Source organism: Ptychodera flava, chromosome 18, assembly GCF_041260155.1.
Source record: "Ptychodera flava strain L36383 chromosome 18, AS_Pfla_20210202, whole genome shotgun sequence".
NCBI classification, from domain to species: Eukaryota; Metazoa; Hemichordata; class Enteropneusta; family Ptychoderidae; genus Ptychodera; species Ptychodera flava.
The window spans coordinates 13,653,589-13,717,975 of NC_091945.1; the positions used below are offsets into that span (position 1 = coordinate 13,653,589).

At 38.6% G+C, this 64,387-nt stretch overlaps 7 protein-coding genes across 7 annotated transcripts; all 7 read right to left on the reverse strand.

Moving 5' to 3' along the window:
* Window positions 1-279: 279 nt before the first annotated feature.
* Window positions 280-13,557, reverse strand: LOC139117600 (mucin-2-like). The gene is made up of 19 exons (XM_070680841.1): window positions 13,341-13,557; window positions 12,911-13,129; window positions 12,482-12,700; window positions 12,052-12,270; window positions 11,622-11,840; window positions 10,980-11,198; window positions 10,340-10,558; window positions 9,910-10,128; window positions 9,471-9,689; window positions 8,965-9,183; window positions 6,688-6,906; window positions 6,112-6,330; window positions 5,537-5,755; window positions 4,816-5,034; window positions 4,074-4,460; window positions 3,502-3,720; window positions 2,930-3,145; window positions 1,071-1,289; window positions 280-515 (listed from the first exon to the last, which is right to left on the reverse strand). Exons 1-19 carry the CDS (start codon window positions 13,555-13,557, stop codon window positions 280-282), a joined length of 4,341 nt encoding a protein of 1,446 aa, XP_070536942.1.
* Window positions 13,558-14,209: 652 nt separating this feature from the next.
* Window positions 14,210-14,843, reverse strand: LOC139117601 (integumentary mucin A.1-like). Its single transcript, XM_070680842.1, has 2 exons — window positions 14,627-14,843; window positions 14,210-14,415 (listed from the first exon to the last, which is right to left on the reverse strand). The coding sequence occupies exons 1-2, from the start codon at window positions 14,841-14,843 to the stop codon at window positions 14,210-14,212; spliced, it is 423 nt and encodes a 140-aa protein (XP_070536943.1).
* A 221-nt stretch (window positions 14,844-15,064) lies between these two features.
* On the reverse strand, window positions 15,065-19,136 carry LOC139117602 (mucin-2-like). The gene is made up of 10 exons (XM_070680844.1): window positions 18,920-19,136; window positions 18,486-18,704; window positions 18,060-18,278; window positions 17,628-17,765; window positions 17,199-17,417; window positions 16,771-16,989; window positions 16,340-16,558; window positions 15,914-16,132; window positions 15,482-15,700; window positions 15,065-15,270 (listed from the first exon to the last, which is right to left on the reverse strand). Exons 1-10 carry the CDS (start codon window positions 19,134-19,136, stop codon window positions 15,065-15,067), a joined length of 2,094 nt encoding a protein of 697 aa, XP_070536945.1.
* A 221-nt stretch (window positions 19,137-19,357) lies between these two features.
* On the reverse strand, window positions 19,358-21,690 carry LOC139117603 (salivary glue protein Sgs-3-like). Its single transcript, XM_070680845.1, has 5 exons — window positions 21,474-21,690; window positions 21,046-21,264; window positions 20,617-20,835; window positions 20,186-20,404; window positions 19,358-19,551 (listed from the first exon to the last, which is right to left on the reverse strand). Exons 1-5 carry the CDS (start codon window positions 21,688-21,690, stop codon window positions 19,358-19,360), a joined length of 1,068 nt encoding a protein of 355 aa, XP_070536946.1.
* A 226-nt stretch (window positions 21,691-21,916) lies between these two features.
* LOC139117604 (mucin-2-like) lies at window positions 21,917-38,019 on the reverse strand. Its single transcript, XM_070680846.1, has 22 exons — window positions 37,803-38,019; window positions 37,374-37,592; window positions 36,943-37,161; window positions 36,513-36,731; window positions 36,083-36,301; window positions 35,658-35,876; window positions 35,230-35,367; window positions 28,338-28,556; window positions 27,906-28,124; window positions 27,475-27,693; window positions 27,047-27,265; window positions 26,620-26,838; window positions 26,196-26,333; window positions 25,756-25,974; window positions 24,905-25,042; window positions 24,476-24,694; window positions 24,046-24,264; window positions 23,616-23,834; window positions 23,192-23,410; window positions 22,759-22,977; window positions 22,331-22,549; window positions 21,917-22,122 (listed from the first exon to the last, which is right to left on the reverse strand). Exons 1-22 carry the CDS (start codon window positions 38,017-38,019, stop codon window positions 21,917-21,919), a joined length of 4,560 nt encoding a protein of 1,519 aa, XP_070536947.1.
* Window positions 38,020-38,270: 251 nt separating this feature from the next.
* On the reverse strand, window positions 38,271-40,592 carry LOC139117605 (salivary glue protein Sgs-3-like). Its single transcript, XM_070680847.1, has 6 exons — window positions 40,376-40,592; window positions 39,949-40,167; window positions 39,518-39,736; window positions 39,090-39,308; window positions 38,660-38,878; window positions 38,271-38,452 (listed from the first exon to the last, which is right to left on the reverse strand). The coding sequence occupies exons 1-6, from the start codon at window positions 40,590-40,592 to the stop codon at window positions 38,271-38,273; spliced, it is 1,275 nt and encodes a 424-aa protein (XP_070536948.1).
* A 227-nt stretch (window positions 40,593-40,819) lies between these two features.
* LOC139117606 (uncharacterized) lies at window positions 40,820-43,606 on the reverse strand. Its single transcript, XM_070680848.1, has 7 exons — window positions 43,390-43,606; window positions 42,959-43,177; window positions 42,529-42,747; window positions 42,099-42,317; window positions 41,666-41,884; window positions 41,236-41,454; window positions 40,820-41,025 (listed from the first exon to the last, which is right to left on the reverse strand). Exons 1-7 carry the CDS (start codon window positions 43,604-43,606, stop codon window positions 40,820-40,822), a joined length of 1,518 nt encoding a protein of 505 aa, XP_070536949.1.
* Window positions 43,607-64,387: the final 20,781 nt, after the last annotated feature.

The window sequence follows — 64,387 nt, forward strand, 5'->3', positions numbered from 1 at the left end:
GTCGACATGTTCTCAGGGATGCTCTAATGTGATATATTCAAAGTATGATGAAATCTTCAATTGTGTATTTTTGCAGCTATTCTAGCCACTTTTTTCTGGCCATTTAAATGAGCTATCAATGATTTCCACCTTCTTCATCAACATGTGTCAAAAATAGTTATTCCCTACATGAACACAGCGGAACTATATCGGCCGTTAGGTCGCTTGTTAGAGATTGTACTAGTTTTAGCGACTTGACGTTTTTTGTGCAGAACATTTCATTTCTTGTGTGAGGCAATGTCAAAATAATATTTCACCTTCTGTGGTATTGAATTCTTCTGTTGTTGTCTCGGGTAATGTGGTTGGTTCCTCTGAGGTAGTGCCCATTTCTGTTGAAGTCTCAAATTGAGTCGTTGTTTCGGGCTCGGTTGTTATATTGGTGGTGGTTGGCTCCTCTATAGTCGTAAGTTCAGCTGTTGTTACCTCATTGGTTGTCATTTCAGCAGTTGTGGTGGCCTCTATCGTTGTTGTCATTTCTTTGTCAGAAAAAAGCAGTAAACAGTATGCTGATACAACTATTTTGAATTTCCGAAAACTAACATCCACTTTTCAAATAAAACTAACAAAGTAAGAAACATATTTTCAGCACACTGTATGGAAACCCAATAATACTTACTAAATTTTAGCTGAATAGTGCATATACAGATGAATACAGTCAAGAATCCATTGCTTGTATTTAGCAAGCCTATATTCGTGTGGATTCATGTGAAGTAACTCTTATTACTCTATAATACAGGCAACTCAATAATGTGAATTTATCTGTATTATTATGTTTTGATGCAGTGGCAGTTGTGGTGGCCTCTACGGTCGTTGTCATTTCTTTGTCAGATGAAAAACAGTAAGAACGTACGCAAATACAACGACTCTAAGCTTCCTCAAATAATGAGACCCATTTCAAATAACACGAACCAAGGAGCCAACATATTATTCAATATGCTCATTTTTAGAGTTTGTACTCGATTTAGCCATTTGACGTTTTTGTGCAGAACATTTGATTTCTTGTCCAAGGCAATGTCAAAATAATATTTCACCTTCTGTGGTATTGAATTCTTCTGTTGTTGTCTCGGCTATTGTGGTTGGTTCCTCTGAGGTAGTGCCCATTTCTGTTGTAGTCTCTACTTGAGTCGTTGTTTCGGGCTCGGTTGTTATATCTGTGGTGGTTGGCTCCTCTGTAGTAGTGGGTTCAGCTGTTGTTACCTCAGTGGTTGTCATTTCAGCAGTTGTGGTGGCCTCTACCGTTGTTGTCATTTCTTTGTCGGAAAAAAAGCCAGTAAACAATAAGCTAATACAACGATTTTAAATTTCCGAAATCTAACATCCACATTTTCAATAAAACAAACAAAGTAAGAAACATATTTTCAGCAGTTGTAGTGGCCTCTACCATTTGTCATTTTTTGTCAGTAAAAAAAGGTTAGAACGTATGATAATTCAACAATTTTAAATTTCCTTAAAGAATGAGCCCCTTTGGAATTACAGTAACATAAAAAAGAACATACTTAAGCAATAATGTACCCCCTCCGGCCCATTATGGCCGAAAGCAAACTTTGCACGACAAAATGTACGAGGTGAAGCCGAGTACATTATGGAGTGCAAAGTTTGCTTGAGTCCATTATGGGCTGGGAGGGGGCATTATTGCTATTATTTTATAGTTTTGGCAATGCCAGTGAATTTGTAGTTGTAGAAAACGAATAAAAAAGGAAATTTAAACTGAGTTTGAAGCCAGTGAGCGTCGTCCAGCATGATCGGCCCTGACTCTGTACATATTACATGCACTCCACACTGCACAGTGCACTGCACTGAACACGCGTTCAGCACAAAAAATGACCAGCACTTTCACGGTTCATTTTGAATTGAGAAACGATGTATTTTCGAAGGAAATGAAACGTAACTGCATCCCTACCGTCTATATCGAACTTGAAACATCACCTTTAAATATCATGCCATTCAAAAATCCGACACGGTGAAATGCCAGAGATGAAGAAAACGGAATGTTCATGCATCGACATCAGCATGATCAGCGAGCTGCATGCCATGGTATCAGCTGATCAATACGATCATTATTATGTCGCTAGTAGTACAGCATTCATTGCAAACGATATCAACAGAGTTCAACATTGTTATTCAAATGTTTATATTTCAATAATAATTGTGTCTATAAATTTAATTTTCGATGACTTCTTGAAGAGATATTTTATTTCGGCGAACGACAGAACTTGACGTATAACGGGTGCTTGAAAGGTACAGTTGACAAACATACTGGAGGGTTTCGGTACCGTCGCGATATCGAGAACAATGCAAGGTAAAATCACAGACATGGAGAAAAAAACGATGAATGAAAGTTGTCTCCGATTACAGTCAGTGCATCAGAATTAGGTGGCCGAGATGTTAGATCAACGGAGAGTCCACGTTGTTGTTGGTAGTAGCTGACCTTGGACCGAGACTTTGAATGGCTCCGTAGTACAACCAGCGTATCGGATGGGGACTGCATGCTGAGCGCCAGCCAGACAGACGACAAATGCATGCGTGAGGACTCAAAAAATGTGATACGTCGTTCAGTAAGACATTATTATCAATATTGTGCACCATTATCAAGATTTATAGTTTTGTGTATTACATGGTTTATCCGATATTTCCCTAATTTTAAATGCGCAGTCCTTTTTCGTTTTCCAAAACAAAACTTGCTCGCTGTGGGGCCGCAATGCTGAATAATGGAATACATTATCAGTAATAATGTATGGATGTGACGTCACAAAATTCACTGGTATTGACAAAGCTATAATATAATATTCAATATACACATTTTTAGAGTTTGTACTCGTCTTTGTCATTTAAAGATTTTGTGCAGAACATTTGATTTCTTGTCCGAGGCAATGCCAAAGTAACATTTTACCTTCTGTGGTATTGAATTCTTCTGTTGTTGTCTCGGTTAATGTGGTGGTTCCTCTGAGGTAGTGCCCATTTCTGTTGTAGTCTCTACTTGACTCGTTGTTTCGGGCTCCGTTGTTATATGGTGGTGGTTGGCTCCTCTGTAGTAGTGGGTTCAGTGTTGTTACCTCAGTGGTTGTCATTTCAGCAGTTGTGGTGGCCTCTACCGTTGTTGTCATTTCTTTGTCGGAAAGAAACAGTAAACAATATGCTAATACAACCATTTTGAATTTCCGTTAAAACTAACATCCACATTTCAAATAAAACGAACAAAGTAAGAAACATATTTTCAGCAGTTGTGGTGGCCTCTTACTTTGTTGTCATTTGTTTGTCAAATAATAAAGTAAGAACGTTGGCAATTACAACGATGTTAAATTTCCTCAAATTATGGGACCCATTTCAAAAAACACGAACCAAGAAGCCAACATATTATTTAATATAAACATTTTTTAGACTTTGTATTCGTTTTAGCTATTTGACGTTTTTGTACAGAACATTTGATTTCTTGTCCAAGGCAATGTCAAAATAATATTTCACCTTCTGTGGTATTGAATTCTTCTGTTGTTGTCTCGGCTATTGTTGTTGGTTCCTCTGAGGTAGTGCCCATTTCTGTTGTAGTCTCTACTTGAGTCGTTGTTTCGGGCTCGGTTGTTATATCTGTGGTGGTTGGCTCCTCTGTAGTAGTGGGTTCAGCTGTTGTTACCTCAGTGGTTGTCATTTCAGCAGTTGTGGTGGCCTCTACCGTTGTTGTCATTTCTTTGTCGGAAAAAACAGTAAACAATAAGCTAATACAACGATTATAAATTTCCGAAATCTAACATCCAAATTTTCAATAAAACAAACAAAGTAAGAAGCATATTTTCAGCAGTTGTGGTGGCCTCTACCATTTGCTTTTTTTGTCTGTAAAAAAAAACAAGGTTGAACGTATGCTAATTGAACAATTTCAAATTTCCATAAAGAATGAGGCCCTTTTCAAATTACACTAACAAAGAAATCAACATATTATTCAATATACAAATTTTTAGAGTTTGTACTCCTTTTAGCCATTTGAGGTTTTTTGTACAGTACATTTGATTTTTTGTACGACGCAATGTCAAATAATATTTCACCTTCTGTGGTATTGAATTCTTCTGTTGTTGTCTCGGCTATTGTTGTTGGTTCCTCTGAGGTAGTGCCCATTTCTGTTGTAGTCTCTACTTCAGTCGTTGTTTCAGGCTCGGTTGTTATATTGGTGGTGGTTGGCTCCTCTGTAGTAGTGGGTTCAGCTGTTTTTACCTCAGTGGTTGTCATGTCAGCAGTTGTGGTGGCCTCGGGTAATGTGGTTGGTTCCTCTGAGGTAGTGCCCATTTCTGTTGTAGTATCTACCTGAGTCGTTGTTTCGGGCTCGGTTGTTATATCTGTGGTGGTTGGCTCCTCTGTAGTAGTGGGTTCAGCGGTTGTTACCTCAGTGGTTGTCATTTCAGCAGTTGTGGTGGCCTCTACCGTTGTTGTCATTTCTTTGTCAGAAAGAAACAAGTAAACAATATGCTAATACAACCATTTTGAATTTCCGTTAAAACTAACATCCACATTTCAAATAAAACGAACAAAGTAAGAAACATATTTTCAGCAGTTGTGGTGGCCTCTACCTGTGTTGTCATTTGTTTGTCAAATAATAAAGTAAGAACGTTGGCAATTACAACGATATTAAATTTCCTCAAATTATGGGACCCATGTCAAAAACACGAATCAAGAAGCCAACATACTATTTAATATAAACATTTTTAGACTTTATATTCGTTTTAGCTATTTGACGTTTGTGTATAGAACATTTAAATTCTTGTCCGAGGCTATGTCAAAATAATATTTCACCTTCTGTGGTATTGAATTCTTCTGTTGTTGCCTCAGGTAATGTGATTGGCTCCTCTGAGGTAGTGCCCATTTCTGTTGTAGTCTCTACCTGAGTCGTTGTTTCGGGCTCGCTTGTTATATCTGTGGTGGTTGGCTCCTCTGTAGTAGTGGGTTCAGCGGTTGTTACCTCAGTGGTTGTCATTTCAGCAGTTGTGGTGGCCTCTACCGTTGTTGTCATTTCTTTGTCAAAAAGAAACAAGTAAACAATATGCTAATACAACTATTTTGAATTTCCGTTAAAGAAACATCCACATTTCACATAAAACGAACAAAGTAAGAAACATATTTTCAGCAGTTTTGGTGGCCTCTAGCGTTGTTGTCATTTCTTTGTCAGATAAAAAACACTAGACAATAAGCTGATCTAACGATTTTGAATTTCCTAAAACTAACATCCACATTTTCAATAAAACGAACAAAATAAGAAACATATTTTCAGCAGATGTTGTGGCCTCTACCATTTCGTCATTTCTTTGTCAGAAAAAAAATTAGAACGTATGCTAATTCAACAATCTTAAATTTCCTTAAACAATGAGGCCCTTTGAAATTTCACTAACAAAGAATACAACATATTATTCAATATACTCATTTTTAGAGTACCGAGTATGTACTCGATTCAGCCACTTGAAATTTTTGTACAGACATTTTATTTATTGTCCGAGGCAATGTAAAAATAATATTTTACCTTCCGTGGTATTGAATTCTTCTGTTGTTGTCTCGGGTAATGTAGTTGGTTCCTCTGAGGTAGTGCCCATTTCTGTTGTAATCTCTACTTGAGTCGTTGTTTCGGGCTCGGTTGTTATATCTGTGGTGGTTGGCTCCTCTGTAGTAGTGGGTTCAGCTGTTGTTACCTCAGTGGTTGTCATGTCAGCAGTTGTGGTGGCCTCTACCGTTGTTGTCATTTCTTTGTCGGAAAGAAACAAGTAAACAATAAGCTAATACAACGATTTGAATTTCCTAAAACTAACATCCACATTTTCAATAAAACGAACAAAATAAGAAACATATTTTCAGCAGATGTTGTTGCCTCTACCATTTCGTCATTTCTTTGTCAGAAAAAAAATTAGAACGTATGCTAATTCAACAATCTTAAATTTCCTTAAACAATGAGGCCCTTTGAAATTTCACTAACAAAGAATACAACATATTATTCAATATACTCATTTTTAGAGTACCGAGTATGTACTCGATTCAGCCACTTGAAATTTTTGTACAGACATTTTATTTATTGTCCGAGGCAATGTCAAAATAATATTTCACCTTCTGTGGTATTGAATTCTTCTGTTGTTGTCTCCGTTAATGTGGTTGGTTCCTCTGAGGTAGTGCCCATTTCTGTTGTAGTCTCTACTTGAGTCGTTGTTTCGGGCTCGGTTGTTATATCTGTGGTGGTTGGCTCCTCTGTAGTAGTGGGTTCAGCTGTTGTTACCTCAGTGGTTGTCATTTCAGCAGTTGTGGTGGCCTCTACCGTTGTTGTCATTTCTTTGTCAGAAAGAGAAACAAGTAAACAATATGCTAATACAACCATTTTGAATTTCCGTTAAAACTAACATCCACATTTCAAATAAAACGAACAAAGTAAGAAACATATTTTCAGCAGTTTTGGTGCCTCTACCATTTGTCATTTTTTGTCAGTAAAAAAACAGTTAGAACGTATGCTAATTCAACAATTTCAAATTTCCATAAAGAATGAGGCCCTTTTGAAATTACACTAACAAAGAAATCAACATATTATTCAATATACAAATTTTTAGAGTTTGTACTCCTTTTAGCCATTTGACGTTTTTTTGTACAGAACATATGATGTTTTGTACGACGCAATGTCAAATAATATTTCACCTTCTGTGGTATTGAATTCTTCTGTTGTTGTCTCGGGTAATGTGGTTGGTTCCTCTGAGGTAGTGCCCATTTCTGTTGTAGTCTCTGCTTGAGTCGTTGTTTCGGGCTCGGTTGTTATATTGGTGGTGGTTGGCTCCTCTGTAGTAGTGAATTCAGCGGTTGTTACCTCAGTGGTTGTCAAGTCAGCAGTTGTGGTGGCCTCTACCGTTGTTGTCATTTCTTTGTCAGAAAAAAGCAGTAAAAACATACATGCCAAACTAAGGCGGCACAAGCGTTGTAGGTTCATATCTAGCCTAAACCCCCAAACGGCGTTGAAAATCCGCCGTTTGCCGGATTACAGGCAAAGTTGAGAACTAGTTGATTAACAAAGCCATCCTCCGGGAGAGAAATTTAATCATGTACATCCTGATAACGTAACAAAAGATGGTCACACTTGACGATGGCTATGTTGTTAACACCTTGTCATGATTGACATGTTTAATGGGATGCGGGGCATTCGTCACAGAATGATGGTATATTCTACGCGTGCCGACAAAGGGAAAAACGACACAACGATGAATGATACTCGTGAATGGATAAAATTCCAGCCGGCGGCCGTAATGTTGTAAACGCGGTGTTTACTTCAGCATGGACGGCCAGCATGTTTCGGAACACAAGCGACTGAGGTACTTTATAATTGTGCGAGCCCATCATTACTTTATTATTTGGTAAATGTACGTTATTTATTGTCATCAGGCAGTTTTTACGCTGCGTCTCGCCATAATCTTTCCCAACACAAACAAAAAAATTATCGTAAACATTAATCGAAACTTCCCTGCACAAACACTATTGTAACACAAACAATCGGTTAGTAATGTAGGGACGGTTAGTAATGTAGGGATAATCGCAATCATACCAATTCACAATCCGATAACACTAGGTCAGAATTCGTAATACGATAGTTGTAAACACAGACACAAACAGCACAGAACAGAGAGTAAATAACCAGTACACAAACAAAGTCAAATTTATGAAAGAAAGATATATGGACCTCAGGCCAAAAGACCAAGAAGTGATGTCAGGTGTTTCAAAAATAGTAAGCGCATCCTGCCCCACATGTGGCACCCGCCATTATCAATCTGTAAATCAGATAGGTAGTGGTCACTAACTAAGGCACAATGTCACCGGTGCCATCAGTGATCATTTGTCGAAGAGAGATATTGTATTTATATACCAGCTTGCGATACCTGCGAAAAACCGTTTGAATATAGAGACAAGTCTTGCTCTGGTGTAACCTTGATTTAACAGTTTGTAAGAGAGATAGCCATGTCTCTGTATAAAATCAACATATGAACTGCATGCTCTTGCACATCGATTAAGCTGGGAAATGTATTCCCCATAAGTTGCTGAGAGTGGAATATTACTGATGAGGTGTGGAAAATTGATTATACTAAAGTTGAAATCATCTCGCTTGTCATATAGTCTGGTAGAAAGGTGACTGTGCTTTAAAATTTAATGGGTATGTGTACCAACAGTAGCCAGATTAACTATTTCACACCTTGATTAAGTGCGCACTTGTTGTCATTGTAAAATAATCACAATCATACCAATCCATAATCCAATGACAGTAGGTCAGAATTCGTAAGACAATAGTTGTAAACATAGACACAAAACAGCACAGAACAGACAGTAAATAGACGGTACACAAACAAAGGCATATTCTTGAAAGAAAGATATATGGACCTCAGGCCAGAAGACCAAAAAGTGATGTCAGGTGTTTCGAAAATAGTAAGCGCATCCTGCCCCACATGTCGCACCCGCCATATATAAATCTATAAGTCATATAGGTAGTGGTCACTAACTAAGGCCCAATGTCACCGATGCCATCAGTGATCATTTGTCGAAGAGAGATATTGTAAAGTTACGCTAGCTGATACCACTCCCCCTGTACAGGTTTGTAAACAATCATGTTTATTTACAAAACACAGGGTGTTTATTGGATAGCAAACATTGTTCACACTTCTGTATTGTCATTGTAATGACTGTCTAGCAACAGAATTGTGCTAAAGGGTTTTCTCATGCCGCACGGACGCAAGCACTGACAAGACCAAACCTATAAGTCCCCGCCACAGTGTCCGTAGGAACAAAACACACAGTCACGCATTTTAAAAGACACAAACAAACAAAGCAACATATTTCAAAATATATATTTTTTAGAAATTATACACGTTCACATATTTGACGTTATGTTTGGAAGATTTGACTTTTCGCAAGGCAATGTAAAATTACTATTTTTACCTTCTGTGGTAATTAATTCTTCTGTTGTTGTTTCGGGTAGCGTGGATGGTTTCTCTGAGGAAGTGCCCATTTCTGTTGTAGTCTCTACTTGAGTCGTTGTTTCGGGCTCCGTTGTTATATCTGTGGTAGTTGGCTCCTCTGTAGTAGTGGAATCAGTGGTTGTTACCTCAGTGGTTGTCACTTCAGCAGTTGTAGCTGCCTCTACCGTTGTTGTCATTTCTTTGTAAGGGAAAAAGCAGTACAAACATTATGCTAATACAACGATTTTACATTAACTAAAATAATGACACGGATTTAGAAAGAGCAGTAAAAACATAATGCTAATACTACGATTTTAAATTTGCTAAAACAATCACATGCATTTTAAACGAAGCGAACAAATAAAGCGATATACATGTACTGTGAAATAACTGAGTTTTTTAGAGTTTATACAAGTTCACGTATTTCACGTTAATTTTGCAAGATTTGATTTTTCCTCCTAGAAAAAATTATAATTAATATTTTACCGTCTGTTGTAGTTAGTTCTTCTGTTGTTTTCTCGGGTATTGTTGTTGGTTCCTCTGAGGTAGTGCCCAATTCTGTTGTAGTCTCTACTTGAGTCGATGTTTCGGGCTCCGTTGTTATATCTGTGGTGGTTGGCTCCTCTGTAGTAGTGGGTTCAGCGGTTGTTACCTCAGTGGTTGTCATTTCAGCAGTTGTAGTGGCCTCTACCGTTGTTGTCATTTCTTTGTCAGGGAAAGAGCAGTAAAAACATAATGCTAATACAACGATTTTAAATTTGCTAAAAACAATCATACGCATTTTAAACGAAACGAACAAACAAAGCGATATGCATGTATTATGAAATAACTGAGTTTTGTAGAGCTTATACAAACTCACGTTCTAAAAAGTATATTTGCAGATTTCATTTTTCGACCAAGACAAAAATCATAATTGATAACTCACCTTCTGTGGTAGTTAATTCTTCTGTTGTTGTCTGGGGTAGTGTGGTTGGTTCCTCTGAGGTAGTGCCCATTTCTGTTGTAGTCTCTACTTGAGTCGTTGTTTCGGGCTCCGTTGTCATATCTGTGGTGGTTGGCTCCTCTGTAGTAGTTGGTTCAGCGGTTGTTACCTCAGTGGTTGTCATTTCAGCAGTTGTAGTGGCCTCTACCGTTGTTGTCATTTCTTTGTCAGGGGAAAAGCAGTAAAAAATAATGCTAATACAACGACTTTCAATTTGCTAAAACAATCACACGCATTTTAAACGAAACGAACAAACAAAGCGATATATTTTGAAATAAATGAGTTATTTAGAGTTTATACAAGTTCACGTATTTGACGTTCAATGTGGAAGATTTGACTTTTCATCCAAGACAAATTATAATTAATATTTCACCTTCTGTGGTAGTTAATTCTTCTGTTGTTGTCTCGGGTAGTGTTGTTGGTTCCTCTGAGGTAGTGCCCATTTCTGTTGTAGTCTCTACTTGAGTCGTTGTTTCGGGCTCCGTTGTCATATCTGTGGTGGTTGGCTCCTCTGCAGTAGTGGGTTCAGCGGTTGTTACCTCAGTGGTTGTCATTTCAGCAGTTGTAATGGCCTCTACCGTTGTTGTTATTTCTTTGTCAGGGGAAAAGCAGTAAGAAGTAATTCTTACACAACGAATTTCAATTTGCTAAAACAATCACACGCATTTTAAACGAAACAAACAAACAAAACGATATATTTGAAATAAATGAGTTTTTTAGAATTTATACGAAATTCACGAATTTGACGTTAATATGCAAGATTTTATTTTTCGTCCGAGACAAATTATAATTATATTTCACCTTCTGTTGAAGTAAAAAGTAGTAAAAACATAATGCTAATACAACGTTTTCAAATTTGCTAACACAATCACACGCATTTTAAACGATACCAACAAACAAAGCGATATATTTTGAAATAAATGAGATTTTTAGAGTTTATACAAGTTAACGTATTTGACTGTCAGTGCGGAGGATTTGACTTTTTCCTAGACAAATTATAATTCATATTTCACCTTCTGTGGTAGTTAATTCTTCTGTTGTTGTCTCGGCTATTGTTGTTGGTTCCTCTGAGGTAGTGCCCATTTCTGTTGTAGTCTCTACTTGAGTCGTTGTTTCGGGCTCCGTTGTTATATCTATGGTGGTTGGCTCCTCTGCAGTAGTGGGTTCAGCGGTTGTTACCTCAGTGGTTGTCATTTCAGCAGTTGTAGTGGCCTCTACCGTTGTTGTCATTTCTTTGTCAGGGGAAAAGCAGTAAGAAGTAATTCTTACACAACGAATTTCAATTTGCTAAAACAATCACACGCATTTTAACGAAACAAACAAACAAAACGATATATTTGAAATAAATGAGTTTTTTAGAATTTATAACGAAATTCACGAATTTGACGTTAAATATGCAAGATTTTATTTTTCGTCCGAGACAAATTATAATTATATTTCACCTTCTGTTGAAGTAAAAAGTAGTAAAAACATAATGCTAATACAACGTTTTCAAATTTGCTAACACAATCACACGCATTTTAAACGATACCAACAAACAAAGTGATATATTTTGAAATAAATGAGATTTTTAGAGTTTATACAAGTTAACGTATTTGACTGTCAGTGCGGAGGATTTGACTTTTTTCCTAGACAAATTATAATTAATATTTCACCTTCTGTGGTAGTTAATTCTTCTGTTGTTGTCTCGGGTAGTGTGGTTGGTTCCTCTGAGGTAGTGCCCATTTCTGTTGTAGTCTCTACTTGAGTCGTTGTTTCGGGCTCCGTTGTCATATCTGTGGTGGTTGGCTCCTCTGTAGTAGTTGGTTCAGCGGTTGTTACCTCAGTGGTTGTCATTTCAGCAGTTGTAGTGGCCTCTACCGTTGTTGTCATTTCTTTGTCAGGGGAAAAGCAGTAAAAAATAATGCTTATACAACGACTTTCAATTTGCTAACACAATCACACGCATTTTAAACGAAACGAACAAATAAAGCGATATATTTCGAAATAAATGAGTTTTTTAGAGTTTATACAAGTTCACGTATTTGACGTTCAGTGTGGAAGATTTAACTTTTCGTCCTAGACAAATTATAATTAATATTTCACCTTCTGTGGTAGTTAATTCTTCTGTTGTTGTCTCGGGTAGTGTGGTTGGTTCCTCTGAGGTAGTGCCCATTTCTGTTGTAGTCTCTACTTGAGTCGTTGTTTCGGGCTCCGTTGTCATATCTGTGGTGGTTGGCTCCTCTGTAGTAGTTGGTTCAGCGGTTGTTACCTCAGTGGTTGTCATTTCAGCAGTTGTAGTGGCCTCTACCGTTGTTGTCATTTCTTTGTCAGGGGAAAAGCAGTAAAAAATAATGCTTATACAACGACTTTCAATTTGCTAACACAATCACATGCATTTTAAACGAAACGAACAAATAAAGCGATATATTTTGAAATAAATGAGTTTTTTAGAGTTTATACAAGTTCACGTATTTGACGTTCAGTGTGGAAGATTTAACTATTTGTCCTAGACAAATTATAATTAATATTTCACCTTCTGTGGTAGTTAATTCTTCTGTTGTTGTCTCGGGTAGTGTGGTTGGTTCCTCTGAGGTAGTGCCCATTTCTGTTGTAGTCTCTACTTGAGTCGTTGTTTCGGGCTCCGTTGTCATATCTGTGGTGGTTGGCTCCTCTGTAGTAGTTGGTTCAGCGGTTGTTACCTCAGTGGTTGTCATTTCAGCAGTTGTAGTGGCCTCTACCGTTGTTGTCATTTCTTTGTCAGGGGAAAAGCAGTAAAAATAATGCTTATACAACGACTTTCAATTTGCTAACACAATCACATGCATTTTAAACGAAACGAACAAATAAAGCGATATATTTTGAAATAAATGAGTTTTTTAGAGTTTATACAAGTTCACGTATTTGACGTTAAATATGCAAGATTTTACTTTTCGTCCTAGACAAATTAGAATTAATATTTCACCTTCTGTGGTAGTTAATTCTTCTGTTGTTGTCTCGGGTAGTGTGGTTGGTTCCTCTGAGGTAGTGCCCATTTCTGTTGTAGTCTCTACTTGAGTCGTTGTTTCGGGCTCCGTTGTCATATCTGTGGTGGTTGGCTCCTCTGTAGTAGTTGGTTCAGCGGTTGTTACCTCAGTGGTTGTCATTTCAGCAGTTGTAGTGGCCTCTACCGTTGTTGTCATTTCTTTGTCAGGGGAAAAGCAGTAAAAAATAATGCTTATACAACGACTTTCAATTTGCTAACACAATCACATGCATTTTAAACGAAACGAACAAATAAAGCGATATATTTTGAAATAAATGAGTTTTTTAGAGTTTATACAAGTTCAGGTATTTGACGTTCAGTGTGGAAGATTTGACTTTTCGTCCTAGACAAATTATAATTAATATTTCACCTTCTGTGGTAGTTAATTCTTCTGTTGTTGTCTCGGGTAGTGTGGTTGGTTCCTCTGAGGTAGTGCCCATTTCTGTTGTAGTCTCTACTTGAGTCGTTGTTTCGGGCTCCGTTGTCATATCTGTGGTGGTTGGCTCCTCTGTAGTAGTTGGTTCAGCGGTTGTTACCTCAGTGGTTGTCATTTCAGCAGTTGTAGTGGCCTCTACCGTTGTTGTCATTTCTTAACAGGGAAAAAGCAGTAAAACCATGAGGCTAATACAACGATTTTAAATTTGCTAAAACAATAATACACATTTTAAACGAAACGAACAAACAAAGCCGCATATTTTGAAATAAATGAGTTTTTTTAGAGTTTCTACAAGTTCACATATTTAACGTTATATGTGGAACATTTTACTTTTTATCCAAGACAAATTAAAATTAATATTTCACCTTCTGTGGTAGTTAATTCTTCTGTTGTTGTCATGGCTATTGTTGTTGGTTCCTCTGAGGTAGTGCCCATTTCTGTTGTAGTCTCTACTTGAGTCGTTGTTTCGGGCTCCGTTGTTATATCTGTGGTGATTGGCTCCTCTGCAGTAGTGGTGTTCAGCGGTTGTTACCTCAGTGGTTATCATTTCAGCTGTAGTCGTTGCCTCTACCGTTGTTGTCATTTCTTTGTCAGGGGAAAAGCATTAAAAAATATGCTTATACAACGAATTTCAATTCGCTAACACAATCACATGCATTTTAAACGAAACGAACAAAGCTATTTATTTTGAAATAAATGAGTTTTTTAGAGTTTATACAAGTTCAGGTATTTGACGTTCAGTGTGGAAGATTTGACTTTTCGTCCTAGACAAATTATAATTAATATTTTACCTTGTGTGGTAGTTATTCTTCCGTTGTTGTCTCGGCTATTGTTGTTGGTTCCTCTGAGGTAGTGCCCATTTCTGTTGTAGTCTCTACTTGTGTCGTTGTTTCGGGCTCCGTTGTTAAATCTGTGGTGGTTGGCTCCTCTGTAGTAGTTGGTTCAGCGGTTGTTACCTCAGTGGTTGTCATTTCAGCAGTTGTAGTGGCCTCTACCGTTGTTGTCATTTCTTTGTCAGGGGAAAAGCAGTAAAAAATAATGCTTATACAACGAATTTCAATTTGCTAAAACGATCACACGCATTTCAAACGAAACGAACAAACAAAGCCATATATTGCGAAATAAATGAGTTTTTCTAGAGTTTATACAGGTTCACATATTTGACGTTAAATTTGCACGACTTGATTTTTCCTCCAAAACAATTATAATTAATATTTCACCTTCTGTGGTAGTTAATTCTTCCGTTGTTGTCTCGGCTATTGTTGTTGGCTCCTCTGATGTAGTGCCCATTTCTGTTGTAGTCTCTACTTGAGTCGTTGTTTCGGGCTCCGTTGTTAAATCTGTGGTGGTTGGCTCCTCTGTAGTAGTGGGTTCAGCGGTTGTTACCTCAGTGGTTGTCATTTCAGCAGTTGTAGTGGCCTCTACCGTTGTTGTCATTTCTTTGTCAGGGAAAATCAATAAAAATAATGCTTATACAACGAATTTCAATTTGCTAACACAATCACAAGCATTTTAAACAAAACTAACAAATAGCTATATATTTTCAAATAAATCAGTTTTATAGAGTTTATACAAGTTCACGTATTTGACGTTTAATGTGGAAGATTTAACATTTCGTCCTAGACAAATTAGAATTAATATTTCACCTTCTGTGGTAGTTAATTTTCTGTTGTTGTCTCGGCTATTGTTGTTGGCTCCTCTGAGGTAGTGTCCATTTCTGTTGTAGTCTCTACTTGAGTCGTTGTTTCGGGCTCCGTTGTCATATCTGTGGTGGTTGGCTCCTCTGTAGTAGTTGGTTCAGCGGTTGTTACCTCAGTGGTTGTCATTTCAGCAGTTGTAGTGGCCTCTACCGTTGTTGTCATTTCTTTGTCAGGGGAAAAGCAGTAAAAAATAATGCTTATACAACGACTTTCAATTTGCTAACACAATCGCACGCATTGTAAACGAAAGGAACAAATAAAGCGATATATTTTCAAATAAATGAGTTTTTTAGAGTTTATACAAGTTCACGTATTTGACGTTCAGTGTGGAAGATTTAACATTTCGTCCTAGACAAATTATAATTAATATTTCACCTTCTGTGGTAGTTAATTCTTCTGCTGTTGTCTCGGGTAGTGTGGTTGGTTCCTCTGAGGTAGTGCCCATTTCTGTTGTAGTCTCTACTTGAGTCGTTGTTTCGGGCTCCGTTGTCATATCTGTGGTGGTTGGCTCCTCTGTAGTAGTTGGTTCAGCGGTTGTTACCTCAGTGGTTGTCATTTCAGCAGTTGTAGTGGCCTCTACCGTTGTTGTCATTTCTTTACCAGGGAAAAAGCAGTAAAAACATGAGGCTAATACAACGATTTTAAATTTGCTAAAACAATAATCACACATTTTAAACGAAACGAACAAACAAAGCCGCATATTTTCAAATAAATGAGTGTTTTAGAGTTTCTACAAGTTCACATATTTAACGTTATATGTGGAAGATTTGACTTTTCATCCAAGACAAATTAGAATTTATATTTCACCTTCTGTGGTAGTTAATTCTTCTGTTGTTGTCTCGGGTAGTGTGGTTGGTTCCTCTGAGGTAGTGCCCATTTCTGTTGTAGTCTCTACTTGAGTCGTTGTTTCGGGCTCCGTTGTCATATCTGTGGTGGTTGGCTCCTCTGTAGTAGTTGGTTCAGCGGTTGTTACCTCAGTGGTTGTCATTTCAGCAGTTGTAGTGGCCTCTACCGTTGTTGTCATTTCTTTGTCAGGGGAAAAGCAGTAAAAAATAATGCTTATACAACGACTTTCAATTTGCTAACACAATCACATGCATTTTAAACGAAACGAACAAAGCGATATATTTTGAAATAAATGAGTTTTTTAGAGTTTATACAAGTTCAGGTATTTGACGTTCAGTGTGGAAGATTTGACTTTTCGTCCTAGACAAATTATAATTAATATTTCACCTTCTGTGGTAGTTAATTCTTCTGTTGTTGTCTCGGGTAGTGTTGTTGGTTCCTCTGAGGTAGTGCCCATTTCTGTTGTAGTCTCTACTTGTGTCGTTGTTTCGGGCTCCGTTGTTAAATCTGTGGTGGTTGGCTCCTCTGTAGTAGTTGGTTCAGCGGTTGTTACCTCAGTGGTTGTCATTTCAGCAGTTGAGGTGGCTTCTACCGTTGTTGTCATTTCTTTGTCAGGGGAAAATCAGTAAAAAATAATGCTTATACAACGAATTTCAATTTGCTAAAACGATCACACGCATTTCAAACGAAACGAACAAACAAAGCCATATATTGCGAAATAAATGGTTTTTTCTAGAGTTTATACAAATTCACATATTTGACGTTAAATTTGCAAGATTTGATTTTTCGTCCAAAACAAATTATAATTAATATTTCACCTTCTGTGGTAGTTAATTCTTCTGTTGTTGTCTCGGCTATTGTTGTTAGCTCCTCTGAGGTAGTGCCCATTTCTGTTGTAGTCTCTACTTGAGTCGTTGTTTCGGGCTCGGTTGTTATAACTGTGGTGGTTGGCTCCTCTGTAGTAGTGGGTTCAGCGGTTGTTACCTCATTGGTTGTCATTTCAGCAGTTGTAGTGGCCTCTACCGTTGTTGTCATTTCTTTGTCAGGGGAAAAGCAATAAAAAATAATGCTTATACAACGAATTTCATTTTGCTAACACAATCACAAGCATTTTAAACAAAACTAACAAATAGCTATATATTTTCAAATAAATCAGTTTTATAGAGTTTATACCAGTTCACGTATTTGACGTTCAATGTGGAAGATTTAACATTTCGTCCTAGACAAATTAGAATTAATATTTCACCTTCTGTGGTAGTTAATTCTTCTGTTGTTGTCTCGGGTAGTGTGGTTGGTTCCTCTGAGGTAGTGCCCATTTCTGTTGTAGTCTCTACTTGAGTCGTTGTTTCGGGCTCCGTTGTTAAATCTGTGGTGGTTGGCTCCTCTGTAGTAGTGGTTTCAGCGGTTGTTACCTCAGTGGTTGTCATTTCAGCAGTTGTAGTGGCCTCTACCGTTGTTGTCATTTCTTTGTCAGGGGAAAAGCAGTAAAAAATAATGCTTATACAACGACTTTCAATTTCCTAACACAATCACATGCATTTTAAACGAACGAACAAATAAAGCGATATATTTTGAAATAAATGAGTTTTTTAGAGTTTATACAAGTTCAGGTATTTGACGTTCAGTGTGGAAGATTTGACTTTTCGTCCTAGACAAATTAGAATTAATATTTCACCTTCTGTGGTAGTTAATTCTTCTGTTGTTGTCTCGGGTAGTGTGGTTGGTTCCTCTGAGGTAGTGCCCATTTCTGTTGTAGTCTCTACTTGAGTCGTTGTTTCGGGCTCCGTTGTCATATCTGTGGTGGTTGGCTCCTCTGTAGTAGTTGGTTCAGCGGTTGTTACTCAGTGGTTGTCATTTCAGCAGTTGTAGTGGCCTCTACCGTTGTTGTCATTTCTTACCAGGGAAAAAGCAGTAAAAACATCAGGCTAATACAACGATTTTAAATTTGCTAAAACAATAATACACACATTTTAAACGAAACGAACAAAACAAAGCCGCATATTTTGAAATAAATGAGTGTTTTAGAGTTTCTACAAGTTCACATATTTAACGTTATATGTGGAAGATTTGACTTTTCATCCAAGACAAATTAGAATTAATATTTCACCTTCTGTGGTAGTTAATTCTTCTGTTGTTGTCTCGGGTAGTGTGGTTGGTTCCTCTGAGGTAGTGCCCATTTCTGTTGTAGTCTCTACTTGAGTCGTTGTTTCGGGCTCCGTTGTCATATCTGTGGTGGTTGGCTCCTCTGTAGTAGTTGGTTCAGCGGTTGTTACCTCAGTGGTTGTCATTTCAGCAGTAGTCGTGGCCTCTACCGTTGTTGTCATTTCTTTGTCAGGGGAAAAGCAGTAAAAAATAATGCTTATACAACGACTTTCAATTTGCTAACACAATCACATGCATTTTAAACGAAACGAACAAAGCGATTTATTTTGAAATAAATGAGTTTTTTAGAGTTTATACAAAATCAGGTATTTGACGTTCAATGTGGAAGATTTAACATTTCGTCCTAGACAAATTAGAATTAATATTTCACCTTCTGTGGTAGTTAATTCTTCTGTTGTTGTCTCGGGTAGTGTGGTTGGTTCCTCTGAGGTAGTGCCCATTTCTGTTGTAGTCTCTACCTGAGTCGTTGTTTCGGGCTCGGTTGTTATATCTGTGGTGGTTGGCTCCTCTTTAGTTTTGGGTTCAGCGGTTGTTACCTCAGTGGTTGTCATTTCAGCAGTTGTAGTGGCCTCTACCGTTGTTGTCATTTCTTAACCAGGGAAAAAGCAGTAAAAAACATGAGGCTAATACAACGATTTTAAATTTGCTAAAACAATAATACACACATTTTAAACGAAACGAACTTAAAAAGCGGCATATTTTGAAATAAATGTTTTTTTTAGAGTTTCTACAAGTTCACATATTAAACGTTATATGTGCAACATTTGACTTTTCATCCAAGACAAATTATAATTAATATTTTACCTTCTGTGGTAGTTAATTCTTCTGTTGTTGTCTTGGCTATTGTTGTTGGTTCCTCTGAGGTAGTGCCCATTTCTGTTGTAGTCTCTACCTGAGTCGTTGTTTCGGGCTCCGTTGTTATATCTGTGGTGGTTGGCTCCTCTGTAGTAGTGGGTTCAGCTGTTGTTACCTCAGTGGTTGTCATTTCAGCTGTAGTCGTTGCCTCTACCGTTGCTGTCATTTCTTTGTCAGGGGAAAAGCATTAAAAAAATAATGCTTATACAACGACTTTCAATTTGCTAACACAATCACATGCATTTTAAACGAAACGAACAAAGCGATATATTTTGAAATAAATGAGTTTTTTAGAGTTTATACAAGTTCAGGTATTTGACGTTCAGTGTGGAAGATTTAACTTTTCGTCCTAGACAAATTATAATTAATATTTACCTTCTGTGGTAGTTATTCTTCCGTTGTTGTCTCGGCTATTGTTGTTGGTTCCTCTGAGTCTGTTGTAGTCTCTACTTGAGTCGTTGTTTCGGGCTCCGTTGTCATATCTGTGGTGGTTGGCTCCTCTGTAGTAGTTGGTTCAGCGGTTGTTACCTCAGTGGTTGTCATTTCAGCAGTTGTAGTGGCCTCTACCGTTGTTGTCATTTCTTTGTCAGGGGAAAAGCAGTAAAAAATAATGCTTATACAACGACTTTCAATTTGCTAAAACGATCACACGCATTTCAACGAAACGAACAAACAAAGCATATAGTTGCGAAATAAATGAGTTTTTCTAGAGTTTATACAAATTCACATATTTGACGTTAAATTTGGAAAGATTTCATTTTTCGTCCAAAACAAATTATAATTAATATTTCACCTTCTGTGGTAGTTAATTCTTCGTTGTTGTCTCGGCTATTGTTGTTGGCTCCTCTGAGGTAGTGCCCATTTCTGTTGTAGTCTCTACTTGAGTCGTTGTTTCGGGCTCCGTTGTTATATCTGTGGTGGTTGGTCCTCTGTAGTAGTGGGTTCAGCGGTTGTTACCTCAGTGGTTGTCATTTCAGCAGTCGTTGTGGCCTCTACCGTTGTTGTCATTTCTTTGTCAGGGGAAAATCAGTAAAAATAATGCTTCTACAACGAATTTCAATTTGCTAAAACAATCACATGCATTTTAAACGAAACGAACAAATAGCTATATATTTTGAAATAAATCAGTTTTATAGAGTTTATACTAGTTCACTGTTTGACGTTCAGTGTGGAAAATTTGACTTTTGTCCTAGACAAATTATAATTAATATTTACCTTCTGTGGTAGTAAATTCTTCTGTTGTTGTCTCGGCTATTGTTGTTGGTTCCTCTGAGGTAGTGCCCATTTCTGTTGTAGTCTCTACCTGAGTCGTTGTTTCGGGCTCCGTTGTTATATCTGTGGTGGTTGGCTCCTCTGTAGTAGTGGGTTCAGCGGTTGTTTCCTCAGTGGTTGTCATTTCAGCAGTTGTAGTGGCCTCTACCGTTATTGTCATTTCTTTCCCAGGGAAAAAGCAGTAAAAACATGAGGCTAATACAACGATTTTAAATTTGCTAAAACATATACGCACATTTTAAACGAAACGAACAAACAAAGCCGCATATTTTGAAATAAATGAGTTTTTTAGAGTTTCTACAAGTTCACATATTTAAAGTTATATGTGGAACATTTGACTTTTCATCAAAGTCAAATTAGAATTAATATTTCACCTTCTGTGGTAGTTAATTCTTCTGTTGTTGTCTCGGGTAGTGTGGTTGGTTCCTCTGAGGTAGTGCCCATTTCTGTTGTAGTCTCTACTTGAGTCGTTGTTTCGGGCTCCGTTGTCATATCTGTGGTGGTTGGCTCCTCTGTAGTAGTTGGTTCAGCGGTTGTTACCTCAGTGGTTGTCATTTCAGCAGTTGTAGTGGCCTCTACCGTTGTTGTCATTTCTTTGTCAGGGGAAAAGCAGTAAAAAATAATGCTTATACAACGACTTTCAATTTGCTAACACAATCACATGCATTTTAAACGAAAGGAACAAATAAAGCGATATATTTTGAAATAAATGAGTTTTTAGAGTTTATACAAGTTAACGTATTTGACGTTCAGTGTGGAAGATTTGACTTTTCGTCCTAGACAAATTATAATTAATATTTCACCTTCTGTGGTAGTTAACTCTTCTGTTGTTGTCTCGGGTAGTGTGGTTGGTTCCTCTGAGGTAGTGCCCATTTCTGTTGTAGTCTCTACTTGAGTCGTTGTTTCGGGCTCCGTTGTCATATCTGTGGTGGTTGGCTCCTCTGTAGTAGTTGGTTCAGCGGTTGTTACCTCAGTGGTTGTCATTTCAGCAGTAGTCGTTGCCTCTACCGTTGTTGTCATTTCTTTGTCAGGGGAAAAGCAGTAAAAAATAATGCTTATACAACGACTTTCAATTTCCTAACACAATCACATGCATTTTAAACGAAACGAAGAAATAAGCGATTTATTTTGAAATAATGAGTTTGTTAGAGTTTATACAAGCTAAGGTATTTGACGTCCAGTGTGGAAGATTTGACTTTTCGTCCTAGACAAATTAGAATTAATATTTTACCTTCTGTGGTAGTTAATTCTTCCGTTGTTGTCTCGGCTATTGTTGTTGGTTCCTCTGAGGTAGTGCCCATTTCTGTTGTAGTCTCTACTTGAGTCGTTGTTTCGGGCTCCGTTGTTAAATCTGTGGAGGTTGGCTCCTCTGTAGTAGTGGGTTCAGCGGTTGTTTCCTCAGTGGTTGTCATTTCAGCAGTTGTAGTGGCCTCTACCGTTGTTGTCATTTCTTTACCAGGGAAAAAGCAGTAAAAACATGAGGCTTATACAACGATTTTAAATTTGCTAAAACATAATACACACATTTTAAACGAAACGAACAAACAAAGCCGCATATTTTGAAATAAATGAGTATTTTAGAGTTTCTACAAGTTCACATATTTAACGTTATATGTGGAACATTTGACTTTCATCCAAGACAAATTAGAATTTATATTTCACCTTCTGTGGTAGTTAATTCTTCTGTTGTTGTCTCGGGTAGTGTTGTTGGTTCCTCTGAGTAGTGCCCATTTCTGTTGTAGTCTCTACTTGAGTCGTTGTTTCGGGCTCCGTTGTTATATCTGTGGTGGTTGGCTCCTCTGTAGTAGTGGGTTCAGCGGTTGTTACCTCAGTGGTTGTCATTTCAGCAGTAGTCGTTGCCTCTACCGTTGTTGTCATTTCTTTGTCAGGGGAAAAGCAGTAAAAAATAATGCTTATACAACGACTTTCAATTTGCTAACACAATCACATGCATTTTAAACGAAACGAACAAAGCGATTTATTTTGAAATAAATCAGTTTGTTAGAGTTTATACAAGTTAAGGTATTTGACGTCCAGGTGTGAAGATTTGACTTTTCGTCTTTAGAGAAATTATAATTAATATTTTACCTTCTGTGGTAGTTAATTCTTCTGTTGTTGTCTCGGGTAGTGTGGTTGGTTCCTCTGAGGTAGTGCCCATTTCTGTTGTAGTCTCTACTTGAGTCGTTGTTTCGGGCTCCGTTGTCATATCTGTGGTGGTTGGCTCCTCTGTAGTAGTTGGTTCAGCGGTTGTTACCTCAGTGGTTGTCATTTCAGCAGTAGTCGTTGCCTCTACCGTTGTTGTCATTTCTTTGTCAGGGAAAAGCAGTAAAAATAATGCTTATACAACGACTTTCAATTTCCTAACACAATCACATGCATTTTAAACGAAACGAACAAATAAAGCGATATATTTTGAAATAAATGAGTTTTTTAGAGTTTATACAAGATCAGGTATTTGACGTTCAGTGTGGAAGATTTAACATTTCGTCCTAGACAAATTATAATTAATATTTCACCTTCTGTGGTAGTTAATTCTTCTGTTGTTGTCTCGGGTAGTGTGGTTGGTTCCTCTGAGGTAGTGCCCATTTCTGTTGTAGTCTCTACTTGAGTCGTTGTTTCGGGCTCCGTTGTCATATCTGTGGTGGTTGGCTCCTCTGTAGTAGTTGGTTCAGCGGTTGTTACCTCAGTGGTTGTCATTTCAGCAGTTGTAGTGGCCTCTACCGTTGTTGTCATTTCTTTGTCAGGGGAAAAAAGCAGTAAAAACATAATGCTAATATAACGATTTTAAATTTGCTAAAACAATAATACACACATTTTAAACGAACGAACAAACAAAGCGGCATATTTTGAAATAAATGAGTATTTTAGAGTTTCTACAAGTTCACATATTTAACGTTATATGTGGACATTTGACTTTTCATCCAAGACAAATTAGAATTAATATTTCACCTTCTGTGGTAGTTAATTCTTCTGTTGTTGTCTCGGCTATTGTGGTTGGTTCCTCTGAGGTAGTGCCCATTTCTGTTGTAGTCTCTACTTGAGTCGTTGTTTCGGGCTCCGTTGTCATATCTGTGGTGGTTGGCTCCTCTGTAGTAGTTGGTTCAGCGGTTGTTACCTCAGTGGTTGTCATTTCAGCAGTAGTCGTTGCCTCTACCGTTGTTGTCATTTCTTTGTCAGGGGAAAATCAGTAGAAAATAATGCTTATACAACGAATTTCATTTTGCTAACACAATCACATGCATTTTAACGAAACGAACAAAGCGATTTATTTTGAAATAAATGAGTTTGTTAGAGTTTATACAAGTTAAGGTATTGACGTCCAGTGTGGAAGATTTAACATTTCGTCCTAGACAAATTATAATTAATATTTCACCTTCTGTGGTAGTTAATTCTTCTGTTGTTGTCTCGGGTAGTGTGGTTGGTTCCTCTGAGGTAGTGCCCATTTCTGTTGTAGTCTCTACTTGAGTCGTTGTTTCGGGCTCCGTTGTCATATCTGTGGTGGTTGGCTCCTCTGTAGTAGTTGGTTCAGCGGTTGTTACCTCAGTGGTTGTCATTTCAGCAGTTGTAGTGGCCTCTACCGTTGTTGTCATTTCTTTGTCAGGGGAAAAGCAGTAAAAAATAATGCTTATACAACGAATTTCAATTTGCTAAAACGATCACACGCATTTCAAACGAAACGAAGAAACAAAGCCATATATTGCGAAATAAATGAGTTTTTCTAGAGTTTATACAGTTCACATATTTGACGTTCAATTTCCAGGATTTGATTTTTCGTCCAAAACAAATTATAATTAATATTTCACCTTCTGTGGTAGTTAATTCTTCTGTTGTTGTCCCGGCTATTGTTGTTGGTTCCTCTGAGGTAGTGCCCATTTCTGTTGTAGTCTCTACTTGAGTCGTTGTTTCGGGCTCCGTTGTCATATCTGTGGTGGTTGGCTCCTCTGTAGTAGTTGGTTCAGCGGTTGTTACCTCAGTGGTTGTCATTTCAGCAGTTGTAGTGGCCTCTACCGTTGTTGTCATTTCTTTGTCAGGGGAAAAGCAGTAAAAAATAATGCTTATACAACGACTTTCAATTTGCTAACACAATCACATGCATTTTAAACGAAACGAACAAATAAAGCGATATATTTTCAAATAAATGAGTTTTTTAGAGTTTATACAAGTTCACGTATTTGACGTTCAGTGTGGAAGATTTAACATTTCGTCCTAGACAAATTATAATTAATATTTCACCTTCTGTGGTAGTTAATTCTTCTGTTGTTGTCTCGGGTAGTGTGGTTGGTTCCTCTGAGGTAGTGCCCATTTCTGTTGTAGTCTCTACTTGAGTCGTTGTTTCGGGCTCCGTTGTCATATCTGTGGTGGTTGGCTCCTCTGTAGTAGTTGGTTCAGCGGTTGTTACCTCAGTGGTTGTCATTTCAGCAGTTGTAGTGGCCTCTACCGTTGTTGTCATTTCTTTGTCAGGGGAAAAGCAGTAAAAAATAATGCTTATACAACGACTTTCAATTTCCTAACACAATCACATGCATTTTAAACGAAACGAACAAATAAAGCGATATATTTTGAAATAAATGAGTTTTTTAGAGTTTATACAAATTCAGGTATTTGACGTTCAGTGTGGAAGATTTGACTTTTCGTCCTAGACAAATATAATTAATATTTCACCTTCTGTGGTAGTTAATTCTTCTGTTGTTGTCTCGGGTAGTGTGGTTGGTTCCTCTGAGGTAGTGCCCATTTCTGTTGTAGTCTCTACTTGAGTCGTTGTTTCGGGCTCCGTTGTCATATCTGTGGTGGTTGGCTCCTCTGTAGTATGGGTTCAGCGGTTGTTACCTCAGTGGTTGTCATTTCAGCAGTTGTAGTGGCCTCTACCGTTGTTGTCATTTCTTAACCAGGGAAAAAGCAGTAAAAACATGAGGCTAATACAACGATTTTGAATTGCTAAAACAATAATACACACATTTAAATGAAACGAACTACAAAGCGGCATATTTGAAATAAATGTTTTTTTTTAGAGTTTCTACAAGTTCACATATGTAACGTTATATGTACAAGATTTGACTTTTCATCCAAGACAAATTATAATTCATATTTCACCTTCTGTGGTAGTTAATTCTTCTGTTGTTCTCAGGCTATTGTTGTTGGTTCCTCTGAGGTAGTGCCCATTTCTGTTGTAGTCTCTACTGAGTCGTTGTTTCGGGCTCGGTTGTTAATCTGTGGTGGTTGGCTCCTCTGTAGTAGTGGGTTCAGCGGTTGTTACCTCAGTGGTTGTCATTTCAGCAGTTGTAGTGGCCTCTACCGTTGTTGTCATTTCTTTGTCAGGGGAAAAGCATTAAAAAATAATGCTTATACAACGAATTTCAATTCGCTAACCAATCACATGCATTTTAAACGAAACGAACAAAGCGATTTATTTTGAAATAAATGAGTTTTTTAGAGTTTATACAAGTTCAGGTATTTGACGTTCAGTGTGGAAGATTTAACATTTCGTCCTAGACAAATTATAATTAATATTTCACCTCCTGTGGTAGTTAATTCTTCCGTTGTTGTCTCGGCTATTGTTGTTGGTTCCTCTGAGGTAGTGCCCATTTCTGTTGTAGTCTCTACTTGAGTCGTTGTTTCGGGCTCCGTTGTCATATCTGTGGTGGTTGGCTCCTCTGTAGTAGTGGGTTCAGCGGTTGTTACCTCAGTGGTTGTCATTTCAGCAGTTGTAGTGGCCTCTGCCGTTGTTGTCATTTCTTTACCAGGGAAAAAGCAGTAAAAACATGAGGCTAATACAACGATTTTAAATTTGCTAAAACAATAATACACACATTTTAAACGAACGAACAAACAAAGCGGCATATTTTGAAAAAAAAAACAACAGTTGTTTTTTAGAGTTTCTACAAGTTCACATATTTAACAATATATGTGGAACATTTGACTTTTCATCCAAGACAAATTAGAGTTTATATTTCACCTTCTGTGGTAGTTAATTCTTCTGTTGTTGTCTCGGCTATTGTTGTTGGCTCCTCTGAGGTAGTGCCCATTTCTGTTGTAGTCTGTACCTGAGTCGTTGTTTCGGGCTCCGTTGTTATATCTGTGGTGGTTGGCTCCTCTGTAGTAGTGGGTTCAGCTGTTGTTACCTCAGTGGTTGTCATTTCAGCAGTTAGTCGTTGCCTCTACCGTTGTTGTCATTTCTTTGTCAGGGGAAAAGCAGTAAAAAATAATGCTTATACAACGACTTTCAATTTGCTAACACAATCACATGCATTTTAAACGAAACGAACAAAGCGATTTATTTTGAAATAAATGAGTTTGTTAGAGTTTATACAAGTTAAGGTATTTGACGTCAGTGTGGAAGATTTGACTTTTCGTCCTAGACAATTATAATTAATATTTACCTTCTGTGGTAGTTAATTCTTCTGTTGTTGTCTCGGGTAGTGTGGTTGGTTCCTCTGAGGTAGTGCCCATTTCTGTTGTAGTCTCTACTTGAGTCGTTGTTTCGGGCTCCGTTGTCATATCTGTGGTGGTTGGCTCCTCTGTAGTAGTTGGTTCAGCGGTTGTTACCTCAGTGGTTGTCATTTCAGCAGTTGTAGTGGCCTCTACCGTTGTTGTCATTTCTTTGTCAGGGGAAAAGCAGTAAAAATAATGCTTATACAACGACTTTCAATTTGCTAAAACGATCACACGCATTTCAAACGAAACGAACAAACAAAGCCATATATTGCGAAATAAATGAGTTTTTCTAGAGTTTATACAAATTCACATATTTGGCGTTAAATTTGAAAGATTTGATTTCGTCCAAAACAAATATAATTAATATTTCACCTTCTGTGGTAGTTAATTCTTCTGTTGTTGTCTCGGGTAGTGTGGTTGGTTCCTCTGAGGTAGTGCCCATTTCTGTTGTAGTCTCTACTTGAGTCGTTGTTTCGGGCTCCGTTGTCATATCTGTGGTGGTTGGCTCCTCTGTAGTAGTTGGTTCAGCGGTTGTTACCTCAGTGGTTGTCATTTCAGCAGTTGTAGTGGCCTCTACCGTTGTTGTCATTTCTTTGTCAGGGGAAAAGCAGTAAAAAATAATGCTTATACAACGACTTTCAATTTGCTAACACAATCACATGCATTTTAAACGAAACAAACAAATATCTATATATTTTGAAATAAATGAGTTTTTTAGAGTTTATACAAGTTCACGTATTTGACGTTCAGTGTGGAAGATTTAACATTTCGTCCTAGACAAATTATAATTAATATTTCACCTTCTGTGGTAGTTAATTCTTCTGTTGTTGTCTCGGGTAGTGTGGTTGGTTCCTCTGAGGTAGTGCCCATTTCTGTTGTAGTCTCTACTTGAGTCGTTGTTTCGGGCTCCGTTGTCATATCTGTGGTGGTTGGCTCCTCTGTAGTAGTTGGTTCAGCGGTTGTTACCTCAGTGGTTGTCATTTCAGCAGTTGTAGTGGCCTCTACCGTTGTTGTCATTTCTTACCAGGAAAAAGCAGTAAAAACATGAGGCTAATACAACAATTTTAAATTTGCTAAAACAATAATACGCACTTTTTAAACGAAACGAACAAACAAAGCCGCATATTTTGAAATAAATGAGTTTTTTAGAGTTTCTACAAGTTCACATATTTAACAATATATGTGGAACATTTGACTTTTCGTCCTAGACAAATTAGAATTAATATTTCACCTTCTGTGGTAGTTAATTCTTCTGTTGTTGTCTCGGGTAGTGTGGTTGGTTCCTCTGAGGTAGTGCCCATTTCTGTTGTAGTCTCTACTTGAGTCGTTGTTTCGGGCTCCGTTGTTATATCTGTGGTGGTTGGCTCCTCTGTAGTAGTGGGTTCAGCTGTTGTTACCTCAGTGGTTGTCATTTCAGCAGTTGTAGTGGCCTCTACCGTTGTTGTCATTTCTTTGTCAGGGAAAAAGCAGTAAAAACATGAGGCTAATACAACAATTTTAAATTGCTAAAACAATAATACGCACATTTTAAACGAAACGAACAAACAAAGCCGCATATTTTGAAATAAATGAGTTTTTTAGAGTTTCTACAAGTTCACATATTTAACAATATATGTGGAACATTTGACTTTTCATCCAAGACAAATTAGAATTTATATTTCACCTTCTGTGGTAGTTAATTCTTCTGTTGTTGTCTCGGCTATTGTTGTTGGTTCCTCTGAGGTAGTGCCCATTTCTGTTGTAGTCTCTACTTGTGTCGTTGTTTCCGGCTCCGTTGTTAAATCTGTGGTGGTTGGCTCCTCTGTAGTAGTGGGTTCAGCGGTTGTTACCTCAGTGGTTGTCATTTCAGCAGTTGTAGTGGCCTCTACCGTTGTTGTCATTTCTTTGTCAGGGGAAAAGCAGTAAAAAATAATGCTTATACAACGACTTTCAATTTGCTAAAACGATCACACGCATTTCAAACGAAACGAAGAAACAAAGCCATATATTGCGAAATAAATGAGTTTTTTACAGTTTCTACAAGTTCACATATATACAAATATGTGGAACATTTGACTTTTCATCCAAGACAAATTAGAATTAAAGGGAAACCTAAGTCCAGCGACATTGACCGTTTATCCCTTCCAAAATCACCCTTGAATAAAATGCAGCTCAAATTTGCAACATAATTGCACGCGCCGACGACTACGGAGCGACGCAAAGGGACATTGAAGTAGACGACATTTATGGAAATGAGCTCGGAATTCCATGGGCGCGAAAGGGCTCATGGGAGGAGCGTGCGTGACGTCATCGGCGATACACGAACGTGTGTAACAGCTTACCAAAGCATTGAGTCTATGACTGCAGCAGTGCAGTTCTGCACGTTACGACTCTTTAATGCTCAGTAGCATAAAAAATAGTTAAAGCCCCAGTATTTGTAACTTTTAACAATTTTTTTCATATTTTTGATTAAAATGACATCCTCAGTATGTAAAAGTAGACCATAATTAATACTGAATCGCATGGTTTGCATGCCTAGCCCGCCTCACGATTAACAGTAAAAGGCGTGAAAAATGACTTCTGGTCCGGACCAGAAGTCAGCTTTGTTGACACACGAAACGAAACGTAATCACACCACCGCGCATGCTCAACCACATCTACGCAAGTTTTACTGTGGCGTCCGTAGAAACCATACGCTATCGGAAAGGTCTGGTCCATCGAAACTGGAGACTCAGCTAAAAACGCGCGAAAGTTGGGTGAAATACCGGAAAGATATAAATATGTAAGTGTTTACAGATTGTTCCGACTATAATGAGCCGTGCAAACAAACGTCTTGAACAGCTAAACTAAAGACGGAGGCAGTCGATTGTAAGCTTCATGCAAGGCACTGCACGTTGTGACCGATGGTACGGAGATCAAGTTTGCTGAATGAATTGAGAGAGAAAAACATATATGAATAAAAATTCAACACTTCACCATTGTAATCATTGAACTAGTCGTTTCTTCCATTATGGAGTATAATGAAAATTTCGTTTAAAATAAATGACGGGACTGATTCTGCTCCGTCTATTCAAACGAAGTTTTGTGTACGGCCAGGCTACGCTGCAGGCAACACAGCCTATCAACTTCGCATATCGTTGCCGTACGGCGTAATTGAAAACGCTCAGAAAGGAAAAATTATATCTTGAATGCAGTACAAAAGTCTTTCTCATTAAATTTAAAAGTATGTCAAAATAATATCGAACGTAACGGGTATCTAATCCTCAGAAGGACTACAGTAGTACAATTATCGGCTAGCCGCGATGCGATGGAGCTCCAGGCATTGTAAGCTTAGAAGTTCGAACACAAAAGAGATCCCGGCCTCACTGCAAAGTCGTCCCCTGCGCACCCGGCCCGACAGCAAACTAACCTCTTTGTTTGATTCTGTTGTTTATATATTTTTGTATAAAATTCATGATACATATATCTGACTTTCACAACTGTACAATTTGCTCAGGACTGTGAGTTTGGCTGTAGTCTACAGACGATCGGAGGGAGCTAAGGCAGGCCCCAAATTTGCATGGACAATGTCCGGGACAATTATAGACGCAGCTCGATGAGAAAGTCATTCACATAAACCTAAATGAAGTGATCAATACAAAACTTTTAAACACCACTGGTTCTGAAAATTTATGATCAACGGTTCTGACCTACGGATTTTACACTGCGACGTTGTTTTTTGCGTGTTTGGCCGGCTACTAGTCCTGTAAGGCTGTACTACATGGAGGTAGTAGACTGTACAAGTGCAGCGGGCGGCCGGGCCATTGGTGTGGGGCCTGCAGCAAGGTAAAATTGACAGCGTCCATTGCAGAATGCCCGCGTGTTATCCTTTCTCGTTTGGGAGGAAATTTACCGCTGTATTCAGAATGCCTTTTTACCAGTATAAAAGCTCAGTAACTGATGCATCAAGAGCGAAGAGTCTGTAAATTTCTTAGCAGTAGCTCCATTGTTTTTTTCTAAATTTTCGCTGAGATACAGCAGTGCGTATACTGGTCCCGATCGTTCTGACTCAGGCGTTCACAGCTGTTTAGGGAGCCGTCATTATTTACGATCTGGGGGTCGGAGGAATTACATTAGAAACTCCGACATTTTGAGTCACACCCCAGCCAACCATGATGACTTTGAGTAACCCCCTCTCTAACAGAAAGTTTGGCTTACCTGAGCCCATGTAACAATAGATCCTGTGCACTTACAGTGATATCTGTCGAGAACATTTCTCCATGACCTAGCCTCTCCTTCCACCTCTGATAACAACTACAGAAAACTACTGTGTGACATCATCATCACCACTGTTGATCCTCATCTTTACAGGTGCCGCCAACCGGTAAATTTCGTGAATTTCTCAAAATCATCACAAAACCTGTTTGAAGGCTGATATACCGATTTTTCTTAATTTTGACCCTGACCTAAAATTTGGAGGGGAAAGTGAGAGCTGTTCGTAACTGCCCTCCCACTGGCATACACTGAAAATGTGCCCTCCCACTGAATTTTGATGCCCACTGCCCTCCGGTATCTACAGTCTGCCCGCTCCCCACTCCCCACAACAATTCAAGCTCCCCGCTGCCCTCTCCCCACTACTGAAATTCCCCATTGCCAACTAGATGCCCACTAGGCAACCCAGATCAACACAAAACCATGCAAGCAGTTAGCAGTATACCTTGGAACATTGTTCCCCTCTCAGTTAGGTTCTATTAAGCCGTATTTCCCCTCCCTCTACGTATTTTCCGGTGCCCACTGTCAAAAATTTTCTCCCCGCCCGCTGAAAGTAATGAAATTTCTTCCCCGCCCACAGTAAATATCGATATTTTCTCCCCGCCCGCTGATTAGTTTTGAAATCTGCCCGCCCGCTGAAAAACTTCGCACGAACACCTTTTTGCACGAACAGCTTCGTTGGCGGCACCTGTCTTTAATGTCGCGGGTGCCATTGCGTACATGGACAACGTATCATTCTCATCGTCACTATCTTCTCTTTCATAATAAGTATTGCTAGTAGCACCTACTTGTAGTTTTATGCCTTCCTTCATGTAGTTGATATTTATTTGTACTGTTATAGTTATTTTCTTTTTATTTAACATGTATCAGAGTAAAATATACATAATCAACTAATCATTATTTCATTGAGGACAGAGTAAGACAAAGAAAAAACATTTTGAGCACCCCCTTATAACTTTCAATCTTTTAATGACCCCCAGGTCGTAAATACTGATGGTTCCCTTACTTGCCGCCAAAGGCCATCGCGTTCACTGCATTCGACTGCTTACCATACATCAAGTTGCCAAACTATGTTGCTTCGATTTCGCAATCACCTTGCCGCTAAAGCTACAATCAGCTGAAATTTATTACTTCAAGTTACTCAATTTTGATAGGTATTTGCCTACAGAAGTGAGCCAAGTGTATATAGTGTCGTCTTGATTTTACATCGGTACCCGGAGTTCTGAGTAACCAACTGCAGGGTGCGCATCGGTGCACTGCCGACTGCAGTTTGAATAATCCGTATATAACGCACACTGTACCAGAATAGAATGTCAGCCTCCTCTGCCAAAGTTCTGTATCCTCTGAAATACAGTAGCAGTACGTATTTGAACGGAGAAGAACAAAATAAAACCATTCGCAGGTCATTCAGCCGGCGACCATGGGCGATTACCCAGGCAGTGTGGCGTGGCATGGCAAGGCCCCAGGAATGTTGCAGGCTCGATGATGTCATCAGTATCGGCGTTCTCGATCACGTGCACAGCCTACAAGTTGTCAACAAACCCGCGCGGCAATCCAACTCGATCGGGCAATATTTAGCGTTTGTATGTCACTACAGGAGCACAAATTTGGCCTATTTCTTTACTGAACAACATTTCACGATGGATGTAAGAGAATAATATGTAATTTCGAACATAAAAAAAGGTTAAAAGTTACAAATACTGGGGCTTTAACTGTTGTTCATTGAGTGCAAAAATCACTCAAGGAGGAACAAACTGAGTCAGCTTTTATCGTCGTCCCACAGAACAGCTTTTTCGAAGACAGTGGCTAAAGAAAGTCGGGCGAGTTTTAAAATCTTTAAAAGATAAAAAGTTAATGTTCTACTTCTTTCATGATGATTGTTTTATAAGGGACTTCGGGATTCTGATACCGATACAAGACTATACAAGACTATACTACACAATGCGGTTCGTATATTGCCGGTTTTAACCAGATAAATAATATTGGCGATTTCGGGACTCTAAAATCGGAAGACGGAAACTACACAAAGCGTCTCTTATCTCGACAGCCCGGGTCTGCGAAATCGCCGATATATACCGATAAATATAGGCAATTTCGGGACTATATCTGGTAATATTGATATACAAGATATACTGGAATGACTTCTCGCCTATTGTGTCTCGGCACGGCGGGTCTGACAAATCGCCGATATTATATTTACCCGATAAATATCAACTGCGCCGGGACTCCTAGGCTAATGCAGACGATTCAGTGTGGCTGTTTTCGGACGAACCTCGGTTTTCGGACATTTAATGACATGCTGTTCGTTGTACTCACTTCGCTCTGTATTGATAGTGTTTTACAAGTCATGTGACAGCATATTAAGTCAAGTGACGCTGTTGTCCCGTTTGGATATTTTTTCGGTAGAAGCTATTTCGGGCTACAAACTTAGCCACACCGTTCGATACAAGGTGTCGAACGCAACACACAGAGACAGCCCATGTCCGATATTTAAGCGCCATACACGTCGAAATAAGCTTATAGTTGCGTCGTCCATGGATTAGACGTAACTAATTTATCACATATTTTTACAAACAGTTTTCTAAACACATCGAAATTGAAAATCGGGGGTTTGAAGTTTCAAAATATCAATATTTAGCTCCTATAATCACATTCGAAATACGACGTCCGATTACTGCGATAGCAGTCCAATTACTACGCACTCAACATGGGGTCAACAATTTGGCAACTTTGACCCCCTAAATAACACTTCCGTCCTGTTAACAGTTTGAGGATAAGCGCAATAAAGTTTCGAAGGATGTAGTGCTCGTCATTTATGAAACGGCTTTGAGCGAAATTCACTACCCTGTCCGAAAACTGTCACACCGAGTATACTAGATTTACTTGCACTGTGTGGTGTCGGCACGCCGGGTCTGCGAAATAAGATATTTATCCGATAAATGTCGGCGACTTAGGACTTTACTGTGCACAGTAACTCTGATACTAGACTTTGTCAAATTGAGGGTAAATGTCCGATGTATATCGGAGATTTCACCACCTAACAGATCTGACCACCCGACTACCTCTGTCCGACTCTTAGTTCAAAAATAGCATCCATGGCCGGTAGTCAAGAATACTGTATGTTTTACATTATTAGATTTATTCATGCACGAAATACATGTTTTACATGCAAAGCATTTTTTCATTAAATGTCCACACGAACTTTCATACACTACTATCGGGACTTCGTCGAGAGGGCCGATCGGATATCACCGTGAGTTTGGGAGGGCCTTGCACGAATTACATTCTTTACAGGTAATACATTTTTACTTGGCGATCGATCGGGACTTGAACAGAGGACATATTGGACATCATCGGGAATTTTGGCTGGTCTTGTATGAAATACATTCTTTACAACAATAGACGATATTGTTTTTTAAATAGCGGGCAAATATCCACTATCGGAGATTTCATCACTTTGTAGATCTGAGTAAGCCCGACTTCCTAAGTTCGAAACGAACTTCGAAAAATAGACGACACTATAGATTTGTCAAATCGCGAATAAATATTTTCCGATACATATCGGAGATTTCGCAACCTTAAAGATCTGGCCAAGCTCGACTTACATGGTAACACCATAGACCCCTAGAGGTCTATGGTAACACATACAATCAGTCAATCCTTCCGTATCATTCACGAACCAAAAATTAATTTTAAGCGACTGGTAAAGAAAAACTATGTTTTAGAAACGTAGCGTTGAAGGATCGCAGGGTCACTCAGTGTCTCCAATTCAGTTCGGGGCCTGTACAAGCACAGTGACTCCCTTCGTGGAATCATACACAAAACGCAAACAACCAAATATGAACGATGTGTGGAGATGCTTTCATGATATCTTGGTTCAAATTAGTATGGTTTGATTTCAGTCGGGAAAATTATACTCGATGTCAGAAATATCGCTGTCCGAACTCTCCATAGTAGTCTTACAAACGCGCTGAACTGTTTAACAGTTCAGCGCGTTTGTAAGACGACTATGGAGAGTTCGGACAGCGATATTTCTGACATCGAGTATTAATTTCCCCGACTGAATAACAGAACTCCTTCAGCCGCAAGCTACAATCGTCTGTATCGCCGATGACGTCACGCACGCTCCTCCCATGAGCCCTTTCGCGCCCATGGAATTCCGAGCTCATTCCCATAAATGTCGTCTACTTCAATGTCTCTTTTCGTCGCTCCGTAGTCGTCGGCGCGTGCAATTATGTTGCAAATTTGAGCTGCATTTATTCAAGGGTGATTTGGAAGGGATAAACGGTCAATGTCGCTGGACTTAGGTTTCCTTAATATTTCACCTTCTGTGGTAGTTAATTCTTCTGTTGTTGTCTCGGGTAGTGTTGTTGGTTCCTCTGAGGTAGTGCCCATTTCTGTTGTAGTCTCTACTTGAGTCGTTGTTTCGGGCTCCGTTGTTATATCTGTGGTGGTTGGCTCCTCTGTAGTAGTGGGTTCAGCGGTTGTTACCTGATGGTTGTCATTTCAGCAGTTGTAGTGGCCTCTATCGTTGTTGTCATTTCTTTGTCAGGGGAAAAGCAGTAAAAAATAATGCTTATACAACGACTTTCAATTTGCTAAAACAATCACACGCATTTCAAACGAAACGAACAAACAAAGCCATATATTGCGAAATAAATGAGTTTTTTAGAGTTTATACAAGTTCACATATTTGACGTTAAATTTGCAAGATTTGATTTTTCGTCCAAAACAAATTATAATTAATATTCACCTTCTGTGGTAGTTAATTCTTCCGTTGTTGTCTCGGCTATTGTTGTTGGTTCCTCTGAGGTAGTGCCCATTTCTGTTGTAGTCTCTACTTGAGTCGTTGTTTCGGGCTCCGTTGTCATATCTGTGGTGGTTGGCTCCTCTGTAGTAGTTGGTTCAGCGGTTGTTACCTCAGTGGTTGTCATTTCAGCTGTAGTCGTTGCCTCTACCGTTGTTGTCATTTCTTTGTCAGGGGAAAAGCAGTAAAAAATAATGCTTATAAAACGACTTTCAATTTGCTAACACAATCACATGCATTTTAAACGAAACGAACAAAGCGATTTATTTTGAAATAAATGAGTTTTTTAGAGTTTATACAAGTTAAGTATTTGACGTTCAGTGTGGAAGATTTAACTTTTCGTCCTAGACAAATTATAATTAATATTTTACCTTCTGTGGTAGTTAATTCTTCCGTTGTTGTCTCGGCTATTGTTGTTGGTTCCTCTGAGGTAGTGCCCATTTCTGTTGTAGTCTCTACTTGTGTCGTTGTTTCGGGCTCCGTTGTTAAATCTGTGGTGGTTGGCTCCTCTGTAGTAGTGGGTTCAGCGGTTGTTACCTCAGTGGTTGTCATTTCAGCAGTTGAGGTGGCTTCTACCGTTGTTGTCATTTCTTTGTCAGGGGAAATCAGTAAAAAATAATGCTTATACAACGAATTTCAATTTGCTAAAACGATCACACGCATTTCAAACGAAACGAACAAACAAAGCCATATATTGCGAAATAAATGAGTTTTTCTAGAGTTTATACAAGTTCACATATTTGACGTTAAATTTGCAAGATTTGATTTTTCGTCCAAAACAAATTATAATTAATATTTCACCTTCTGTGGTAGTTAATTCTTCTGTTGTTGTCTCGGGTAGTGTGGTTGGTTCCTCTGAGGTAGTGCCCATTTCTGTTGTAGTCTCTACTTGAGTCGTTGTTTCGGGCTCCGTTGTCATATCTGTGGTGGTTGGCTCCTCTGTAGTAGTTGGTTCAGCGGTTGTTACCTCAGTGGTTGTCATTTCAGCAGTTGTAGTGGCCTCTACCGTTGTTGTCATTTCTTTGTCAGGGGAAAAGCAGTAAAAAATAATGCTTATACAACGACTTTCAATTTGCTAACACAATCACATGCATTTTAAACGAAACGAACAAATAAAGCGATATATTTTGAAATAAATGAGTTTTTTAGAGTTTATACAAGTTCAGGTATTTGACGTTCAGTGTGGAAGATTTAACTTTTCGTCCTAGACAAATTATAATTAATATTTCACCTTCTGTGGTAGTTAATTCTTCTGTTGTTGTCTCGGGTAGTGTGGTTGGTTCCTCTGAGGTAGTGCCCATTTCTGTTGTAGTCTCTACTTGAGTCGTTGTTTCGGGCTCCGTTGTCATATCTGTGGTGGTTGGCTCCTCTGTAGTAGTTGGTTCAGCGGTTGTTACCTCAGTGGTTGTCATTTCAGCAGTTGTAGTGGCCTCTACCGTTGTTGTCATTTCTTTGTCAGGGAAAAAGCAGTAAAAAAATAATGCTAATACAACGATTTTAAATTTGCTAAAACAATAATACACACATTTTAAACGAACGAACAAACAAAGCCGCATATTTGAAATAAATGAGTTTTTTAGAGTTTCTACAAGTTCACATATTTAACAATATATGTGGAACATTTAACATTTCGTCCTAGACAAATTAGAATTAATATTTCACCTTCTGTGGTAGTTAATTCTTCTGTTGTTGTCTCGGGTAGTGTGGTTGGTTCCTCTGAGGTAGTGCCCATTTCTGTTGTAGTCTCTACTTGAGTCGTTGTTTCGGGCTCCGTTGTCATATCTGTGGTGGTTGGCTCCTCTGTAGTAGTTGGTTCAGCGGTTGTTACCTCAGTGGTTGTCATTTCAGCAGTAGTCGTTGCCTCTACCGTTGTTGTCATTTCTTTGTCAGGGGAAAAGCAGTAAAAATAATGCTTATACAACGACTTTCAATTTGCTAACACAATCACATGCATTTTAAACGAAACGAACAAATAAAGCGATATATTTTGAAATAAATGAGTTTTTTAGAGTTTATACAAGTTCAGGTATTTGACGTTCAGTGTGGAAGATTTAACTTTTCGTCCTAGACAAATTATAATTAATATTTCACCTTCTGTGGTAGTTAATTCTTCTGTTGTTGTCTCGGGTAGTGTGGTTGGTTCCTCTGAGGTAGTGCCCATTTCTGTTGTAGTCTCTACTTGAGTCGTTGTTTCGGGCTCCGTTGTCATATCTGTGGTGGTTGGCTCCTCTGTAGTAGTTGGTTCAGCGGTTGTTACCTCAGTGGTTGTCATTTCAGCAGTTGTAGTGGCCTCTACCGTTGTTGTCATTTCTTTACCAGGGAAAAAAGCAGTAAACATGAGGCTAATACAACGATTTTAAATTTGCTAAAACAATAATACACACATTTTAAACGAAACGAACAAACAAAGCCGCATATTTTGAAATAAATGAGTTTTTTAGAGTTTCTACAAGTTCACATATTTAACAATATATGTGGAACATTTGACTTTTCATCCAAGACAAATTAGAATTTATATTTCACCTTCTGTGGTAGTTAATTCTTCTGTTGTTGTCTCCGCTATTGTTGTTGGCTCCTCTGAGGTAGTGCCCATTCTGTTGTAGTCTGTACCTGAGACGTTGTTTCGGGCTCCGTTGTTATATCTGTGGTGGTTGGCTCCTCTGTAGTAGTGGGTTCAGCTGTTGTTACCTCAGTGGTTGTCATTTCAGCAGTAGTCGTTGCCTCTACCGTTGTTGTCATTTCTTTGTCAGGGGAAAAGCAGTAAAAAATAATGCTTATACAACGACTTTCAATTTCCTAACACAATCACATGCATTTTAAACGAAACGAACAAAGCGATTTATTTTGAAATAAATGAGTTTTTTAGAGTTTATACAAGTTCAGGTATTTGACGTTCAGTGTGGAAGATTTGACTTTTCGTCCTAGACAAATTATAATTAATATTTCACCTTCTGTGGTAGTTAATTCTTCTGTTGTTGTCTCGGGTAGTGTGGTTGGTTCCTCTGAGGTAGTGCCCATTTCTGTTGTAGTCTCTACTTGAGTCGTTGTTTCGGGCTCCGTTGTCATATCTGTGGTGGTTGGCTCCTCTGTAGTAGTTGGTTCAGCGGTTGTTACCTCAGTGGTTGTCATTTCAGCAGTTGTAGTGGCCTCTACCGTTGTTGTCATTTCTTTGTCAGGGGAAAAGCAGTAAAAAATAATGCTTATACAACGACTTTCAATTTGCTAAAACAATCACACGCATTTCAAACGAAACGAACAAACAAAGCCATATATTGCGAAATAAATGAGTTTTTTAGAGTTTATACAAGTTCACGTATTTGACGTTAAATTTGGAAGATTTGATTTTTCGTCCAAAACAAATTATAATTAATATTTCACCTTCTGTGGTAGTTAATTCTTCTGTTGTTGTCTCGGGTATTGTGGTTGGTTCCTCTGAGGTAGTGCCCATTTCTGTTGTAGTCTCTACTTGAGTCGTTGTTTCGGGCTCCGTTGTCATATCTGTGGTGGTTGGCTCCTCTGTAGTAGTTGGTTCAGCGGTTGTTACCTCAGTGGTTGTCATTTCAGCAGTTGTAGTGGCCTCTACCGTTGTTGTCATTTCTTTGTCAGGGGAAAAGCAGTAAAAATAATGCTTATACAACGACTTTCAATTTGCTAACACAATCACATGCATTTTAAACGAAACAAACAAATATCTATATATTTTGAAAATAAATGAGTTTTTTAGAGTTTATACAAAATCAGGTATTTGACATTCAGTGTGGAAAATTTGACTTTTCGTCCTAGACAAATTATAATTAATATTTCACCTTCTGTGGTAGTTAATTCTTCTGTTGTTGTCTCGGGTAGTGTTGTTGGTTCCTCTGAGGTAGTGCCCATTTCTGTTGTAGTCTCTACTTGAGTCGTTGTTTCGGGCTCCGTTGTCATATCTGTGGTGGTTGGCTCCTCTGTAGTAGTTGGTTCAGCGGTTGTTACCTCAGTGGTTGTCATTTCAGCAGTTGTAGTGGCCTCTACCGTTGTTGTCATTTCTTTGCCAGGGAAAAAGCAGTAAAAACATAATGCTAATACAACGATTTTAAATTTGCTAAAACAATAATACGCACATTTTAAACGAAACGAACAAACAAAGCCGCATATTTGAAATAAATGAGTTTTTAGAGTTTCTACAAGTTCACATATTTAACGTTATATGTGGAAGATTTGACTTTTCATCCAAGACAAATTAGAATTCATATTTCACCTTCTGTGGTAGTTAATTCTTCTGTTGTTGTCTCGGGTAGTGTGGTTGGTTCCTCTGAGGTAGTGCCCATTTCTGTTGTAGTCTCTACTTGAGTCGTTGTTTCGGGCTCCGTTGTCATATCTGTGGTGGTTGGCTCCTCTGTAGTAGTGGGTTCAGCGGTTGTTACCTCAGTGGTTGTCATTTCAGCAGTAGTCGTTGCCTCTACCGTTGTTGTCATTTCTTTGTCAGGGAAAAGCAGTAAAAAATAATGCTTATACAACGACTTTCAATTTGCTAACACAATCACATGCATTTTAAACGAAACGAACAAATAGCTATATATTTTCAAATAAATGAGTTTTTTAGAGTTTATACAAGTTCACGTATTTGACGTTCAGTGTGGAAGATTTAACATTTCGTCCTAGACAAATTATAATTAATATTTCACCTTCTGTGGTAGTAAATTCTTCTGTTGTTGTCTCGGGTAGTGTGGTTGGTTCCTCTGAGGTAGTGCCCATTTCTGTTGTAGTCTCTACTTGAGTCGTTGTTTCGGGCTCCGTTGTCATATCTGTGGTGGTTGGCTCCTCTGTAGTAGTTGGTTCAGCGGTTGTTACCTCAGTGGTTGTCATTTCAGCAGTTGTAGTGGCCTCTACCGTTGTTGTCATTTCTTTGCCAGGGGAAAAGCAGTAAAAACATGAGGCTAATACAACGATTTTAAATTTGCTAAAACAATAATACACACATTTTAAACGAAACGAACAACAAAGCCGCATATTTTGAAATAAATAAGTGTTTTAGAGTTTCTACAAGTTCACATATTTAACAATATATGTGGAACATTTGACTTTTCATCCAAGACAAATTAGAATTAATATTTCACCTTCTGTGGTAGTTAATTCTTCTGTTGTTGTCTCGGGTAGTGTTGTTGGTTCCTCTGAGGCAGTGCCATTTCTGTTGTAGTCTCTACTTGAGTCGTTGTTTCGGGCTCCGTTGTCATATCTGTGGTGGTTGGCTCCTCTGTAGTAGTTGGTTCAGCGGTTGTTACCTCAGTGGTTGTCATTTCAGCAGTTGTAGTGGCCTCTATCGTTGTTGTCATTTCTTTGTCAGGGGAAAAGCAGTAAAAAATAATGCTTATACAACGACTTTCAATTTGCTAAAACGATCACAGCATTTCAAACGAAACGAACAAACAAAGCGATATATTTTGAAATAAATGAGTTTTTTAGAGTTTATACAAGTTCACGTATTTGACGTTCAGTGTGGAAGATTTAACTTTTCGTCCTAGACAAATTATAATTAATATTTCACCTTCTGTGGTAGTTAATTCTTCTGTTGTTGTCTCGGGTAGTGTGGTTGGTTCCTCTGAGGTAGTGCCCATTTCTGTTGTAGTCTCTACTTGAGTCGTTGTTTCGGGCTCCGTTGTCATATCTGTGGTGGTTGGCTCCTCTGTAGTAGTTGGTTCAGCGGTTGTTACCTCAGTGGTTGTCATTTCAGCAGTTGTAGTGGCCTCTACCGTTGTTGTCATTTCTTTGTCAGGGGAAAAGCAGTAAAAAATAATGCTTATACAACGACTTTCAATTTGCTAACACAATCACATGCATTTTAAACGAAACGAACAAATAAAGCGATATATTTTGAAATAAATGAGTTTTTTAGAGTTTATACAAGTTCACGTATTTGACGTTCAGTGTGGAAGATTTAACTTTTCGTCCTAGACAAATTATAATTAATATTTCACCTTCTGTGGTAGTTAATTCTTCTGTTGTTGTCTCGGGTAGTGTGGTTGGTTCCTCTGAGGTAGTGCCCATTTCTGTTGTAGTCTCTACTTGAGTCGTTGTTTCGGGCTCCGTTGTCATATCTGTGGTGGTTGGCTCCTCTGTAGTAGTTGGTTCAGCGGTTGTTACCTCAGTGGTTGTCATTTCAGCAGTTGTAGTGGCTTCTACCGTTGTTGTCATTTCTTTACCAGGGAAAAAGCAGTAAAAACATGAGGCTAATACAACGATTTTAAATTTGCTAAAACAATAATACGCACATTTTAAATGAAACGAACAAACAAAGCCGCATATTTTGAAATAAATGAGTTTTTTAGAGTTTCTACAAGTTCACATATTTAACGTTATATGTGGAAGATTTGACTTTTCATCCAAGACAAATTAGAATTAATATTTCACCTTCTGTGGTAGTTAATTCTTCTGTTGTTGTCTCGGGTAGTGTGGTTGGTTCCTCTGAGGTAGTGCCCATTTCTGTTGTAGTCTCTACTTGAGTCGTTGTTTCGGGCTCCGTTGTCATATCTGTGGTGGTTGGCTCCTCTGTAGTAGTTGGTTCAGCGGTTGTTACCTCAGTGGTTGTCATTTCAGCAGTTGTAGTGGCCTCTACCGTTGTTGTCATTTCTTTGTCAGGGGAAAAGCAGTAAAAAATAATGCTTATACAACGACTTTCAATTTGCTAACACAATCACATGCATTTTAAACGAAACGAACAAATAAAGCGATATATTTTGAAATAAATGAGTTTTTTAGAGTTTATACAAGTTCACGTATTTGACGTTAAATTTGCAAGATTTGATTTTTCGTCCAAAACAAATTATAAATAATATTTCACCTTCTGTGGTAGTTAATTCTTCTGTTGTTGTCTCGGGTAGTGTGGTTGGTTCCTCTGAGGTAGTGCCCATTTCTGTTGTAGTCTCTACTTGAGTCGTTGTTTCGGGCTCCGTTGTCATATCTGTGGTGGTTGGCTCCTCTGTAGTAGTTGGTTCAGCGGTTGTTACCTCAGTGGTTGTCATTTCAGCAGTTGTAGTGGCCTCTACCGTTGTTGTCATTTCTTTGTCAGGGGAAAAGCAGTAAAAAATAATGCTTATACAACGACTTTCAATTTGCTAAAACAATCACATGCATTTTAAACGAAACGAACAAACAAAGCGATATATTTTGAAATAAATGAGTTTTTTAGAGTTTATACAAGTTCACGTATTTGACGTTAAATTTGCAAGATTTGATTTTTCGTCCAAAACAAATTATAATTAATATTTCACCTTCTGTGGTAGTTAATTCTTCTGTTGTTGTCTCGGCTATTGTTGTTGGTTCCTCTGAGGTAGTGCCCATTTCTGTTGTAGTCTCTACTTGAGTCGTTGTTTCGGGCTCCGTTGTCATATCTGTGGTGGTTGGCTCCTCTGTAGTAGTTGGTTCAGCGGTTGTTACCTCAGTGGTTGTCATTTCAGCAGTTGTAGTGGCCTCTACCGTTGTTGTCATTTCTTTGTCAGGGGAAAAGCAGTAAAAAATAATGCTTATACAACGAATTTCACTTTGCTAAAACGATCACACGCATTTTAATCGAAACGAACAAACAAAGCGATATATTGCGAAATTAATGAGTTTTTCTAGAGTTTATACAAGTTCACATATTTGACGTTATATGTGGAAGATTTGACTTTTCATCCAAGACAAATTAGAATTAATATTTCACCTTCTGTGGTAGTTAATTCTTCTGTTGTTGTCTCGGCTATTGTTGTTGGCCTCTCTGAGGTAGTGCCCATTTCTGTTGTAGTCTCTACTTGAGTCGTTGTTTCGGGCTCCGTTGTTATATCTGTGGTGGTTGGCTCCTCTGTAGTAGTGGGTTCAGCGGTTGTTACCTCAGTGGTTGTCATTTCAGCAGTTGTAGTGGCCTCTACCGTTGTTGTCATTCCTTTGTGAGATGAAAAGCAGTAAAAACATATGCTTTTAAAACAATTTAAATTTTCTTGAAATAATGATACGCATTTCGAATCTCCCGAAAAACGAAAACGACATTTTTGAAATATATAGAAGTTTAGAGATTATCCATTAGAAAAGCCCTTAGCAGAAACTATGTTGCTAGACAATGACAATACAGAATTCTAGACAATGTTTGCTATCCAATAAACACCGTGTGTTGTTGTAAAGAAATGTGCGTGTTTACAAACCTTCACAGGGGGGTGGTAACAGCCAGAGTAACTTCACAATGACAACAAGAGTGAACTTAATCAGGTGTGATGTGGTTGGTCTAGCTACTGTTGGTACACATACCCCTTGACTTTTTAGGCGGAGTCTCGTTCAAGAGGTTAATTGCTTAGGTAAAGAATCACCCAAATTTGCAAGAATCCTGTCTATTATGGGGCTATTTCTGACTTATATGATATATATATATATATATATATATATATATATATATATATATATATAATAATATATATATATTCAAAGTTTACAAAAGATACAAGTCTCGTTAGATACAGTTTATTTGAGATGCGATGTAAGGCTTTTGTTTATATCTTGCGTACGAAGTTACACAATTTCCCAGCAGCAAATTGCATGGTAAATATAGAGAAACGTTTGAATTAGCTGCATCTTTAATTAGCGACCTTAGACACCTGGCTAAACTTGCTAAATTAATGTTGTAGTTTATAAGACATGTTTTACAGTAAGATGCACGTTCCATCGAGAAATAGAGAGACGCATAAGTGTTTATTTCTAAAATCGCCACTTCTGCTCTGTTACATAGTTGTCATGATCTTCCAAATTGGCACAAAGAAAATTTATATTCCACGCTCACAATACATGAGTGTCCTTCGACGCGATTGATCAAGCTTCAACTCTTCTTTGTTTGTACTCTAACAATGCTGGAGCCACGAAATACCAGCATGGTATGGTCAACATGGTCTTTCTCGTTTAAACATTTAAAAATTACCCAGTATCTTGTCTTTCTCATGGAGGTATTCTGCGTACTACCGCCATGTTCTATTGTATTTCAACCAATCGTAATATTGAGCTGTTGTTATCGTGTAATTTATTCATAGCGTGGGTTTGAAACATAAGAATTGTAGCATCCTATCCACGGGCAAGTGATAAGTTGTATGGCAAGCCAAGTGTTGCAAAATTTGTGAAAACTATTTTTATGTTCATAAAAAAAAAAAAAACATTTGTGTTCATGAATTCCATGTTTATGTTCATGAAAACCATTTTGGGGTTCATGAATTTTATGCTTATGTTCATAAAACCATTTTTATGTTGATGAAAACTATTTTTGTGTTCATAAAAATCATTTTTGTGTTCATGAATTCCATATTTATGTTCATGAAAACCATTTTTGTGTTCATGAATTTTATGTTTATGTTCCTCAAAACCATTTTTGTGTTCTTGAATTTCATGTTTATGTTCATGAAAACCATTTTTATGTTCATGAAAACCATTTTTGTGTTCATGAATTTTATATGTTTATCAAAAGCATTTTTGTGTTCATAAAAGCTATTTTTGTGTACATGAATTCCATGTTTATGTTCATGAAAACCAATTTCGTGCTCATGAATTTTATGTTTACGTTCATCAAAACCATTTTTGTGTTCATAAAAGCTATTTTTGTGTTCATGAAATCCACGTTTATGTTCATAAAAAACTAAAATTTGCTCCACTGCCACCTAAAAATATGTCCCCTGCCCCAGTAAAATTAAAATTTCCCCGGCCCTCAAAAAATGCTTCCGGAATAGCTTTTTCGATGAATAGCTCCGTTGGCTGCACCTGTAATCTCCGCGGTCTCTTGGTGATACGAGACTACCACAGCAAAACGGGACGAACAAACCTGGCAGCCGGGCAATCAGCGACCTGTGCTCGCAGATATATAAAACTATACACCGTGCAAATCGTTTGAAATCACGTGACGGAGTAATTACCAGTCCGTAACTAACACGCGGTTTCTCCTCGGAATAAACGTCGCGTTAGATCTGATGACATAGCTCTGCATGGCAGGGCTGTAACCTCCACAAATGTAATAATCGCCACAAATGTAATATCAACCACAATTGTAATAAAATCAACCACAAATGTAATAAAATAGTCAACCATAATGTAACAACCCGCAACCACAAATGTAATAAACAATTAACCATAAATGTAATAAAACTCAACCATAAATGTAATAAACTTGAACTTGCATATGTGATCATTTGTTTATCAATAGTGGCGCGGCATAAGCAAAATTTTCATAACAATTGTGCATTTTATGATAAAAGTATGAAATTTGGTATGAATGTAGATTATCATAATACCAATCAATTTGGATACCGAGCCACCACAGATTAAGCCTCGTTCTGGTGTGGCGGCCATTTTTAAATATGGCGACCATCAGTCACTATAAAATCCCCTACTTGCTGCTCTACGGATGATTCTGTGGGGAATAGTGGATGTATTTCCATCATAAGTGCCCATTAATATTACTATTTGCATATTTTTATAAGTATAGAGACTTGTTCTGGTGTAGCGGCCATTTTGAAACATAGCAATCTTCAATTACTGTAAAATCCCATAGGTGCTGTTCTACGGATGATTCTGTGGTGAAGAGTGGAGGTATTGTCGTAATAAATGCATATTAAGATTACCATTTGCATTGTTTAATGTTTGATTATTTCATTTTCTATGAAAAGCGAGTTCTCTTAATAAAATTATTGACAATATGGCTGCCACAAGGCCAAAGTGGAAGATTCAAAATTGCCAAATTTAATGGTTTTTTTTTACGATGAGCAGCTGTTAGCTGTCCTTTGTAAGTAGACTTTCAGAAGGTACCGTTAAGAGTTTTTTATTTTATTTTTATTTGTAATCGTTGATGCACATGTTTCAGCCATTTTAGGGTTGTAGCTGTTGTGTGTGCATTACACGTACGGCACACTCACAAGATTTTGCAAACTATTGGCCTAGATCGGCCCACGGGAATGAAGAGTTTGAGTGTAAGAACAGCGAGTCCAATGTTCTGCCAATGGATGGGGGTTCTTGAGTAGAAACGTTGAATATGAGCAATATTTTGGCACTCTAATTATCGTTTCTAAACTTTATAATTAGCCATTGAAGAGTTTTGCAGGGCGTTCTTTGCTCAAAAGGCCTAACATGGAAAATTGTGCGGGGAATTTAACCCAATCCTTCACTCTTGTTCATCTACATTCATACATAGGTCTACATACAAAAACATAATAATATTTACTGTATAACATTTTTTTAAGTTTGAACGCTGAAAGCAATAACATTTTGGGGGAAAATCTCTTATATGTCACCATAATTGTCCTCTTAGAGATTTATCATGTAACTACAATTAGTGGCGCCATTTAGAATTTGACTACGTGGAGAACACGATCATATTTTATGTTATTTTTGGCTATATATATATTACGTTTTATACATTGACTTTTTATACATTGCTTTTCATAATTCATTTAAGAGACCGATCTTGTATAATTTGATATAAATTTCATGATCTATAAATTAGTTTAAGAGTTATTTCAACGTCACATCAATGGTCTATTGCACGAATATAGATTCATGCTCATCATTACAGCCCTGCGCCCACACAGAACTTGACGGGGTGGAAACCGTCGATCTCGCCTGAAACGACGTTCTGCACCCCGTCTATTAGTTATGCATAGTTTACCTTTCTTCTTTAAAGGAAGGTACGCTTGGCACCTTTTGGTCGTCTTCGCAAACGAACGGCTGTTCCAATTATGCGGTTTCCACCCGACTAGAATTTACCAACAGCGCCACTGTCGTATGTTAAAAAATGTGAAAGAGGCTCCCCACCTTACTTTCCAAAATGTTTAATTTGTGTCGAGTTTGTCTTAGATTCGTTTCGGATATGTGTTCCTACATAGCTCTACTGGTCATATTTTGAAGAGTGCCGCAAAATCATAGTATTGCCAACTCTAATGCGTTTTCGTTAAACCTGTCTTCTTGTAGGTCATCTGCTGAGCTCGATTTGCAACATAACATGGCTAATAGGGTAACATTGGAAAGTAATTGTATTCTTCTTTCAGATGACATATTGTAATTTGCAATATCTTCCACAGTTTTTATAAAATATGTCCAAAACTTACCCCATACCCAAACTTTACATTGCAAATTACTGGCACTGCTTATCTCAAATTCTACCAATTTGTACCTAGACATATTACAAAGGGCAATGCTTTGCATGGAATATGTTTTATTTGCTACAGGCATACGTCAAAATATGAAAGACTTTTAACAGCAAAACTATTGGGATGCAATGGCTGTTACAGTCATGTTTAAAGGGTACCTTAAAGTCAAAGTATTGCGAATATTTGTTAAGCGTGTCTCCTTGTAAGTCATCTGCTTAGCTTATATTTTAATATTTTAACATTAAATGGTTTATGGGGTAACATTGGAAAGTAATTTTATTCTTCGTCAGATGACAAATTGTAATATGCAATATCTTCCAATGTTTTTATAAATATGACCAAAAATTAGCCATACTCCAAATTTTATTGAAAATTAATGTCACTGCTTATCTCAAATTCTACAACCCTTTTACCTAGACATATAATAATAGGCACTGCCTTGTATGAAATCTCTTTAATTTACTACCGGGACGCGTCATAAATATGAAATAGACTTTTAACAGAAAACATATTAGAATGCAATAGCTGTTATAGCCATGTTTTGAAGGGTATTGTAAAATCATGATTTTGAGACTCTTGTTAAACCAATCTTCTCCTGAGCCAATTTCTGAGGTTTATGTTTCAATCTTGACTAGAGTGTCACTATTTGTATAAGAAGGAATACATCACATTTGATCAGATAATTGGCCACCCAACACTACCTTCCTTAGGTCTTGGGTGTACGTGTCAAGTGGATAACCAAAATATGATTGGCAATAGTCTAGGATTGTCGTTTAAACTTGTTGTCTCAGCCTATGTAAACACCATGGAGAGGAATAAAATATTCGCCACATGACGAGCCATGCAAAAGCAAGCACAGGTCCGGGGAATGCCAAGCACGGACATCACTGACAAAAGTGCAGGATGGTGTTTAAGCTTTGCTTTCCCTACCTTTCATGTTTGTTAAAATGAAAGAAAATTGAATAATACAATTTAATGACTATGGTACCATGTTTTTGCATGTGAATAAAAAATTGTGTACTATCAAGTTTAGGAGCAGAATACACGATGCATGAAATATGATCATTGCAGCACCGTGCCCACACAAAATTGACCGGTTTGGGATTATGGCCCATGGACTAGTTTTATTGTTCTAAATGTTTTTCCTCAAATATTGGGTTAGTCTGATGTACTTGGCACTTTTCGGGAAACTTGTACCCGGTTGGTCTGAAGGGCTCTTCCAATAATTTTGTATGGCCCTTGTACTTTTGAGGTGTTAAACTTCCTTTTGCCAGTAACAAATCTCAGCCACAAACAACATGAAATTCATCAAGAACCTATCATCGCTCAAACTAACAAACACCGAAATAATAGCAGTAGGCAAAGGCCTAAAATTCATTCCGACAGGATTTCAGTAAATATAGTCGTAAAATGAGACTACGCTACATCATGAGACACAAACAATCGCAACAACACCCATTCAAAGAAAAATAAAACTAGACTCCCTGAATAACAGAGAACACAAAACTTGAAGGTTAACTAGAAGCTACTTAACTTGCACTTCTAAAGATATCCTTTCACACAAGGAAACAAAACATTTCTCGTACCCAAAGAATCGATAAACAAGCTTGCAAGCAATAGACACATTACCATAAAACCCAGACACTTTAAGGTCGGGGCATTGTCATTAAAAGATTACAAATATTACGTACGCGAATACGAAAGGCAATTCACTCAGCTTTATACACAACTATGTAGACAGTGACAACACAGAACAAATAGCAAACTAAGAAAAGAATCTACACTGCGAATGTTGAGAAACCATACGGGTTTCGAAACGCAAGCATCAAAGGCCACTCAATCAACTTTGAAACACCAGAGGTCCGGCTGCGGCTCGCCATAATCTTTCTGTACACAAACAAAACATTACCGTACACACTAATCCAACTTCCAAACATATATCCGAAGCGAAACAAATATTTTATTATCATAAAAATCGGATAAGAATAACATCCCAATCTATTTTTCTGTCAAAAGTCTATTTCACATGATAAACATGTCCCTGTAGCAAATAAAACATATATCATACAAAGCATTGCCTTTTTGTATTATGCTGAGGTAAAACATTGGTATAATTTGACATTAGCTGTAATTTGCACGGCAAACTTCGGGGTATCGGGTAAGTTTTGGTTCTACTTCATAAAAAAATCTATGGTACATATTGCATATTACATATGTCATTTTTAAAGACAAATAAATTTCCATTCTAATGATACCCAAAAAGTCAGGTTATGTTAAAAAAACTTAGCAGATGACTGACATGTAGTAGTACAACAAGACAAATGCACGTGGGTATGCGCAAATAGTGATTTTGCGGTACTCTTCAAAACAAAACCATGAAAGTTATTGCATGCCTTTTATCTGTTAAAATTTTATTTCGTATTCTACAGATCCTAAGGCTTCTATAAATACAGTTTGATATCCTAGAGGTGCATGTACCCCTCTAGCCCATGGCCTAATATTTCTTGACTGCTGACATAGTGTCGTCCTTTGATAGTATCTAATATTGTACATTTTATGCATATGAATTGTGTTTTTGTCTGTATTTACCCGTTTAACAAGTCAGACGATTAAGAAAAGTTGAAAAAAATTGTAAATTACTCTTCCCATAATTTCTAATTGAAAATATTCAACCCAAAATTACTCAACGCGTTGTGCATTTGACATTTACTAGGTGAGAAATACCTTGTCTGGCGGCCATTTTGAAAAATGGCTGCCATAGCAACGCTTCAACAGATTTTCAGTGGCTCGGTATCTGAATTTGTTCAACTCATAATAAGACACATCTGAGCCAAATTTGGTGCTTTTATCAAAAAATGCACAATGGATTTGCCATGCCGCACCACTACAATGTAAACCCTGAGTAAATAATAACTTTAATAAGACTAGTGTAATGTTATTGCATACTTTCCTGAAACAAGGTTTCCTTTCCGAAACACAGAATAGAATACTTTGAGAACGCTATCAGAAAACGGCGAGGTACTGATCAAACCGTTAGATGATGGAAGCGGAACAGGAGTTCTAGACACTGATAATTACATAATAAGAAAGCGTCAAATAACTTGTCAACCAGTGATACCACACAAAGTTTATGACAGATGACTCAGAACAAATAACAGAGAAATATAAAACCTTATAACTGAAACTTACGACACAAAACATGTTGACGAGAACATATATTTCAATCTAGTAAAAAACAATACGAACACTACCTTGAACACAGTAGAACAAAATTAGACATCCTGACATCCCTAGTGAAGGACAAACTTCAAGTGGGACAACATAGGAATACAGACAATCTATCGATTATTCCACACAATTTATCCACTGAAGACGAATTTGAGGAGATTGATTAAGAAAGTACGGCAATTTTCGAAAAAACGGCGTTAAAGGATCGTAGTGTTATACAGTCTTCCCCACTCTGGAGTAGAGACTGCACTGATGTTCAGATTACAGCTGTGTCTCGCCATGGCTAATCAGTTCTGTACACAAAACAGGGAAACGTAAAATACACTTTCAAAACACACTGAACGTAAGCAATTAAGAAATGAATAATGTGTGGAGTTGCTTTCCTTATTACATAGATCAATATTTAAGGGCTAATTCCTCAATTGCAACGACAAAATAGATTTATTACATTTATGGTTGACAAGTATTACATTTATGGGTGATTTTTTATTACATTTATGGTTACCATTTATTACATTTGTGGTTGGTGTTTTTATTACATTTATGGTTGATTTTTGTTACATTTATGGACGATATTACATTTATGGGTGCATTTTATTACAATTGTGGTTGATATTACATTTGTGGAGATTATTACATTTGTGGAGGTTACCAGGGCTGTGTGTTACCGGCGCGTTATACGGCCTCCTAACACACAGCCCTGCCATGCAGTGCTACTGATGACACAGAAACGCACTGTCAGTTGCGAATTTCAGTCCCTGTCGAAAATGCCACCAGAAATAGCAAAGTGCAACAAAGGGAGTTTTTGTTTAATAAGGATAATGCAGATGATAAATTCCATGGGCAGCTTGAGCTTATTACACTTCCCTTGTATTTCATCCAGGAAACGTATGTAAACCGCAAGGTTCCTACCTGATTTAATGCAATCTCTAAATTGAATTGAATTGGCCAAAGTGGATTGGGACTCGTGAATGGGGATTGTGCACACTGAAGTAATTTACACTGTCGGGCCCTCAATTTCGCCAGACATGCCCAGAAACAGGCGATACAACCTGTAGGCTTAGCAAAGTCCAAGTTTGTCTCTCACCGCGATGATCAATGGCTGTCTTACCATGGCGGATCATAGACCCTCGTTTTTCTCGAGGGTCCATGGGCGGATGCACACTTCAAGAGAGTTTTTTGTACAGTGTATGCCAAGGGCGCGATTTCCGCCTTAAGACGGATCTGTTCTCAAGAAAATGGTTCATCATCGTGTCGTTTTAAGATTTTGGGATATGCTGCGCGGACGGTGTTGTGGGCTGGGTGTTCGGGGGTGAAGAGGTAAAAACACTGCGGCCACAAACAGTCTGTCATAATATGGCCACCTCTGAGAACTGCAGAGCGCCACCTAGCGCTGAAAAAGTGCATGCATATAAACATGTTTTTTTAGAATGCAAACATGATTTTACGAAAAAACATATGGTTCATACACGTAAACGTGAAATCTATGAACACAAATTGTTTTTCATGAACAAAAGCATAAAATCTATGAACAAATGAATGTTTTTCAATGAACATAAACATCGAATTCATGAAAATAATTTGTTTTCAGGAACACAAACATGAGATTTTATGAACATAAAAACAAACTATGAACACAAAAATATGGTTCATAGACACAAAAATGGGTTTCTTGAACATAAACATAAAATTCAAGAACACAAAAATGTTTTCATGAACATAAACATAAACTTTATGAACATAAACATAATTTCAAGAACACAAAAATGGTTTTATGAACACAAAAACGGATTTTTATGAACATAAACATAAAATTTATGAACATAAACATGGTTTTCATGAACATAAAAATAGTTTTCATGAACATAAACATGGAATTCATGAACATAAACATGGAATTCATGAACATAAACATAGTTTTCATGAACATAAAAATGTTTTTTATGAACATAAACACAAAATTCATAAACACAAAAAAGTGTTTCATGAACACAAAAATGTTTTTTTTATGAACATAAAATGGTTTTCATGAATATAAACATGGTTTTTATGAACACAAAAATGCTTTTTATGAACATAAACATAAAATTCACGAATTTTGCAATACTTGGCTTGCCATAAAGTTGTGTTTTTGTATCTCTTCTATTTTCGGTAGAAATCATAGTATTGTCTTGTTGTATTCTTTATGGCGTCGGTATCCGACATAGCCAAGATGCTGTATAAATCGACTGACTAACCTATAGGTAGAAAATTCACTCAGACACATTCAGTCAGGGAATTCAGTCAGTCACATTTCTCAGACACTGAGGACCACTGTCACTCCCTTGTGGAGTGACCGAGACAGGACATTCACTTAGGGACTAACTCAGACACTAACACAGGGAGACAGGACTAACAGATGTATCAGTGGCTGGGCCATGAGGCCTAGCCACCGTTCCGTATTCAATAAACAAGTTCATGTTACACATCATTACTCGTCGTCAGTTCCAGCTTCTAACGTTATGACATAGTGATGGTAAACATCTGAATATGACAGCAGTGTAAAAACTGCCTGATGACAATTAATAACGTACATTTACCAAGTAATAATGTAATGATAGGCTCGCACAATTATAAAGTACCTCAGTCGCTTGTTTTCCGAACACGCTGGCCGGCCGTGCTGAAGTGAACACCGTGTTTACTACATTACGGCCGCCGGCCGGCGTGTATCACGGTGTTTACTGCAACACGGCCGGCCAGTGTGTATCGGAAAACAAGCGACTGAGTAACGTACCGAGTCATTCGCTACGCATAACGTAATACACCAGAAGCAGAGAATGTGCGATAGATGAAATACGGAGAGAGTTGGTATGGAGTTGCTAATGTTTTTTCGCGGCATTTGCTTGCCACAGAATTTTATCCATTATTTACTATTTTATTTATTATTTATTATTATTTTATTCACGAGTATCATTCATCGTTGTGTCATTTTTCCCTTTGTTGGCACGCATAGAATATACCATCATTCTGTGAGGCGTGCCGCGCATCCCATTAACCATGTCAATCATGACAAAATAGCCATCGTCAAGTGTGACCATCTTTTATTACGTTATCAGGCTGTACATGACAAAATTTTTCTCCGGGAAGCTCGTTGTGTTCGTCAACTCGTTCTCACCCTTGGCTGTAATCCGGCAAACGGCGGTTTTTCACCGCTGTTTGGGGGATTAGGCGAGATATGAACTTACAACGTTTGTACCGGCTTGGTTTGGCATGCATGAGGAAACCCCTTAGCACAAACTCTGTTGCTAGAAACTCATTACATTGACACTACAGAAGTGTAGACAGTGTTTGCTATCCACTGAACACCCTGTGTTTTTGTCAATATAAGCGTGTTTACAAATCTGCACAGGGGGAGTGGTAACAGCCAGAGTAACTTCACAATGACAACAAGAGTGAACTTAAGGTACCGTTCAGTTTTTACGGCCGGGGGGGGCCGGCAAAATCCAGGGGGGGTCATCATAATTTTGGAATCCGCAAAGGGGGGGTCATCGCTTTTTCACTGGTAGGAAAGGGGGGGTCACCACATTTTCAAAAACATAATACCAACAATAAAGTTCACTTTATGCCATGACCATGATCGACCCTCTTTACCGGCGGGCCGCCTTTGGCGGCCCACTACAATAAATATACATTATGTATTACCCATGACCCTCTTAACGGGCAGACGCCTTTGGCGGCCCACTCCAATTAGGTTTACTTCATGCAATGGCCATGATTGACCCTCTTTACCGGCGGGCCGCCTTTGGCGGCCCACTACAATAAATATACATTATGTATTACCCATGACCCTCTTAACGGGCAGATGCCTTTGGCGGCCCACTCCAATTAGGTTTACTTCATGCAATGGCCATGATTGACCCTCTTTACCAGCGGGCCGCCTGTGGCGGCCCACTACAATAAATTGACTTTATGTAATACCCCACGGCAATCTTACCGTAAATTTCCCAATTGAAGCCGCGGCTTGTTCAGAAACATTTTGAGGGACCCCTGGGATCACGCACTGAATAATGGTAATGGCCGCGCGCCTTCAGCGGCCCTGTCCAGTAAAGTCTACTTTATGCAATAGCCATGATCGACCCTCTTTACCGGCGTGCCACCTTTGGTGGCCCACTAGAATAAGTTGACTTCACGTAATGGCCCATGACCCTCTTAACCGGAGGGCTGCCTTTGGCGAACCACTCCAATAAAGTTTACTTTATACAATGTCCATGGACATGAGTTGTCTATGGAAATGAAGTTAAAAATTGCCTTACAGTCGTCCTAATTAACAGACGTTTCAATGGATGTGGCTGAGAAGTTTGTGCACTGGCATCGAATAAAGTGCGCCGCGTACCAGAGTTCAAATCCAAACCATGCCGGTAAATTTGACATATGGGTTTTGGTTATTTTTCAGGGGGGGGTCATCAATTTTTTTCGTCTGACAAAGGGGGGGTCATCTTTTTTTCACAAAAAATGCAGGGGGGTCTATATTTTTTGAACACCGGCGACAAGATTTGCCCCCCCCCCCCCCGGCCGTAAAAACTCAACGCTCCCTAAACAGGTGTAAAATAGTTGGTCTGGCTACTGTTGCTACACATACCCCTTGACTTTTAAAGCATTGAATTAGCTGCATCTTAAACTAACGAATATATATATATATATATATATATATATATATATATATATATATATATATATATATATATATATATATATATGCTCAAAGTTTACAAAAGATACAAGTCTCGTTAGATACAGTTTATTTGAGATGCGATGTAAGGCTCTTGTTTATATCTTGCGTACGAAGTTACACAATTTCCCAGCAGCAAATTGCATGGTATATATAGAGAAAAGTTTGAATTAGCTGCATCTTAAATTAACGAATTAACACACCTAGCTTAATTAGCCAAAATAATGTTCTAGCTAAAAAGACATGTTTTACAGTAAGATGCACGTTCCGCCGAAAAATAGAAAGACGCATATAAGGCCAAAAAAATAAATAGTTTGTTTCTCATCCCCGCGCGCGTCAATGTAGACCCGCCGCGCCAACCTTTTTTTTTTGCATCTCGAGAGGGAACGAAAAAAAATGAAAAAACAAAACAAAACTAAGAACAAATTAAACCGTTCAGATCATACCAAAGCAACACAAATATTTTATGATATACAAAACTGAACTAGACAGAACATTGAACATCACACAGTGCTGTAACATTCCATTCAGAACTGTACACTATGTCATTGAAAGCTATAAAAACTGCATTCTGCACTAATAGTCAAAAAGCAGCACTGTTGATATGCTAAAAATTTGCTGTTATCTCTGCATGCATTCCAATGTTCTCATGTTGTAAGCGCGTTGTTGTTGATGGTTGAATAAAAAAAAAGTAGCAGCAAAAAAAAAAACCGCGTCACCGCATCATTTTTGCAAGATGCCTAGGATGAGAAACAAACTATTTTTTTTGGCCTAAGAGTTTATTTCTGAAATCACCACTTCTGTTCTGTTACAAAGTGATAGTAAATATCTGAATTGGATAGCAGTGTAAAAACTGCCTGATGACAATTAATAACGTACATTTACCAAATAATAAAGTAATGATGGGCTCGCACAATTATAAAGTACCTCAGTCGCTTGTTTTCCGAAACACGCTGGCCGGCCGTGCTGAAGTAAACACCGTGTTTACTACATTACGGCCGCCGGCCGGCGTGTATCACGGTGTTTACTGCAGCACGGCCGGCCAGCGTGTATCGGAAAACAAGCGACTGAGTAACGTACCAAGTAATTCGCCACGCATAACATAATACACAAGAAGCAAACGATGTGCAATAGATGAAATACGGAGAGAGTTGGTATGGAGTTGTTAATTTTTTCGCGGCATTTGCTTGCCACAGAATTTCATGCATTTACGAGTATCATTCATTGTTGTGTCATTTTTCCCTTTGTAGACACGCATAGAATTAGATTGGTTCAAGTCTGTGATTTGTGAATGTTTGAGTGGAGTGAACGCAATGATTTGTGTTCTGTTTTCATTTGAAACGCGTAAGTGGAGTGAACGTGATGAGTGGGGTGAACGCTATACAGGGGAGTTTCACCCGGAATCCGGCAGAAACTAACTCACTACTGCGCAGACTCAAAGGTAATGCATTCAATCGCTGGCCTGGGCTGCCAAGTTCCGAATAGGTTGGTACGAAATACAAGGCACAAGGCACAAGAGACATTATTATAAGTTATTTTAATTGTTTAAAATTCACCGACTTGAACCAAGTCTAGCATAAAATGTACCATCATTCTGTGAGGCGTGCCGCGCATCCCATTAAACATGTCATAACAACATAGCCATCGTCAAGTGTAACCATCTATTTTTACGTTTTCAGGGCGTGCATGACAAAATTTCTTTTCGGAGGGTTCGTTGTGTTTGGTCAACTCGTTCTAACCTTTGACTGTAATCCGGCAAACGGCTGATTTTTTACCACCGTTTGGGGGATTAGTAGGCGAGATATGAACCTACAACGTTTGTGCCGGCTTGGTTTGGCATGTTGACAAATCATGACAAATGCGGCAAGCATAGTAAATATTACGTCCTACTTCTGAGCTAGACTCGCCGGACAATGGTATGAGATATCACCACTATAAAATAATATACACAAGGATATTAATTAGAGTTTAAAAGATCGCCGTTATATGAGTGAAAATTAAGTATATCCACGATATGTGCACCCTACATTACTTACCTAGTAGTGTAGCTGTCGATTCTTCTGCATTTGCTACTCCCACAAGTTCGGGACACAAAAATACATGCATACTAGACAAAAGCATGAGGGCACAAGATGGCCTATGTTTCCTGCTCCTTATTCCAGACACAATTAGAGGTATATACAAAAACAAATGTAAAAGTCCTTGAAAGCTTGAAGCTTCTCCCACTCTTGGAGAACTGGACTGCAATAATTTATGACCTGAAAAAAATTCCTTTTGTACAAATGAATCACTAAGCGTCCAATTCTTCCTTTTATGGTAGTTAAGAGTGCAGCTGTACTTAAAGAGTCTTGTATAGCTTGCACAAATCTTGAGTCCATGTGTATATTCAAATGGCAGTTGTGTTTCCAACAGGTGATTCGGGTACGGCATTTCTGAAGAAAAGAGTACAATCATTAGTCAAATGATGACTTCATAGATTGCAAATGGCGATTCCAAACTTGAAACATTAATTTTGGGCGACAAGAAAGATTGATGTAGATTTCTATTTCACTCGATAATCGATTATTCTCATTTGCAAATCTTCGGGTGTACAATTGCATTTCAAACAAAATTAAACTTCTTAATTCGGTCTTATGGCTTTCACCACAAAAATATTGCATCAGCCCTGACAAAATGTATCAGCTACATTTGGCTTCTCGCATCGTCCGCCAGCACCGGTCGTTAACCAGACAGGAGCCTGATTTCGGGAAGCATCCGGCTGCCCGAACAGCAGGCCTTGGCAAGGGAAGATGGCCTTCTCGTGGTTGCGAGCATATGTAACTTTCTCCAAAGAATTTCGATTCTATTCAAAATACTTTGCAATGGTAACTTGGGTTATAATTTTTCGTTAGGGTAAGTGGTAGCTTGACCTTGTTCCAAAGTTCGTTCTACATGCCGTTTCGTTGCTAGTCGACATCGTTCAGTACTCAGAGTACTACATACATCGAGTTTGAATATTGAGAACAGTTATTGAGAACAGTCATCTAGTACTGTACAGACTACACGGCACTTGGCCTGTGACTTCTTTCGCAAGATTGATACAAATTTAGCGACAAGAACTCCGTCGGTCGTTGTTGTGGTTAGCTTCCATGCAGCTGAGTTCACCATATGGACGGATGTCCTTAACAAATAAAGTCTAATCTACATTACTGTGAATATGTGGAGGAAACAAAGAAAAGATCTGAGGATAAGTCTGAAAAGGAGCTACGTATCTTGACCTGTCATTTCTGTAACCGAACCCATACAGAGAATAGCGCCCTCTTACAGTGTCTGTTAGTGTTATTTTGTTTTAACTTAACTCTATTTTAGAAGTCTGATTAGATTATAAATTTCACCCATACCTTCTGTTAACCGACAAAAAAACTGTCTTAGTTAATTTATGTTATACATTCATAATAAATAAATGTGATCGCCAGTATACGTGTTGTTATGAAACAATGACACCCAAACATTGCAAATAAGTTTTAAAGCACAAACTCGTCATGTACAAAAACCGATAATGTGGTACGAATGTTATAGTTAGCAAACGACAAGCGCGTTCCGATAACAATTTAGAGTGACATTGCCTATACGTTTTCAATCTGCATCAAATGCCATCTTTTGAATTGCAGAATGGGAAGAAATACCGTATTTTAGACTGCGGTTCAAAGTAACTCGTCCTGATATGTGTTATGTCGCTTAATACCTACAAACAACCATGCGTAAATGTGTAATATCGAAATTGTATCTCACGCCGTAACCCTGGCCCATTTATCAAGGACGCCTTCACAATTTGTTTGGATTGTTGACAGTCGACACAATGTTTCAACTCTGTTGCGGCCCCGTCTTCCTTTAATATCGATTTGTTTATTTGTACAATTGTCTAACAATCGATGAAATGATATCATCCAGCACGTTACGTGACTGCGCATAATTTTTTATTCAGAGGATTCTGGCTTCCTATAGCTGCAGCGCCTATACTACAGCCGTATACTACAGTCATGTGTGATGCATCCCTTTGCCCTGTAATGACACAAGGTATCGTCTGAGGGTGTTTGCAGCCCCGACAGGACTGCTGTTGGCGTCGCGTACAGCTGAGCATGAGGGTGGCTAGACTCTTTCACAGCCCCTTCGTTGGCTAGGCAGTTATGCGCCCAGCCTTGCTGTTAGAAAACAAGCGACGCTCACTGAGTCAGCCGTGCGTAGTGGAACTTGGTGGCTCGCTGAGCTTTGCTCAGCTCAACTGCTGAGGGCGGTATTATGGTCTGAGGTGAAGCCAGCGAGAGGCTGTTAGAGTCTAGAAGGTGGCCTGCTTGCACCGGTAGCACGAAAACAGCGCATTTTCACAACTTATCACAGAGTTAGGCGAAGATTGCGGGTCGCTTAAGTTGAGCGATGGGGTCGGGCACATCGTGTAGTGGTACAGAATGGCCCATTCATCACCGCGTCGGCTGAACATCTGACGGCAATCGGCAAACACATTGTTGAACGTTAAAAACGTAACCTTGGTGACGGTTATGATGATATGTCCAGAACGCCCGAGAGTCACGGTCTGAATTACTTCGATTCACAGAGCAAAATGAGTTTCTCAGTTTCATTTTGGAAAGCTTTCGAAAAAGTTTTAAGTCTTCAACTTTCGACATGCACAGTCTGAATGCAAGCATTAAAATTCTTGTATATCATAGAGGTAGCCATGGTCTCCTTAACTGATGTCTTGCCATAAGTTATTCGGCTACGGTAGGGCAAGCCGGCCAAAAGTGTAAGCTGCTGTCTCGTGGGTACATAGTCCGTAAAAAAGGGAACGATTATTCATCGAATGTTTTTGCATAGTTTGCTTAAAAACGTATTTTCTATATAAAACATGAAATTTGATTATAATTAAATCACAAACTTGTAAAGTTGAAAATAGTTCTGGTTCACTTTTAGTCAAATGATGACTGTGCGGCCTGCATCTTCGCTTGCCGAGGCCTCTTGTCCTGGCAGCTTGATGCTCCCCGAAAACTAACGACCAGTGCTAGCGGACGATGTGCGACCAGCGACGTCATCAATGGAGCGCGCCAAGTTCGATATACGAGGCACGTAATTTGTCATGCAGACGGCCATAAAGAGTGGCATTTCTGTTGGAAGGGCAAAAAGGTCAGAGGGGAAAAGATCATGAAATTGGCCTTGAAGGTTTAGGTCCCTCAATTGGAAACTGTATATAAACAAATGACATTAAAAGACATGAGCCAGAGTAATACGCTGGTGAAGATGATGATGACACCGCCGTGTATTGTCACAGGTGTTTGCAGCATTGCTCCGTGGTCGATCAAAGTCCCGGGACCGAAGTGTGAGGCCGAAGGCCAACCTGGGTAGTAGTGTGAAGAAGAGCTACTATGGTAGTACCGTGGTTCGGCCTTCGGCCTCACACTTCGATCCCGGGCCTTCGATCGACTATCCCAACATCGCTGCAAGCACCTGTGTGCACCGTAATCAATAAACTTGGCAGCTGCGCAGTGCTGACGAGCTGTTTGAACTTTCCACCTCACAGGGAATATATCTACTTGTTATTGTTGAAATTTAAATTCAATTCATGGCGCCCAGTATGAATACTCGTATGCATATTATAATGCCAGTGAATGCAATACCCATCATCTCATAAGGACTATAAATGACAAGACAAGTTAAAGTAGCCACAAATCCATCACAATTTCCACCAGCTATTGTAGGGATGTCATGATATTTACATCATGTTTTACGGGAAGTCGTTATAGGAGTGCGTTGGTAGCGGTTACCTCAATTTGACACAGACGCAAGAAGAATTGGCCGGCCCGTACGCATATCTGAACGTTCCCTTGCCTATTCGATTCGGCAATAAACTGACAACAATCTACGTTAGAATACGTTTCATGATTGTGCACAAGTTCCATTTGTTGTTCGAAGACTGAAAAACCGATAGATATATGGTTCATCGTTCAGGTGCCGCCAATTGAGCTGTTCGTGCAAAAAGGTGTTCATGCGCAGTTTTTCAGCGAGCGGGCAAATTTAAAAACTAATCAGCGGGCGGGGAGAAAAAAAATCGATATTTACCATGGCCGGGGAAGAAATTTCATTATTTTCAGTGGGCGGGGAGAAAAATTTTGACAGCGGGTACCTGAAAATACGTAGAGGGAGGGGAAAGCCGTGGTTGATAGTACTTGAGAGTAGATTAAGCACCTAACTTAGAGGGGAGCAATGTTCAAAGGTATACTACTAGCTGCTCGCGTTTTGCGTTGATCTGGGTTGCCCAGTGGGCATCTCGTGGGCAATGGGGAATTTCAGTAGTGGGGAGATTGAATTGTTGTTGGGAGAGGGGAGCGGGCAGATCATAGTAGATACTGGAGGCGGGCAGTGGGCATCAAAATTCAGTGGGAGGGCACATTTTCCGTGTATGCCAGTGGGAGGGCAGTTACGAACAGCTCTACTTTCCCCTCCAAATTTTAGGTCATGGTCAAAAATATGTAAAATCAATATATCAGCCTTCAAAACATGTTTTGTGATGATTTTGCGAAATTGATGAAATTTACCAGCTGGCGGCACCTGATCGTTGCAAAAACTAGTAAAAATGTTCAGTACAGGAACGTCTGTCAGTCCCACTACTATGCATCTGAACACTCCTCTAAAGTGAGAGAGCACCTAGAAAAGCGCCTCTTTCGTCGCGAGCTGGCTGTGAAATTAACATCAAAAAAGTTCTTCGAAATCCCTAACTCCAAAATGCAGGTGGTGACACAACTTTTCTCTCTTCATTTTTGTTATCAAAATAAAATCAAAGCACACTATAACCTCTATAGCTATAAAGCACACTAAATCAGAAAAATGACAATTTCCGCTGATAAGTATCAGGTAGTGTGTTCACTAAATATATTTGTTTTTAAAAATGTCATAAAAGTCCACTTGTTGTAAACTGTGGGGTAGGGGAAGGCCCTAATTTAGGACCCCCCGTAACTCAAAGTGGGGACGGTAACCCCGCATTCTCTATTTATTTTTAGTGTTAGAATACATCAAAGCACAAAATATGCAAACATTAGAAAAATGACAATATTATCTACCAACGTTCTTGGCGGGTTATTTGTCGAAACTTGATCATCAGAATATGACTAAAAAGGAGCCCGTTTATAGTCGAAAAAGCGCGGGGTAGAGATACGTCAGAACTACCTAACTAAACACTAAGATGGAAACCCTTTTCTGTTTATTTTATCGTTATAGAAGAATGATAACATTATTCATTTTAAGTACTAACCCTACTTGCAAAGAATAAGCACAAACCGGCGTCTGTTTCAAAAATCTGAGGATTGATCCGCAGCCTATCAGGGTTGTTCGTGGTTTTTGTCTTCCTTTGCATTTCTTTGTGAGACCTATGTGTGAACTGTGTTATGGCTGTCGCGTGACTCGTGTAACCAATGACAGAGTCTTTCAATATTCCACGTGCACTCACATGTCTCAGGTGCGAACGCTGACTGTTCGTGTTTTCACAAACGCTACGCCTAATTACTGAGCCAATCCGCACCAATTAAGCGTCCCGGTTTCCACTTTGTTTTGCTACTTTGCTCGACTGCTTGTCGCTTTGCATTTGTCTATTCAATTGCTCGGGCGTAAATCCATGGATCACCCAATCAACCCTACGGTTGCTTCTGAAGTTTATTCCGGCTATGTTCTCTCACACTGTAACAAGCCTGGGGCAAGTCTACCGCTTTTCTGTTGCTGTGCCACTGCCAGTCAGACCTACTCATCATATTGTTCATGACTACGCCACAGGCGTGACCATTGGACTCTGGAGTATTGAGAAACAAACAATTGAACAAATACAGCACTAATCTCTCAGGTGTCCACAAAAGAAATAAAAAACCCGCTTGTATAAGCTTCTTGAAAGTTTAAGACATTTTGACCCCTTTATGTTTTTATCAACCTTAGTCTTTAAATTAGATCTGTAACGCTTGCATAGTCGGAAACACGATTGGGACTAATTTGGGATAATTGCATAGTGTAGTAATGTTGGTTTAATCTGCAAATGTAAGCTCCTCTGCTTTTCTCTTTTAGCAGTGCTCTTGTTTTTACATGGGTAATTTGTAATTGCAATTTTGATAATTTTTTAGAAATTCTTAAAGCAGTTATTTACACGAGTCAATGTCATGATTAAGAAGAGATGCTCACACAGTAGCATTGGCTAAGCAAACCCCAAGTTGAAGAAAAGAAATTTACACAAGCTCCATCTTCACGGCTGCACTTGAGGCGAATCTAGAGACTAGAGTCTAATACTGCACAGAGCGGATATGTAAGTGTTAATTACAACATGGATGTACAAAAATGTATATTTGTACATCCATAAGTTACAAGCTCTACTGTATCGCATCTATATGTGTAAAGCGTGCTTTGAAATTCGCTACAAACATCGATCCTCTTCTGTCATTGCTCTGTAAGACTACGAGGTAGGCTCAGCCTCTGTCGCCTCCGATACGCCGCTGTACACTCTTACATCCCCTCGCCGGCTATGCACTATGGCTGCAGGCGAAGCTTGGCTCGGCTCACTTTTACATAGCCAACGACCAGAACGTTGGGCAGATCGTCCATGTAGCCGACACGAA

Excerpts from the sequence above, each read along its gene's own strand:
- LOC139117600 (XM_070680841.1), bottom strand. The coding sequence starts at position 13,557 with ATGACAACAACGGTAGAGGCCACTACAACTGCTGAAATGACAACCACT. Across the intron at positions 10,129-10,339 it reads AGAATTAACTACCACAGAAG|AAATGACAACAACGGTAGAG; the intron begins GTGAAATATTAA and ends CCCCTGACAAAG. Across the intron at positions 5,035-5,536 it reads AGAATTCAATACCACGGAAG|AAATGACAACAACGGTAGAG; the intron begins GTAAAATATTAT and ends TTTTTGACAAAG.
- LOC139117601 (XM_070680842.1), bottom strand. The coding sequence starts at position 14,843 with ATGACAACAACGGTAGAGGCCACTACAACTGCTGAAATGACAACCACT. Across the intron at positions 14,416-14,626 it reads AGAATTAACTACCACAGAAG|AAATGACAACAACGGTAGAG; the intron begins GTGAAATATTAA and ends CCCCTGACAAAG.
- LOC139117604 (XM_070680846.1), bottom strand. The coding sequence starts at position 38,019 with ATGACAACAACGGTAGAGGCCACTACAACTGCTGAAATGACAACCACT. Across the intron at positions 22,550-22,758 it reads AGAATTAACTACCACAGAAG|AAATGACAACAACGGTAGAG; the intron begins GTGAAATATTAA and ends TCCCTGACAAAG. Across the intron at positions 22,123-22,330 it reads AGAATTAACTACCACAGAAG|AAATGACAACAACGGTAGAG; the intron begins GTAAAATATTAA and ends CCCCTGACAAAG.
- LOC139117603 (XM_070680845.1), bottom strand. The coding sequence starts at position 21,690 with ATGACAACAACGGTAGAGGCCACTACAACTGCTGAAATGACAACCACT. Across the intron at positions 20,836-21,045 it reads AGAGTTAACTACCACAGAAG|AAATGACAACAACGGTAGAG; the intron begins GTGAAATATTAA and ends CCCCTGACAAAG. Across the intron at positions 19,552-20,185 it reads AGAATTTACTACCACAGAAG|AAATGACAACAACGGTAGAG; the intron begins GTAAATATTAAT and ends CCCCTGACAAAG.
- LOC139117605 (XM_070680847.1), bottom strand. The coding sequence starts at position 40,592 with ATGACAACAACGGTAGAGGCCACTACAACTGCTGAAATGACAACCACT. Across the intron at positions 39,309-39,517 it reads AGAATTAACTACCACAGAAG|AAATGACAACAACGGTAGAG; the intron begins GTGAAATATTAA and ends CCCCTGACAAAG. Across the intron at positions 38,879-39,089 it reads AGAATTAACTACCACAGAAG|AAATGACAACAACGGTAGAG; the intron begins GTGAAATATTAA and ends CCCCTGACAAAG.
- LOC139117606 (XM_070680848.1), bottom strand. The coding sequence starts at position 43,606 with ATGACAACAACGGTAGAGGCCACTACAACTGCTGAAATGACAACCACT. Across the intron at positions 42,318-42,528 it reads AGAATTAACTACCACAGAAG|AAATGACAACAACGGTAGAG; the intron begins GTGAAATATTAT and ends CCCCTGACAAAG. Across the intron at positions 41,026-41,235 it reads AGAATTAACTACCACAGAAG|AAATGACAACAACGATAGAG; the intron begins GTGAAATATTAA and ends CCCCTGACAAAG.
- LOC139117602 (XM_070680844.1), bottom strand. The coding sequence starts at position 19,136 with ATGACAGCAACGGTAGAGGCAACGACTACAGCTGAAATGACAACCACT. Across the intron at positions 17,418-17,627 it reads AGAATTAACTACCACAGAAG|AAATGACAACAACGGTAGAG; the intron begins GTGAAATATTAA and ends CCCCTGACAAAG. Across the intron at positions 15,701-15,913 it reads AGAATTAACTACCACAGAAG|AAATGACAACAACGGTAGAG; the intron begins GTGAAATATAAA and ends TCCCTGGTAAAG.